Source organism: Acomys minous, assembly GCF_964271855.1.
Source record: "Acomys minous genome assembly, chromosome: 4".
Lineage (NCBI taxonomy): Eukaryota > Metazoa > Chordata > Mammalia > Rodentia > Muridae > Acomys > Acomys minous.
In genome coordinates this window covers 8494229-8565961 of record NC_140486.1, presented here as the reverse complement: position 1 = coordinate 8565961, position 71733 = coordinate 8494229, and the positions used below count along the sequence as shown (strand labels likewise).

At 48.1% G+C, this 71733-nt stretch overlaps 1 protein-coding gene across 3 annotated transcripts; it reads right to left on the bottom strand.

Annotated features, from left to right (window-relative positions):
- Positions 1 to 11486: 11486 nt before the first annotated feature.
- CTDP1 (CTD phosphatase subunit 1) lies at positions 11487 to 71066 on the bottom strand. Of its 3 annotated transcripts, XM_084780511.1 has the most exons (13): positions 69515 to 70747; positions 59886 to 59969; positions 59185 to 59278; positions 58673 to 58801; positions 56354 to 56504; positions 53314 to 53404; positions 51209 to 51375; positions 49500 to 50549; positions 47819 to 47960; positions 46309 to 46518; positions 34837 to 34999; positions 22903 to 23090; positions 11487 to 12302 (listed from the first exon to the last, which is right to left on the bottom strand). In XM_084780511.1, exons 1-13 carry the CDS (start codon positions 69826 to 69828, stop codon positions 12161 to 12163), a joined length of 2925 nt encoding a protein of 974 aa, XP_084636637.1. In that variant the 5' UTR covers positions 69829 to 70747; the 3' UTR covers positions 11487 to 12160. The 3 variants fall into 3 exon arrangements, with proteins under 3 accessions (XP_084636637.1, XP_084636638.1, XP_084636639.1); XM_084780512.1 differs by lacking the exon at positions 34837 to 34999 and having other exon boundaries at positions 12163 to 12302; positions 69515 to 70831; XM_084780513.1 differs by lacking the exons at positions 11487 to 12302; positions 22903 to 23090 and adding an exon at positions 42253 to 42412 and having other exon boundaries at positions 34862 to 34999; positions 69515 to 71066.
- Between the last annotated feature and the right edge of the window lie 667 nt (positions 71067 to 71733).

Genomic DNA, 71733 nt, shown 5'->3' with positions numbered 1-71733 from the left:
GCCATCTTTTAAAAAAAAATGGATGTAAAGTGCACCATATATAATTTCATCTATGACTTTATGGGAAAAATCAAAACAATAGAGACAGAAGCAGATGGTTACCAGGAGCTGGAAAGAGGAAGACAAGAATTCTACTTAAATAGCATCATTAAGAAAATCGTAAAGTCTCTAGAATGAACCCACCAGGCACATGCAACTACTTAGTGCTCCAATTAAAATTACATAAAATGGCCTATTCCATTTTTTTCTGCAATATGAGGGACTGTACATCTTTATTTTTATTAGTACATATTCATTGTGCAAAGTCATGGTCCCTTAATGACATCACCGTTCAAGTCTATCATTTACACTGATCAACCTTTTACTCTCTCCTGTCCCATTCTCGGCACCCCCACTAGTCCCATCTACTTTCATGTTGTGTGTACATGAGGAAATAGGAGATACTCATGAGGTTGGTCCATTTCACTCAGTATGATGGCTTCTGGCTCCATTTGCTTTCGTTTTCATGTCAATAATATTTTATTCTTCTTTACGGTGAAATGACACACTATTGGGTGTACCCACCACATTTTCTTTATCACTCTTTTTTCTTTTTTGTACTTGGTTTTGAATCTAGGGGCCTGCCTCATGCAAACTGGGCCCATGTATCTGATGATGGATTGATGGATACCCAGGTTGACCAAACTGCTTTGGTATTGCAGACATTGCTGCAATGACCATGGTTGTGTGTGGGCATCTCTTGTAGCATGCTTAGATTCCTTTGGGTATACAGCCAGGAGCGGGATCGATGAGTCATAGGATAACTCGGTTTTCAGGGTTTTGAGGGGCCTGCATGGTGGTTTTCATAGTTGCCATATTACTTTGTCGCCAGCAATGGATTCTTGTTCCGTTTTCTCCACGTGCTCTTCAGCATTTGTTGTGTCCTTGGGCAAAAGCCACTGAGGCACAATCATAGCCGTTTTTCCTTCTCTCATCCCTAGTCATTCTGATTAGGGTGAGAGGGAATCTCAGTGTTGTTTTCATTTGCCTTTTTAGCCCAGACGGCTTACGATACTGGACATCTTCCCACATCGTTATACTCCATCTACTGAGAATGGCCTATTCATTTTATCTGTTCACTCACTGCATAGTCTCATTGGTGTTTATCTGGGTTTTTTTTTATATATTGTAGCTACCAATCCTGTCAGATGTACGGGTGGCGGAGCTTTTCTCCTATGCTATGGTGCTCTTCCTTCGCTGCTTGTCACTGGCTGAGCAGAATGTTCATGAAGTCCACTCATCGGCTCTTGTGTGTTTTTAATGCTGTGTGTGTGTGTGTGTGTGTGTGTGTGTGTTTAAAGCTGTGTGTGTGTGCGCGCGCATGTGCACTCACATGCAGGTGTGTGTATTTGTGTGCCTGTAGAGCCGAGCAATGGCATGGGATGCCCCGGGGCTGGAGTTGCAGGTGGTTGTGAGATGCCTGGCTTTTTAAAAACCCAGTTCTTGTGATTTTGTAGCAAGCATCCCTAACCACTGGGCAATCTCCAGAGCTCCGTAGCCTTCTTGGGTTAATGGTGTTGAGCTTTGTTTAATTTGTCCATTAGCTCTGTGTGTGTGTGTGTGTGTGTGTGTGTGTAAGAAACATCTAGGTCCAACTATTTTTATATCGAATTCCTTTTTCATTGTTGAGTTATAAGACAGTTTACATAGTCTAGTCACTAGAATCTCATCAAAGGTATGGTTTGCAATCTCCTCTTCTGAAAACTGTTTCGGTTTCTTGATGATACGTTTTGTACAGACTCTGGTGGTGTGGATGAGGCTCCACCTAATCGTTCCTCTTGCTTGTCCATTTTGTACAGACCCAACCATTACTCTTACTGGCTTGTTCTCTGGCTCCCACACTAGAGACACCTCTGACAGATCCAATGCATGAAGGTTTATGTCTAATTTTCTCTCTGAGAGTTTTGCTGTATTGGGTCTTCATTTAGGCCTTTGTTCCATTTTGAGTGAAGGAGATGTCGGCATTGTTTTTCGTGTGCAAGCCAGTGTTTCCAGTACCGTTTGTTGAAGACATTGTTTTTAGAAGGCATGGCTTTGTAGCTCAGGCTACCCTTGAATTCACAGCACACCCCAAACTGGAATCAAATGTGCTCTTCAGCCTCCTGAGTGTTGGAATTACAGATATGTGCCACCATGCCTGCCACAAACTTGCATTTTGTATATTGATATTATATCCTGCAACCTTGATAAGCTTATACCCAATAGCATTTTATGCTACCCAGGATTTTTCCTATACAAAAGTGACAACTTGAAAGGCTGTGTGTGTGTGTACATACATACATACATACATACATACATACATATATTCTTGAAGCCTTTTCCTTCAAGAACTGACCAATTCCACTTATTGTTAATGAGCGCTCACATTTAACATGCTCTCTCTCTTACCACAACACAAAGGGATAAAGTTGGGGTAACCAATGCCGGCCCATGTGAAGGTCTGAGAGACCCACTTAGCTCAGTCAGGCTCCAGTGTCTCTTTGATTCTCACACAGGATGGACAACTGTATCTTCCAAGTGTAACCTTGCTTTGTGACTGGAGGTAGAGAAATAACTCTGATGGGAAAAGTGAACTGAGGAAAGCTGAGGGGTACCTGAACCATACAGGACAACAGACTTCTGCTGAACAGGTACCCAAAACAAGATCTGTGCTGGGAGTAGAAAAACTACAAGAGCCAAACTGACTCCCTGATCTCATGGAGCTTAGTATGGAGATGTCAGGGGAAAAAAAAACAAAAAACAAAAAACACCAACCAACCAACCAAACAAACAAAGAACCAAACAAAAAACAAACAAAAAACCAAAGGGATCTGGAAGAGCAAAAAGCCCAAACCAACCACAAATTAACAAAGATTAAATGAAGGGAGGAGAAAGGTGGTAAGGAAAGCTCTCTTGGTGTGTGTGTGTGTGTGTGTGTGTGTGTGTGTGTGTGTGTGTGTGTGTGTATGTGTGTGTGTGAGTGTGTGTGTGAGTGTGTGTGAGTGTGTGTGTGAGAGTGTGTGTGTGTATGTGTGTGTGAGTGTGTGTGAGTGTGTGAGTGTGAGAGTGTGTGTGAGTGTGTGTGTGTATGTGTGTGTGTGAGTGTGTGTGTGTGTGTGTGTGTGTGTGTGTGTGTTATGTGTTAGCAATCAGGCATCTCCACTGCCTGCCCCAGGGACCCAGTGACAACAGGATACATCGTCACTAGCTGCTGAGATGCAACACATTCCTCCCCCTGCACTTACACATGGGCTTATAAAAGGCCGGCCCCTCCTCCGCCGCCACTCCCTCTTTCTCTCCACCCTCACCCAGAGGCAGTCTCTGTATACCCCCTCCCATTAGTGCTCCCCCCCCACACACGTGAGATCTGTCACGTGGTGTGACTTTATGGCGACTATCGCTTAGATCATAACAGTATGTGCAAAGACTTGATGAGTATTGTCTGGTCTGAATTGTCATGCCCAAAGAGGGGGGAAGCACAAAGCACAAAGGCCCCAGGACAGGAAAAGGCCATCCTGTCAGGGCCGAGAAGCTGGCAGAGTGGTTAAGGCTATGCAAGGGATTGCCTGGGGAACTCCAGCTAGCCTGTGCGTCGTACTGCTCATGCGTGCTATCTGTGTGTGGGGTTGTGCTGCTGGTGGTGCTGGGGTTCAATTACAGAGCCGTTTGCATTCTAGGCAAATTCTCTGTCACTACGGCACATATCCAGGCCCCAAAACACTCTGTTTTGAAGCTGAGTACACCTCTCTTCCTGAGGTTAAAGAAAACCAACCAACCAACCAACTAACCAACCAAAACCCCAAAGCACAACTAACTGGAACCTTTGAAAAATATGGAAAACGAAAAACAAGTTATGCTTTGGAAACGTCAATAATCCAAAGACCATCTCAGAAGGGGTTCACCTTCTCCACAGGATGCAGAAAAGCATGAAGCAGCAGGGGGGGTCACGAAGACCAGACGGCTCAGGCAGAGGATGCTCCAATCCTGCTGGCCGGGAGGTGTGCTCAGGGCATGCCCACGAAGTGTGTGGAGAAATGTCCTGGGAAGTCCTCCCAGCATTGGGGGAAGATGACAAGGAGATGAAAATGTGAGAAGTGACAGACACTGGGGACCCAAATGGGAGCGATGCCAAAGGCAATTTATGTTAAGAGGATTCATGTATGCAGGCTTGCTCTCAAACAAAAATCAGCACAGAGACATGATATCCAAAGAAACCCTGAAATAAAGTCATAAAAACAACTCTAAAAATGTTCTGGAGGATCTGGAACATGAACTTTTGTAGTAATGGCACTTGTGCTACTGGGACTGGGCTGGCAGCTGGACCAGTAATTATTATGACTTGAGAAGACCACGGACATCTGTCTAGTCCACAGGGGATCAGAAGACAGACCAAACCATCTTGCCAAGACACACAGAAGACAAGGAATTCCTGTTTTAAGAATCAAGAAGTTGTGGATTAAAAGGCTCACCAGAGTCTTCTTAGTATGAGAAGGAAGGGAAGGAAGTGAATGCTACAACAAAGGCAACTTCCAAGCCCGTCCCCATCTGCCCCTAGCACTGACCAAGGCTCAGCAGCCTGTGGACGGTGGAGCCACACCTTTCCAGAGCTCTGCTGGAAAGCAGTACTGTGTGTTCCCAGCATTTACTCAGTGTGGCACTGGTGGCTTGATAAGTGAAGACTTGGGTTGCCACAATGCAATTAAGTCATTTCAATTATAAAAGATCTTACATAGTCTTCCGTATTTAAAGACCCAGAGCCAGGTGATGGTGGCACATGCCTTTAATCTCAGGTCTCTGGAGGCACAGGCAGGTGGATTTCTGAGGCCAGCCTGGTTTTCAGAGTGAGTTCCAGGAGGACAGCCAGGGGTACACAGAGAAACCTGTCTCACAAAACCAACCAACCAAACAACTCACATGACTATTATGTTCTTGGTACAGATCATTTCAAACACAAAAACAGGCAGAATTTCTCTAACTCTCAGAATGGCAGACTACTTGCTCCTGAGTCATGTATTGTAGTGAAAACTCACTTTATCCATAGATGTCTCAATATTTAAAATAAGAACTCTTTAAGTACTTAAGTACTTCACCTAAAATAAATGAACCCTTTAATATCAAATATCTGCCTGCTTAAAATTTTGTTAGTGTTGTACCAATATGTTTTTCCTATCTTGCTTGAGCAGGAACTAAGGCCAGGATGCTGGGATTAACCTTCCAGCAGCGTATTTATTACTCAGGGTTCTTTAGGGGAATAGGAGAGAGAGAGAGGGAGAGAGGGAGAGAGGGAGAGAGGGGGAGAGGGGGAGAAGAAGAAGAAGAGGAGGAAGAGGAAGAGGGGGAAGGGAGGGGAGGGGAGGGAACTTCCAGGCTGTGGTCTGGCTAATTCCAACACTAGCTGTTGCTGGAAAGGCTAAGGATCAGGTGGTGGCTGCTCAGCTGGCTTTCCGTCAAAGCGGGAACTCTGAAGGACGACGCTCTAACACCAGTGAAGGATGCCTCAGCAGCTAGGTGAGCTTGCCATTGAGGGCAAGCTGGCAGAAAGCAAGCTTCCTTCTTCCATGTCCTTTCAGCAGAAGGTGTGGCCCAGATTTAGGAGGGTCTTCCCACCTCACATGATCCAATCAAGACAAATCCCTCACAGCTGTGCACAGAGTGTGGCTTTGATTCGAGATGCAGTCAGGATGAAGAGAGAGATTAGCCACCATAGGCAGTCTGCCTTGCCATGCTGCTTACCAGAGTCAATCCTTTTCACTGAGGAAGTGCATACAACCTCAGATCAGATTCATTTTGTTGTAATTTTCCACCAGGAAGTGGCACATCATCTGCCTGGACTCCCACAACCCTGAATGTGGTCAAGAAAGTCTTCCAACCTGCCCTGCAGTTACACCCCAGGGCATCTTGCCAAGGGAAGATGAGCAGTGTTTCTCAGTTTTCAAAATAGACAGAGTACAGATGACTTTTTTTTTTGGTTTTGTTTTGTTGTTTTTTTTTTTTTTTGGTTTTTTGAGACAGGGTCTCTCTGTGTTAGCCTTGGCTGGACTCGCTTTGTAGACCATGTTGGCCTCGAACTCACAGCAATCCACCTGCCTCTGCATCCCGAGTACTGGGATTAAAGGCGTGCGCCACCACGCCTGGCTACAGATGACTTTCTTATTGGTTATGACAAAACACCCAACAAGCAACCTAGGGAGGAAGGGTGCATTTCGCTAGTCTGGGGGTCCGGTCCACCATGGCAAGGAAGGCATGGTGGCCAGAGCAGCTCTTGCTGTCCTGGGAGGAGTAGGGGGCACTGGTCACATGGCATCAGCAGGGAAGGGGATGAGAGGCGAATGCTTTTGCTCAGGTAGCTTGCTTTCTTTGTTAAGTCCAGGACCTCAGCCCACTTCCACGGTGCATCTCCTCTTTGTAGTTAAGCCTTTCTTAGGAAAAAGCCCCCAGACACTCCAGAGGGAGCAAGTCGTAGGTGAGTCTAAATTCAGTCTGAGGAAGAAGAGGAAGCGTTATAACAGCAGCCCCTGAGGTGAGCTTTGGTTTGTTCATCAGAAAGCCACTGCAGAGGTCTGCGTCTCAGGATGAGGCCCAAAGCCTCCCACTGGGACCATGAATTCGCTGAGTCTCAGAGTGTCAAGGTGTCCTGGAGGAGACACTTTCTAATCCCACCTAGACAAACAGGTGAAAGTGGGGAGCTGGGGGTGGAGTACAGTGGCAGAGCACTTGCCTATCATGTACAAAGCCCCGGGCTTGAGCTCTAGTACTGAATACAAACAGGCAAGCACAGTGACAAAGCTGCATGAAGTTTATGCAGTTTTCAGGTGTGACACATCTTGTGCCTGTGGGGGAAGATCTTAGCTCAGCATAACTCACACCCAGCCTCAGCCATGTGCCCCACAGGTTGGATGTTACTGCACAAAGATCACTGTGAGGACACGTGAAGGTGTTGAAGAGACTGACAGGAAGATCTCCAAACTACTGCCGGTTCACAGACCACATTAATGTGTAGTGGATGTACACGCTTTTGTTTTGATCCCAAGTGTGGGATGGGCAATAGAGTTGTGAGAGAACAGGTGATGTTTATCCACTAGAAGACAAACCACCTCATGTGGGGGCTTGGTTTTTGCCAGCTGAAACACATCTTAGCACAGACTCTGAGAGGACATATATATATATACACACACATACATGAAGCCAAAACAGGAGGCGGGGTTTTTTTTGGGTCTTGGCATTGTTTGGGTGTTCATTGCTCCACTTTGAGATGCTCCAAGAGAGAACCGCTCCAGAGAACGCTTCAGGGCTTTGGGTTTGGCCTGCTGCAATCCTGCCGACTACACCAGGGGAACAGCTCCCGGGAACAGCTCCCAGGACCTGAGTCCAAAAGGTCTACTTCTCCTGTTCCCATGAACCTCTTTTCTACCCTATCTAGGGAAGGTGGTTGTTAGGGAGGTGTAAGCACTAACGAACCTCTAATAAAGTAGGTTTGGAAAAGGTCAAAGCCTACATCAATGTGCTTTCCCAACATCAAATAAAAGCCCTTGAAAACCAGGAAAGCACAGAACACAAAGGAAGACACAGTAGGCAATGGTACTTATGCGCTGCAGCAGAACTCCTGTTCCAAGCTGGAGGACACAATGGAGCAACAGCTGTCAGGTCCTTCTGGTGGCATCCAGCCATCCCGCATGTGGGTATTCACCCATGAGCTACACGTGCCCTCAAAAAGCCACACTCGATGCTCACAGCAGCGACAGTCATCTCTGCCCACATTTACAACCGAAACGCCCTTCGGTAGGGAAATGCCTAAGCTAACCCAGAGATAAAAAGAACAAGCTTTGCAGTCCTGAAGGACTCAGGAGCCATGAAGGCTGGGAGGCCTGGTAGCCAGGTCTGCATTTGTGCCACAAAGCAAATGTACTCAAAGGCCACCTGAAATTTATAATAAAACCTCTGGATATGAAATACACTCAAAATGCCAACTTTTTGTTTTGATCTTTTTGTTTCTCAAAGTAAACTGAGCATGGTGACACACAGCTGTAATTCTAACACTTGGAACCCCAATCACAAGCCTCTGCTAAATCTGGTTATATATGGTAAGATGCTGTTTTGGAAAAAAAAAAAATTAACTCTAGTTGTTACAGATGTTCAAGTTTTGGAAAGTTTCTTGCCTGCTTATAAAGATTTCTTCTGGACTCTGATGAGTTCTCTTGTTTTTTGGAAGGGCCTCATATAGTCCCTGTTGATTCTGAATTCACAGTAGTCTCCTGCTTCAACTTTCCAAGATTACTTCATGCAGCTCTTAATAAGCTTTAGATCATAAATCCCCTTTTAGCTATTTAAGGCACAGAACTTAACATTATAAAAAGGACCTCAGGTTGGCATGGTGGTGCATGTGGGAGGCAGAGGCAGGTGAATCTCTGAGGGTTAGGCCAGCCTGGTCTACACATTAAGTTCCACAATGGCCATGGCTACAGAGAAAATAGTAGTGAGAATTCTGGAAATTTTATTTCTAGTGTGGTAGCGCACACCTTTAATCCTAGCACTTGGGAGGCAGAGGCAGGCGGATCACTGTGAGTTCTAAGCCAGCTTGGTCTACAAGCAAGTCCAGGACGGCCAAGGCTACACATAGAAACCCTGTCTTGAAAAACCAAAAACAAACAAAAACCCACAGAAATATTATAAGAATGTTTTTATTTTGATTCTAGGTGCAGGGATATGGGCTTAATGTGTGGCATTAGGAATTCCGGGAACTTTTCAGAGGGTACATAAATATAGAGCCCCAAGAGGTGGTCAGCAGCTGCTGGTTGTGGTTTGTTAGTAGTTGTGTGCTCAAAGAAGAAACAAGAAGAAATTAGATTCAAGGGCTTTCCTACTTCCTCTCTCCCCTCTCTCCTTGTTTCTCACCTACCTAGTATTAGGGGGTAAAACCAGAAGTGGGAGAAAGACCCCACAAAGTAGCAAAGGACCCCAGAGAAACCCCTTTCCTAAGATTTTATTCAAATAGACGTACAAACTATTCAACATAGTTTCTTGAATGTAAGTATCATTGTCTACACAGATTTATGTTCGGAGACGACCTGGTTTGCTGCAGAGCTTTCATTGCCGTTCGGACAGTGCGTGTGCAGTTAGCTCTAGCTAGGTCTCCAAGAGGGTTGCAGGTCAGGGGACTAGTGGACAGTAGGGCAGCAGAGGATACGGCTGGTTCTGACAGGTGGGAGTCAGTATAGAGTCCTTTAAAACCCTGTGGCAGGGTCTCCAACACCCTCTCTTCTGCTTGGTCCAGCCCTGGCATTGATGTGCAAAGGCAGCCGAAACAGGTGGGAAGGGAGATTCCATCTTAAGCATCGCGCGCGCGTGCGTGCGTGCGTGCGTGCGTGTGTGTGTGTGTGTGCGCACATCCAGGCCCCATCTCAAGCAGGGCACTAAGCCCTGAGTACAGGTATACAGAGGTTGTGGTGGCGGTCTGAGATGGGCCCTGCCCTGGCCCATGCTCCTCAGTGTCATATATAAAGCCTGGCCACCCCCAACAGCATCTTTCTACTCACCTTCTTGGGGCAGGAGGGGCATGGGCCATGTTAAAAAGGCTTTTGTTATCAGAGCCACACAGGGAATGGGATAAAATTCATGGTTAATATCAACACCAGGGACTGACAGCCCAGAGGAGCATACCACCAAGACAGAATGATACCAGGAGATGATGCCGGTGGCCAGCGCTGCTCAGGAAGCCAGGCCGAGAGCTGGTTTGGCACATGCCAAGATGATCTTCATCCCACTGCAGGTCCACCACCGAGGCTTCCTTCCCCCTTCAGTTTCACAGGCAACAATGTGACTGGAAGACACAGGAGATTTTGGTACTGCTGGAGAGTAAATGAATGCTCCCAGTGACACGTGGCAGGAGGCTTGGCTTTTGGGTGTTGCCTGCAGTCTTTCCTTATACACCGTAGAGTATGACCATCTTAGGCAGGCAATGGCAAAGCCCAGCGGAGAGGAAAGCTAAACCCCAGAGGTTCCAGTTCTTGATGTCTGGGTAGCACCTGTCTGAGCAGTGGTGGGCACTGGAATGTGATCCCCGGGGTGGCGGGCACTGGAGTGTGCCCCCATGGTGTAGCTGAGACAGAGGACACAGCCTTGGTGCAGAACTTCACTGCCAATGTGGTGGTTAAGCCAGGAAAGGGATGTAAGGCACTGGCGTCTTCACCCCAGACCTGGCTCAGGGCCAGGATGGGCTCCAGCTCTCTGGGAAGCAGTGCGAAAATCCCTGCTAGCCAGGAGCGGGGTCTGACAGCACCTAAGTAGAGACCCACCCTCTGGATAGCATCACGGTAAAAATTAGGGACACCTGAAATGGGACTGTCCCGTCGTGGCCTTGTAACAGCCAAGTACCTGCCCCATTCCCACCCAGTGGTGGGAATAGATGGCTGACCTGCCTGAGCAGCTCTTGACATCTCTCTCGACTCGTCTTCACTTCACACTTACTTGCACACACATGCCGAGCCCATCAGTGCCCACAGGGTACACAGGCTCTGGGAAGACAAAGTTCATCTGCCTGGGGCGAGAGGGGAGAATGCCTAGGTTCTCACGGCCCCTGAGGTTTCTGCCTTAGGTTGCTCAGTACTTCCTGCTCTAGGACTCCGCACTGGCTGCAGCCTGGAACTCACCCCTCCTCCTGGCACACTGGCGAGCTTGCAGCTAGCATCGTGCTCTACTGAGACTACAGACCTCTCAGCTGTCACTCCTGTGCGGTGACGTTTGCTTGCTGGCCCCGCCAATCCCGTGTTAACTCTTCTTGGTCACCTTTTGCTATCTGCTCACTTCATTCTTGGAGGAAGTGAGACAAGAGGAGGCGGGAGACAGTATGACTGCCCAGCGATGAGTCTGGAGCACTGGCAGTGACCTTGAGGCCCAGTGTGCATGCAGACTTCCTCCTGGCCACAGCTTAGCAGAACATGCTGCTGACGACAGTGACTGCGGCTCTTCTGTTTAGGTAACTTTGAAGACAGAGGGCGCTATCTGCCCCAAGGCTTCTCTGGAGGACACCTGTGTGGGCGGGCAGACTGCTGCCTGCCCTTAACCCTGACCCTTATTGTGGGATCTGGCTCAGGCAAGGCGGCAGTGAAGTGCAGGAGGTGCGTCTCAGATGAAGCCTCTCTCTAGCTATGGGCCCAAGCATGGGAACAGAGCTGCTTGATTCCCCAGGGGTCCATCTCAGGCTGGAAATTATGACTTTGTTTCCTTCATGTTTTGATACAATTTTCAGAAAAAAAGTTCCGCAAAAGAGCAGGAAGAGTTGGGGGCGGCAGTGAGTGGGGTGTCAGTAAGCTCTATCATTGCTTGTGTGGGTTGTTCTATGAGCTGGCGGGAGCAGGCTCAGGCTTGGTCAGCGCAGGCCACCGTGGCATCTGGCTGCTGGGCTGGAACCTGGCCGGGAAGGAGTCAGAAGAGAGGACCGCGCACTGCTGTTATGCACCAGAGGAGAGAACTTACAAAAAGCATTTTATTAAATGGAAGAAGAATCTGGTGGGTGGATATGAAATATACAAAAAATTTACATCAGATCCCTTAGGGCAGCACAAACTATCTCTCACCACACTGCCCAAACTGGCAGGCTATGGCCCTGGCAGCCCAGGCTGCAGACAGGACTGCGTCAGGAACTCCAGGCCATCTGCAGACCCACAGAGAGACTGAAGGGTGGCTGGGGCTCCCAGGCCTGCCTGTGAGTCTTGGTGTCCTGTACACGTGTATGTACATTGCTATTTCATTTAAAAATCCTTCAAATTTTTGATAGCATCAGCTGTGAAAAGGGCCCGAGATGCCAGGCTTCTGCTCTACTGCTCTCTACGTCTTGCTGAGCCCTCAGTCCTCACACTAAATATGTTGCTGCATTCAAAGGGAAGCCGGCCCCAGTCCCTCACCACATGACCAGACATCACATATCCACTCTCGCCACGAGAGAGGCCCTGCTGAGCTCTTTGGCATAGCACACCAACTCCTCGTAACACTTTGTCGCTTAAAAAAGTAGACTTTCCTATAGTAAAACATCTTACAAACACTTATTTCTGCAAAATAATGTGTTTCTGTATGGAGCTCTGCAAAATATATGTTTTTCTGGAGAAAAAGGACCCATGCCAAGGGCTGGTATGGTGGCAGGTCCACGTCACATGAGGTCATTCAGCTCTGCCTCCAGAGCAGCGGCCATCTCATCTGCTTCCGAGCTGCTGCCCTCCTCATCGTCATTGCTGGACTCCCCGCTGGACTCGCTGGCAGCATCTTCCTCATTCAGTTTTCTCTTGTGGCCTCTAAAGAGAGAAGAGGAGGAAGGCCACTGTGAGACACTGGCAAGCACGCAGCACCTCAGTCATCTCAGTGTAAGAAAGAATCCCATGGTCACTGTCCCAGGCCAGGCATGTTATGAGGACACACTCCACACTTGGGGTAGGGAGTGGCAGAGGGCTGTATGGACAGGTGAGAACATTTGGATCCTCAGGTACATGCCAAGGAAGCATGAAGCTACCATGCAGGAGTTTTGTGGGAGCACATGATAGAGCAGCAGCGGCCACAACAAAGAGGCCAGAAAGTAGGAGGTGGGAGACGGACAAGGTTCTCCAACCTGTCTCACTGGAGCTGCTTCTAGGCCAGCAAGGCCAGCAGGGAGGGCTCCCAGACTGGGGAGAGGGATGGGGGGGGGGAGCATGATGCCTGTGAGTGTGGACAGCAGGAATGACCACAAGGGCACTGCTGTGGGTGCCATGTCACGTTCTACAAGGAGACACTCATGAACAGCCCCAGCTGCAGGTGTGTAGGTGTGTGTGTGTGTATGCGCGCACGCGTGCGCGTCTGTGAAACACAAACCCTTTCCTTTGCAATTCAAAGTTCCAGACACAAGCAGAAAGAAACAGAACAACTAAATAAAGACTCCAAAGGGGATTCTTTCACAGCAAGCACTTGTGGCTAAGTTATGCGTCAGGTAACTAAGTGCAGCCCTGGCCTTTGTTAACACTCATTTCTGCAGGCAGTCACTCAAGCCGAGCAATACTACAGAAACTCCAGCAGTCACCGGCACTCTGTATACCCAGCAACCAGCACTCCGGGTTTCTAGGCACTGAATCCCGTTGCCAGGAATCTGCAGACCAGAGCCAGAGTGGCACCGAGATGCTCAGCATGCTCCTTTCCCAGTGCTGAGGCTATGAGCCCGATCTCTCAAGTTTATACAGCTCTTAGACCCTACCCCATCTCACCCTGACAAAGGGTAACTGGGCAACATCACCCCACAGCTCCAGTCCTGGGAAAGACAACTCGAAGAGAAAGTACATTGTAATTGTGGCTACAGAACAGAAACTCATACACACGTGTGTTAACACGTACAGTAGAAGCTAACACACCCAGACTGTAGCATAATCACTTGAGACTGCTAATGCTGGTTTTAGGATAGCTTTGCAGCTTTCCTGTGAGGCAGGTACAAGGCGACAAGGTGACAGGATGGAAGCATCAGACAAGACATTGCTTGACTGTGTCCAAGTAAAGTGGTGCCCATTCCAGATGGCTCAGCGAGCCTGTGTTACAGTGAACACAACTCCAACAACCGCAACAGGTCAGTGGGCTGTAAATCTCCATGAGATCCTGGCTCCTCCCAGTCTTCTGTCAGCTCAGCCATGCCCTGCACCCCTTGAGGAGGACAGGAATGTGGTATTTTTATCTACATGCTGGGGCCCCTGGGATGTGAGATCTTCGTATCAAAGCTATGCATTCTCTCAGCCTAAATTCAAAATTCATACATCATTTTTGAACGTCAACCAGAGCAACTCTTTCCTACTAAGAAAAAAACATTTAGATTTTTCAATATACAAAAATGCAGAGTTGGTCTTAACACTGATGTAAAAGGAAGAAATCCTCACACTCAAGTAAGAAATTAAAACCAGAGAAACCACAGAAAGAGTGAAAGTAGATCTCCCCACTAAGATGTCGTCCTGACTCCTGGTGGAAATCAGGACTAAGAGGTCTGGTCCCATGCTACGGCTAGTCCGTACACGGAGCATATGCCGTGTGGTAGGGAAGCCTGATGGGTGGGCAGGACACTTCGCCGGGGATGGGGCAGGGCCTTTGGAGACAAGGGAGAACTCTGCCCTTGAGACACCTGTGCTCCCTCCACACATGGGGCACACACACTCCAAGAACACAAGTGCACTCACGCCCAGCCACAAGCCTCCAGGTTCATGTAGTACGCTCTCGAGTGGTTCAATGTAGCAGACACAGTAACATAGAGCTGCCTTCAAATTCTGCACACTTGTGGAAGGAAAGCTGTCTGAAGCTCCCCTACAAAACCCACTAGACCACGTTCTATTGTGGCTGACGTACGTTTGTTGTCTTTGTTTCTTAACAATTAAACTTTATTATACAACCCAACTAGCTTATACAAAAGGGAAACAAGAGTGAACCTTTCAGTATCCATTCCACGGGTCCCTAGGTGTCTCTGGCCTGTGCACTAATCCTCTTCCTGATCCACGTGAGCTCAAGCCTGGTCTCAACCTGCTGCTCCTCTCTGTCCTCTCCACCTGCCTGTCTCTCACGAGCAAGGGGCAGTCTCCATCTCCCATTGAGGGTCGATTAGAAACACAATAGTCCAAGTGGAGCCCCTGGTCCTCTTCCTGAATTTCAGGCTCAGGATGGCTCCACCCAGTCTATCTCAAGGTTAATCTCAGGGAGTATCCATAGTGTGTCCAAGGGCAAAGCCCGCCAAGACTGCTTTCACCGTGACAAAGCTTACAGTCCTTCCCACTCATGTTCTGCTGCCAAACAGGCACCGCAGTTTTGTTTCTGGTCTTCACCATTCTAACCAGTGTGTGTCAAGTCTCCTGTGGCTGAACTTCATAGCCTGTGCATTTGTCACCTCTGCTATTATTATTATTATATTATGTGTTACATTGTACACCTCTGGACATTGGCCCTCACTGCTCATTCTGGGGCCCTTCCAGTGGGAAGGGTGGAGTCCCTTCAGGCGCCCACCTGTGGACCACCCCATCTGAAGCTACCTTGTTTTCTTAAGCTTCTTTTACAAACAAAAGTTACCTTTTGATTTATGGCCAACACTTCTTATTGCTACTAAAAACTCACTGTGTAACACATGGTTACAAAGATTTCCTCCTGTTTTCTCCTGAAAGCTTCAGTGCTATTTAGGTCTGTATCTATTCTGAGTTGACTTCTGTGTTGGGTGTAAGGTATGGGCTGAAGTTTCTTTCTTTTGCAGTTGCACAGAATGCTATCACACCATTTGTGGAAAAGAAAATTTAAGAACTGCCTAAAGGAATATAAAGACCCACTATTCAAAGAAACCTCTTGAATTTCGAAGCAAAAGAAGAAACCTCCCTGAAAATGTATTTGGCTGCAGGAAAGTGAGTAATTGTTTAGTCAAACAGATCACAATGTTGCAAACACTGGATTTGCAAGACAGATGGCTGCAAACTTGCCATGTATGTGATGCAATGTATGAAATGCTCTAAAAGTGGCAGAACAACAAATAACCTAGAGGAGAAATACTCAAGTGAACAAAGCCACCAAAATTCAGCTTTCTGGTGGTAATGTTTACCCCAGACGGACATTCTCATGTGTGGATGTTTTGTTCTGAAACAGGAGGTCCTGAAGGTGGGACAGAGCAGTTGTGTATTCAGTGCTAACATTGCCACTGGGCCTGTTTCCCAAAGACAGCCTGAGCTCACGAAGCTCCTAGAACTCTTTAGGAGGGACATCCTGCCTTGAGGGAGGTGTGCTGTGCCCTCCTTCCCCTGACTTCCATTCCCAACACTCTGTGCTTGCTGTCCGCTTTGAATTTTTTTAATGGTGTAGTACAAACGAGCACCCAGAGGTTGAGCAGGAGGAGACGCTGGACAGACCCAGAACCCATGTAAGCTCTGCTCTGGGAAAGCTGGCTGTGTTCTGAGTATGTGGAAGTGCACGTGTCCACTGTTAAAGATCCTTGCATTTGGTTAGATCATTGGCAGTAAAGCTGACAGCTCAGTAGCACACTGCCTGCCCCAGACTAACAATGATGGCACAGTGGGCTCAGGTTTGCAGTTTGGGAGCTTAGAGCCTCCTCAAGAAACGTGAGTGGAGAGGTGCTTTGTAGGATCTGGAAGGACCAGGAGGAGTAAGGTCAAAGTGAGACGGCAAAACGCACAAGAACTGGTCCTCATGGCATCTTTCTAAAGCCAAGCAGTGAATGTCTCATGGCAGACAAGCATCCTAGTGGTGGCCCACAGAGTGAGCACCCAGAGAACAAAGAATGGAGGATACCTATTAGTGGTGTCTTGACAGCAGGCATGTTCAGAAAACCACGGGTGACTGGGAAGGAATCTACAGTAAAAAACTGATGACCTAACCTTTAGGAAATTTGACTCTGAGATTGAAAATGATTCCGGAAGGCTTTCCAAGTGCTCACACACTGCAGCAGGCTCTTCTGGAGACACTGCTTCCCACAACCAACCAAGCCGCTTGACCAGAAACCAGCACCACAGTATTACAGGAAAAGACGGAACACCTTACTAACTGAAACTAAACACAAAGCACCTAAAAAGCCAGGCATGGGGCAACCAGTTGGAAGACAGACAGGGATATCGCTGAATTCCAGGCCAGCTGAGGCTACACAGTGAGACCTTGAAATAAACAACAACAAACAAACTGACCTATGATCTATAGGTTAAAAATATGGATCGCACCTAATTTTATTTCCACTGTTACAGCCCAGACCTGCAGACTCTGTAGGGAAGGGTGGCACAGACATGTGTGCCTGTCCTGGGTACCTGCTGGCTGGTGAGCAGGAAACAGCTGGAAGTGGTCAACACTGATGTAAGGAGAATCTTCTGATGCGGCTGGCCACTGTCAAATGCTGATGTCACCTGGTGACTTTCCATTCTCAAACAGCAGTACACATTTCATGACTCCTGGGGCTGTAAATTTCAGTCACAAAGTGTTGTTTTGGTATGGGAACTGACTCCAAGTGAGTTCAAAGGTCAACATGCTAGGCCTCTCCCTTTTTCTAGTGTCAGGCCCTACTTCCTAGCCCACCTTCCAGAAGGCAGGGAAACTTGATTCAGATTCAGGAAATTCTCACTTCTTCCTGCGGTTTGCTGCAGAGCCCAGCCATAGAGAGGCTGGCTTCCCTACATAGAGTTAACATTTATTTACTACAAACATCTTCGTTGGGGAGAGGTCTTGAGACAGGGTTTCAAGTAGCCAAGGCTGCCCTTGATCCTCTTGCCTTTGCTTCCCTGGAATTACAGGCACATGGCACCATGTCCAGCTTTAACTATGAAAACAGTAGGCAAAGTACAAATACATCTTTTTCTGGTCTCCAATTATTCCTTTGGTCAATTTGATTTTTTAATTTTTTAATTGTATTATTTAAACCGTTACTTAAAGTTATATGTATAAGTAAAAGGAAAGATAATGGTGGAATATTGTTTTGGATAGAAAGCCAAATGATGAAATATTTAAAATTTGAAAGTGAGAAAGTAGACACGAGAACTGAATTTTTCCACAGGCTTCTCATTTTGAGGACATTTAGGCTGATAGAATCTTTGCACACTGCCTCTGAGCTGCACACAGGGGCAGCTTGAGCTCTGTCATCCATCCTACTGGCACCACCAGGCTACAGCAGAGCAGTAACTGCTGCATCTCTAGTTGGTGCTATTTTATTATTTTTTTTTCATGTTCACATTGGTGGGTGTCGTTTTATCTGTTTGAATCTCAAGGTCCTCAAAACAGGGGCAGTGTCTGAGCCATGGCAGTGGCATGTGCTCAGCACACAAGGACATGTGTACTGATGCCAAGGAAATAAGCAGCATGCATGCCCTCCCCAGAGATGGTAAGACCACGAGAGAACACACAGACTGAGGGTAGTGAGGCCACGGGAAAACAGACAGATGGGGCAGCAGGTTCATAGAAGGAGGGACAGATGGCTAGCCGGTCTATAAGGAAGAACTGGGATGGCAGTCCAGGTCTTTAGTGACAATTCTTACTCTGGAAAGCCAGACTAACTTGCTCAGCCCTTCATAGCCTTGGTCAGTCAGAAGCCAGGCAGAGCTTTACAGAAACGGATGCCCAGGCCCCAGTCTTGGCTAAAACAATGTTTGCGGCAGCACAATTTAAAATACATCATGAGTAAATTTAGGTAATTATAAATTACGTTGAAAATTAGAAACAGACAGCTGTAGGCCATAGTTTAATAAGTGCCTGCAACTGATATGTTTCATTTCCTCTTAGTCAAACATGCAATATTTATATTTTGTTCTTACAACCAGCTGCACAACTCCATAGAGAAATATTAGCAGATTTAAATTTGGAACCTCTGAAAGCTTGAAAAAGCATATCAAGCTCAATGTGGTGGAAGGATATAAATATGAATAATAGATGTAAATTTCCTCCCCAATATTTCATCTTTCTGAACTCACTGCTGTCACAGCACACATGGCTCAGTGCCTGAGGTTTATTATTCAAAAAGATGCAGAGCTGTTTTAATAAACACAGTGCTGTTTTACACCAGCATCCAATCCAGCAGGAGCCATTAGCCTACCCAGTGCGCACTGTTCACACGTTGATTACAACTGGTAGAAAGAAAAGACCAGCTTCGTGAGGGGCAACCCTGCTTCATTACACTGTTGTGCTGAGTATGGACTGGCACCAGCATCGAGAAACGCTTCTCAAAAGATTCGTTTGGGTGGCTATGCCCATAGCAAAGTGTGTGACTTTGCACACAGTTAGAACTATGTAGAGAACAATGTTTTATCTTCCCTTACACACAGGCATACACTTCGTGAGGTCATTCTAGTGTCCAGGTCAGAACAGGCAGCCGTGTGGAAACTGCAGTTAGGACATACAATATGGTCACGCAGCTCCTGAGGAGCTAGAAAGCTCACGTATTGACAAGGGGATTCAGGTTTCCGGTAGGAGTATTTCTGAGCTGCTTCTCCCTAGGCCCAGATACACTGATACACTGATTCAGGCCAGACCAGCCGCTCAAAGATGCTGAGCTTCCTTCTGGACCACAGCCTCTATCCCAGGGGCTGACGTGGGTAAGTCAGCATCACCTGAGTTACAGCTGTGTACATCACGGAAGTCAGTGAGAAGGAGCAATGTGCAGAGCACTCCTCCATGGCTACTCAGCGCTCCTGGCTGCCTGGGGCTTTATAATGTTGCTGCAGAATTATGCTCTCAGTCTAAAGTGTCAGGCTCCTTGGAAAGAGTCCAGTGGCAAGGCATCTTCTTTTATTCTTTGGCACACTGTCGCCAGATATGCGGGTGACTGTGCTGCAAATGACCCTCTGGCCTGCTTCCCACCTGAAAGCAGGTTCACCTCATTCGAGAACTTTTACAAACACACGCTTCTTTTGCTGCCTCTTAAATTTTCTTCTCATCTTTCATGTTCACAAGTTTACTGTGCTGGGTCTGTGTGGATTTCTTATCTTACATGGAGTACGCCATCAAATTTGGGGAAGGTTTTAGCCATTTTCCCCCCAGACTATATTTTCTGCATTCTCTATCATGGCAAACGGAACTTCTGTGTGAGCATCTCTGCAGCAGCTATGAGAGCTGGACTAATGTAAGCCTCAGGGAATGGAAGGGATGGGCAGGCTTGGTCAGAAGTGCCCTGGCCATCCTGCTAACCACATGCTCGCCATGAGAAAGAGAGCTGAGCCCTGGGCCAGGAGAGGGAACCTGTACAAGGAACTCACTCCGTTATAAACTAGTGCTGTTTTCTTGTCCGCTGTCTCTGTCCTCATACCTAGGACAGTGCCAGATAAGCAGCAGGGCCTGCACTGGGGCTTGGTGCCCATCTGGCATATCCCAGGCTGGCATCTTAGAGCGCCCTCCAACCCAGTCACTATGTATGGAGTCCCAACTGGGTAGACGCAACACTGGGATACACAAAGAACAGGTTCTAGTACCATCGCAGCCAGGAAGGACAATAAAACTCCATCCAGCTTTGTCTCACCCAAGAGTTACAGGTAATTAGCAAACTGCTGTGGGCTTTGGCATTTAATACCATTGTTTTCACTTTCCCACTAACTGCAGGAACAGACGTGGTCATGCTGCATTTCAAATCTGACAGCTGTTGCTCAGGATACATCCTCCTCACTCCCACCGAAAAAACTCTGGCTGGAAGGGGCAGTGGCTACGAAGGACCACACCTGGGCAGTCAGGCTGCACCTGGGCGAGCACTCCACCTGGGCGGTCAGGCTGCATGCACCTGGGCAAGCACTCCACCTGGGCGGTCAGGCTGCACCTGGGCGGTCAGGCTGCACCTGGGCGAGCACTTGTGCTGGATCTTGTACCTACGGAATGTGTCCTGGGACTGCAAGTGCTGTGTGCTGCTATGGGAGGAGGATGAGTCACTTCTTGGTGGATAAGTACAAAGCCTCCCTCCTCCTGTTAGTCATTTTCAAGTTCAAGCGATGCTGATTCTGAACAGCTGGGCCATGTGAACCTCACAGGACGTGCTGCCAGGCAGAGCACCACCTGACACACCAGCCCTGCACCTCAGCTGCAGTGATTAATCACATGCAGGAACAGAAAAACAAATCTGAGAGCTGCATTGATGGGCTGGGGCCCGGTCCTGGAGAGTCAATCACGAAGGGGGGCTCTGAGGATTAGATTCCATACCCCCTTGAGAAGGTGAGTGTAATGTGGGCTACCCTACCATGGTCTCTGCAGACAGTGGTAGAGTTGCCGTAGGCCTAGTGGAGTGCTGCTCTTACTACTTGTTCTCCCTGTGGATGCCACCTCTGGGTAAAGAGGTCACATCCAAGTTGTGTCTCTGGTCTTAATCATACTGCACTTCGCTCATTGGGACTGACTTAACCAATGCTGTTGCTATTTTCATTCAAGATTCTGAGCGGGATGCCAGGAGGCTGTGGAATGTTCCCGTATCATACAGTGGGTGGAAGAAGGCTCCAGAAATAAGAGTTCTAAATGAGACCCTTAGGATGTATCTTGTTTGCATTTCTTTGTAAACTGAGGCTCTGTCAGGCTGCTGAGCTCAGTGTTTGTCTCAGATGAGCTAAGGTTTTAAGGAAAAAGCATGGTTGTGAGGTGGTCCGGTCAGCAGCACTTTCTGAGCTGTGAGCGCCACACAATGGACACCACCAAGGATAACAAGATCCCAAATCCTAGAGAGGAGGGAGAGGGCAAGGCAGTCAGAGGCTCTACCGTGATGGACTTCCTGGCAGGGGCACAGGACACTAAGGCTCCCTCTGCCAGGAAGCAGCTAGAGTCATGCAGACTCAGTAGACATACAATAAAGGCTAAGCGGGCCTTTGGCGTGCACACATCTTTAGTCCCTTTGTCCCCTAATATAGGTTTTGTTGTTGTTGTTTCCTCTATCTTGCTTGTTCTAAAGGGCCCTTACCACACTACTCTGCATCCTGCAGACAGATGAGGGAACAAAAGTGACACGGAACTTTACTCAGCTACCCTCTGCACGGACAGGCACAAAACTAAGCAAATAAAAGACGAGATTATCATCAAATCAAGAAAAGGCAAAAGTTCATGAAAGACGCTACAACTGTTGAGGCCTTCTAGTTCAGCGAATGACTTAAGTCACAATAAAGACTACATACATCTAAACCTGAAATGATTCCACTGGCAGGACTGAGGCAAGGAGAAGGCTAAAGCAGGGTAAAACAGGGCCCTGCTCTTTAACAGTGAAAATGCAACACAGGAGGCAGAATGTAGCCAGGGCAGGGCAGGGCCAAGGGTAGAACTCTGACTTGGCTCTTCTATTCTGTGCCTTTTAGTGTTTTCTGGATTTTACATAAATTCATATTAATTTGCTAAAATAAATTTTAAGGCAGATCAACTCACTGATGATATAATGCCTTACCCATTGCTTAATAACAGCACACAGGGATCACCAGAGCGAAACAGAGGGCCCATGATATATCCAGAAATTAACTTCAAACTAGCAAAGAATGTTATTTAATAAATTGTGACAGAACTATCAGTAGGTTCCTTATTTAACTAAAATAGGTGAAATCTTTACTAACATACATGTTAGAAAGTTAAGACCTAACGTATCTGATAGATGAGCTACTGAAGATCCTCACACTCTATAACTACGCACAGAGCTATTTAGCAACTGTGTAATGGAATATCGATAAAAACAGATGATAGGCTAAAGGAAACAGAGTAGAGATAACTTTGTCAATGGTAAAAGCACCGACCAGTCACTAAGGAGGGTGAAGGCATGCATAGCTCCCAAACACTTGAAAAAGCACCACATGCCATTCTGATAGCACCAGACAGAGCTGCGGGAGTCTTGCTGCACCATTTGACGGCCCACTACTGACAGGACACCCATGGCTGATCTGGGAACTCACACAGTGCATGATATTGAGGAAGAGCCATCATGGCAGCAGCACCTCTTACTTATACTTGTTCACAGAAGGTAGAGCAAGGCACTCTCCCTGGGATGGGGCCTCAATCAGAGCCAACTACATGCCCACTGGCAAAGGCAGATGCACAGGCTAAAAGTGGGCCCCGGAGCCCAAGGACCATGCTCCTACAAGCCAGGCCAAGGATGCACCTCAGGACAGGTGCCGCTCTTCACCATTGCATAGGATGACCTGAGCTGGGGCAGTCAGTGTAGAACTGAGAACATATCGTCAGAACCCAGTTCCCATGAATGGTCTGACAATGCGGCAGTGCCCCGAGGACACCAAAACAGGCCAGGTAGGTTTCTTTTTTCCCTTCTCACTGTTAAGAAAATGACATTAACATGACACCCAAAACAAAATGCACACCTAATTGGCTGACTTACACGATGCCTGGCATTTCCAAGTCAGTGTGCAGGCCTGGGGCTGCCTGCTGTCTGCCTTCCTCTGGCCTCCCCTCTCCCCTGCCCATGCTCACCTGGGCCCACGCGAGCCAGCGGTGCTCCTCTCGGCAGATGAGGACAAGCCTACAGGCTGCTCTCTTCGGATCTCTGGCGCCCTGGGCTTCCTGGGCTTCGGTGCTCTCTCCGGTTCATTGTCTTGGTCTTCTGGCTTCTTCTTCTCACTGTCGCTGTCATCACTGCCTTCTCCAAGGATGTCATCAACCTGACAGAAGGTGGAGAGTCAGTGATCTTGCCAGTGAGCTTTCTGTAGGAGTCATGTGATCCACACTCACCAGGAAGGACTGCAATAGATTCACCTCATCCCCACAGAAGGGCGTTCTCAGCCCCATTCTGCATGGTGGCTTCCACTCACAGGCTAAGTTCTCACACACTGTACTCACACATTGTCTGTGAGTCATTGGACATTTACTTAACAATATCTAGATCACTGAGACCCATGGCCTGAGTGTGTACTTCCCAGGAGGAAGTGGTTCCCAGATACTGGACTCTGGAGTGAACTTATGTGGCAAAGCAGCTGTTTAGCTGGTTTTCTCTTTCCCATCCACCTCAACCTGGGGGCACGATATGAGGGTGAAGCTAGAACAGTGCCACGAGGAAGGGGAGCAGGCCTGCCTGCCTGGGATTCCTGCAGAGGGAAATGAGGGGGCAGGAGCAGAGAACCTGGGGGGAGGGCACAGCAAACAGAAGACAGGTGACAAGCTGGCACCTGGGAAGGCTCACTTGGGCCTAACACCACAGTGCCAGAGAGAAGAGGCTGGTGCTCCTGTGTTGTGCACGTGGGAGCTGACACCCTGAGGAGAAGGCAAAGGCAGAGCTGCCCGGCTTTGGCATTCTGACCCAGAACTCAAGCTCTTCCTTCTTCTCCTGCACTAGGGAGACGGGCAAAAGGAAAACGCAGGGCAGAGTGAGCCGCGCTCAGCTGCTCACAGGTGAAGTGCTTGGCTGAGTTCAGCAGTGAGAACGTGGTAGGATCCTGACCACTGATCCTGATGGGCAGTGCCCTTGGGGGCTTCCACTCCCCGCACAGGGGCAACCTGAGTGAGATACGTGGCCTCCAGGGTCTGTGTGACTAGCTGCATCTATATCTCAATCTCAACGCCGTTACAAACATTTGTGGCAGCATTCCTGTGTGGCTGGCAGCTGACCTGAGCATGCATTAACTCTGCTGGCCAAAGACCTGGAGAAAGATCTTAAAAGCAAAACCACAACTGCAGCCATACACCAAGTCTGGCCTCCTTTCCATCAAGCTTCTGTTTGAGAATGACATGGATTTTCCAAAGGCTTTCATTTACAAATGTGTCAATTGCCTTTTGAAAACTATCTCTAATGAACTATTTAAAATATGCAACAGGAGACAGATGGTGGTGGCACACACCTTTAATCCCAGCACTTAGGAGGCTGAGGCAGAGGCAGAGGCAGAGGCAAAGGCAGAGGCAGAGGCAGAGGCAGGTGGAGCTCTGTGAGTTCGAGGTCAGCCTGGTCTACAGAGTGAGTTCCAGGACAGCTAGGGCTACACAGAGAAATCCTGTCTCAAAAAGTGAAAAATTGTGTGTGTGTAAGTATAAAACAGGAAAGTTGTTTTAAACGCGAAGGAAAAACTTAAAAGCAAGTATATGTGATATGGAAAAAGAAATCAACATATACTGAATTAAGTTCTCAAATCTTAAATAAAAAGGGCAATGAAGCATTTCAAATGCTACTGTGTCTATCAATACACAGGATACACGTGGGTCCACCAGACAATTTCAGAAAACGAGGTATCAGAGAATCTGTTTTATCACAACTTTAGAGCCAGTACGTGTGGTGGGAGGTTGAGAGTATAAAGGTAGACAGAGACACTGGAACACAAGGGACAGAATACAGTAGCCAGCCCGGAACCCACAGTGCTACGTGGCTCTTCTTCCTCCTGTCATAAAGTGCCATGCAAAAGACTGGCAGACAGCTCTCCTAGCCTGGTGCAGACTGTGTAGAACCTGCCAGGGATGGCTCCACACAGCTTCAGCCAACAGGGCAGGACCACCTTCAATGTGCCACCATTCACACGCCTGGCCAGAGAACATGAGCTCCAATAAGCCAGTTTCTATTATCCTTAAGCTTTCATCAGCGGATTTATTTTCTTATCCCAGAGAACCAACATTCTAGCAGAATGCTCAATGTATGCATTAAGTTCCTCTGTTCTGAAGCTTCCTGATGATGTTACAAAAAACAGGGAACTCCACACACAATCTCAGGCCTCCAGTTCACATCCTTAAAGCATGACACTGCTGACTTCACAATCTGGGTCACCCTGTTGCTTCCTCACACTGCTCTGGTTCCCTCCTTCCATGAAAATTAATGTCCACCAGTCCCAGGTCCTGACATTTGCCATGAACCACAACTCAACATTATTAACAGCAACCACCTCACAGTATTCTCAAGACCCAATAACTGTCATTCTTCCTTGTGCAGGCTTGGTTGGTTCTGCTGCTGGACAGGCCTTGTGTTGTACACACAAAATGGTGCTGGAACGGGTTCCATGGTGGGCACCTGAACGTCAGCTGGGAGCCAATGAGACAGAAGGGCTCCGCAACTCCCTCCAAAGGAGGAGCTCGCCATTCCTGTCATGGAGAGTCTCACACACAGCTGTTTTGGCCATCTACAAGAGACACTCTTACTGGGTCCAGGGGTCTAGTGGCCATGGTAAGAAGAGAGTGGCAGCTCAGGACCTCACTCTTACAACAGCGCAAAATCAACCTCACTAACCAGAAGTTGGGAGGACAGTGAACTTGCTGCCTGACAGGATTACTCTAAGGCTCAACAGGGACCGCACTCCTGACTCTCAGGACTCAACAGAGGAAAGATGGAGATTTCTTTAAGCTTCTGCATCTTCAGTACTTGTTATGCAGCACAGAAAACTAATACAGTGGAGGAAAGTATTTTAAGGGGAATGATGTCAACTCAGAAGCTAGTTTTTTTTTTTTACAAACAGAAACAACTTTGAAGGCCAAAGGCAAACTCAATGACATGTAAAAACCCCCACACACGGGAAACAAACTTGAGGTGCTCTGAAACTACTCCAGAAGATTTAAAACTGCCGCACAGATGCTGGCTGTGGGCAGCACATATGCAAATTATACTCTAAAACCCCAGAGAGCTCTTTATAGCAGCGAGATGAAAACAAACTATAACCTCAGCAGTCTCCTCCTCACACACAGATTTCCACGCAATGAACCGCACTGCACTATCAGAGGGCAAAGACAAGGGCATCCTTCCAAACGTTTGCCAGCTTAAGAAGAAAATCAAAGCCGGGCGTGGTGGCGCACGCCTTTAATCCCAGCACTCGGGAGGCAGAGGCGGGCGGATCGCTGTGAGTTCGAGGCCAGCCTGGTCTACAAAGTGAGTCCAGGACAGCCAATGCTACACAGAGAGACCCTGTCTCGAAAAACCAAAAAAAAAAAAAAAAAAAAAAAAAAAAAAAGAAGAAGAAGAAGAAGAAAATCAAAACCAAGCACAAAACCTCATAAGGAACTTTTAAATCAGCATCAGAGAATATTCTGTATGGGATACCCTGTTACCAAGCAGCTCACTGATGTCTGCTGACTAAAAAGCTTACAAAAAGAATGTTCTCTTAAGGATGTGCTTAACTAGGACAATGGTCTAAGACCCAGTTACAGGTTGACAAGAGGTAGAGAAGACTGTTCAGTAGCAGAGTGTGCCCATGTCCGCTGTGTGTTGAGACTGACCATCAGATGCTAAGCAGGGCACGACCACGGTGGAGGCTCTCTCCAGTGTCCCGGACAGATCCTAACTCAGTTTTAGCTCTGTTGCTCATCTTGGCCTGAAGGGTAATTGATTACACCTAAACCACATGTAAGCAGTCAGATGAGTTAGTGTTATAAAGCCAACGGGAGCAAAGTGGATGTATCAGCACTTAGTAGACAGCTGCTGAACTCAGAACAGTAAGCCCGCTCTAACAATTGCAGTGCTCAGGTTGTGGTCAAACAGGGTCATCAGGAAGCAACCCATGCTTGTCGGCTCTCACTCATCGAATGTGCTTAGGCTCCTTATCTAGGAGGAGCAAGTCTTGGGGTGGGGGAAGAAGGGAGCCACTTAGCAAGGAGAACCACACCCAATTTGCCTCTGCTCCTCCCGTGGCCACACAGGCACCTGCCCTGCTTCTTTTGCTGACTGGCCTCCCCCAACAACATAGATTTCCAAGACTCAATCTAGAAGCAGGCAAGCAAGAAAATATGATAGTGTGTCTGTCTCTGCTTCATCATTGCAATTTCAGGTATTATCACCCTTGACTTAAAAAAAAAAGTAATTATTCATTAATAACCCGAGGATAAACAGATAGTCCACAGCAGTAAAGGTAACTTGCTTCCTGCATATGCCACCACTTATAAAACTGGCTCTTTGGTGTAGTTCCTTTTTCTTCAATAACCTCAGGATGGTTCCCCTTTCATGCCGCATGAGGCTGCGCTCAAGTTCCTGTTGTCTTTTCACTGTACACCACTAACTGTGCAGATGAAACCTGCACTGCCGTCTATGAACAAGGCTCCAAACAAAGTGCATGCTAGAGGGCCTGTCTCAAGGTGGGCTTAGATGACCACACCTGCCCTGGATGCGTTCTAATGGCCACTGGTGCCTGTGTGTTTTCAGGTGATTCTGTGATTGATATGGGCGCATAACCTGGACAGGGGGCGATTCTTTCCCCAGGTCCCTCTCAGAGGCTTATCCTCAACCCCAGGTATACAGTGGGTGGTGCTAAGTAGTTTTTTGGGGACTAGAACTGGCCTTAACAAAGTGGCAAGAGTTTTGGGGAATGGTGTACTCCATTTCCATCCCACCAAACTACCATCTTGGGCTGTGGTGGCTCAGTAGCAGAGCATAGGTAAGGCCTAGCTTGGTCCCCAGCACTCTAACAAGGAAATCACTTTTTCTTACTTTGACACAAGATACTATACAATGAATGGGTGGGCCTAAGAGTGCAGTCCTATGTGCACCAAGCTGTAACTCCTGGCTCTGCAGCATCTACCGGTATTAATGCCTCACTGCACAGATGCTCACTCATAACCCACCTGCATGGTGCTCACCTCCCACCCAACTGCATCTGTGTCCACATGCACTAGTGTCTGCCTTCCATTTGCAGGCATTTATGTTTAGTGTACATAGGACAAAAGCAGACACACACAGTCCTTACTAGATCTGCTTACACTTTAATTCTCTGAGCAAAGAAAGAGTTGAGAAGATTTTTATAGAACTGCTGACCCTGTGGAGGGCCCTGGAGTATTCATGTGCTGTTCACATGGCACAGAGGCAGTCAGGCCCAACAAAGGATCAAGCCAGATGGGCTTCTGAGCCATGCAAGCAGTGATTCCTCCAAAGCGCTGAAAGGGGCAGTGTGGCCATGTGAGCATGTTGATGAGATCACCCTGAAGACCACCATTCACAGCCTACCTGCAGAATTTCTTCTGTGGGGCCACAGCACACACAGGTGACTGACTATACCAAGTATTCCAGGACCCCAGTTCCTAGACCCTGGAAGGCACAGAGGTGAAGAAATGGCAAGAGTGATGTTAGCAGTGGAGATGTACAGATCTCTAGGTCAAGAAACCTTTCCCTCCATGACACAGGGTTTCTCTGTGTAGCCTTGGCCCTCCTGGACTCACTTTATAGACCAGGCTAGCCTCAAACTCACAGGTAACTGCCTGCCTCTGCCTCCAGAGTGCTGGGATTAAAGACGTGCGCCACCATACCCAGCTGTGGTTAAGCACTCTTAACCATATTTAAAGTAGACATTTCTGGCAAAAACTCACGAAGAACTTTTTTGGTGGGGGGAACTATCAGTTAACGGAAAGAAAACCTGCTGATAAATCAAGACAGAACACACATTCTGGCTTCATACGCAGGGCAGCACAGAGCCACGTCACCAGCAGAGGAAGAAGGCAAATGATTCTCATCTTTGTTAGGGATGACAGCTGTTGCATCTTGGCGGGGACTCCGGTCTTCCCACACACCCAGGAAAGACTGGGCGTTGTGCTGTACTAAGCAGCTTCCATAGTTAAAAGGACAGGGGAGGGGGATCACCAGCACCAAGAGGTGTATTCAGACAGCGCAGGCTATGGAGGTGCCCCTCATCTCGAGGGTGCCTGCTGACCTGCTCTAAACTTGACTCTATGTCTACATGCTGTGACCAGGGACTGCACATCTCAATGCTTTAAAGGATACATAGGCATCTTTCATGTGGAACCACTGCTTTTTAAAAATTCCACAGTGTCTGTGAAGGATGGAGGAACCATGTCCTCCAACCCAAGAGACTACAATGGGCCTTTATGCGAACTTGACATAACTTAGTGAGATGCTTGCTGCACGTGCTATGGGATCCAGAGGAGAAAAACCAGCTTGTGCTGAGGCAATGTGTCCTCCCTCTGCCTGCCTGTGAGGGAGCTACTGAGGGCACAGGCCTCAAATGTTAGCCATGGCTGAGGGTTGTCAGGGTGGTAGCATGTTAACAACTATGTCATTAGAGTGGGAACTGTAGCACCCATCCCCAAGGGTGGGGATCTTGCCCGCCAGGTCAGCTAGAATGGCCATGGCTGGCTTTTCTGCTCAAACGAGGAATGTGATTTGTTTCACTGATGTGTCTCTTCTCTTCAGCACGGGATCAGGGCGCTGAGGCCAGAGTTGGGCCTAGACTGTTCTCTTTTCTCCTGGCTGGCAAACTTAGGGCCAGAGTATAAATCCTGACCTTGGGCTGGACAGGTGGAGGTTGTCTGCCTACAAGAGGTCTGCCAGCCTAGCAGAGTGCACTAGACGCATGGCTCTGATAATCACTTCAGCTGTCAGAGTCATGCTCCTCTAAGAGAACTGGGACGTTCCTTTGCCATAACTGTCTTGGAATAATGTAATCTGTAAGCAGGCATGCGCTACTTAAGGTCACCAAGAAGCTGGCTCATACCCAAGCATATTTGTTCCTAAGTGCCCTTCAAGATTTCCTATCTAAGGGTGAGCGAACCCACCTCAACTCTGTGACAGGGAGGGAAGGGAACAAACAGCTCAAGAGTTAAAACACCACAACCCTGAGGATGGCTAGAAGGTGACCATTTCTAACAGTGGGTAACGTTATTTGTCCTAAGGTGTAAAAGTGCCCACAGTGGGAATGGGAAGCTGGAAGGTCAGCCGCAGAAACAACAACAACAACAACAACTCTAGCCGACTGCTTCAACCTGCCTGGTCATTGCTGCTGGGTGACTGATTCTAAGTGGCTGGTATGACGATACCCCGCCTGCTGTGTGCTATCTGTTCTGTCACCTGGAAGCCTCATCCAAAGGGACCCTCTGCTCCACCTGATTCTGGATCAGGACCTTGCCTGGCCGCCTCATGGGGTTTCCCCAGTTGATTTCTGCAGCATGTTTGTCTGTTCCTGAGTTGGTGATGTTATCTTTTGTTTGCTACTTCAGTCATCTGGGCTACCTGTTTTCAGTACCTGATTTGATGGTTATTTGTTGCCGCTCTCTATCTCTTATACAATATTTAGTTTCCTACTTCTGTGTGCTTAAATTCACCCATTCAAAACCAGAATTATGTCTATCCTAAGTCATTCTCTGGACTGAACAGAACAACTATTAGAGTAGTTTATTAGTGGTAATGCCTGGGCAGTCTAGTTAACTTAGTTAACTACCCAGTGATATTAGTGATGAAGCACCCACATCTTCCAGCCCCACTTGTTCCAACAGAGAAAACCAACCTGCAGGGGACCCCGATCCCTCCCCAGGCTGGCATTTTTGCCTTGGAGAGTCCACTGGATTGCCAAGAATCTTCAGCTTCTATGTGTTTCTAGAGATATCCACAGGATTACAAAGCAGCTAAGAGGTTTTTTGTTAACTTTGCACACTTCTGGTATACTTTTCTTGGCCCACACTATTTCTATTTTGCTTTCTAGGCACAGACTGTCACCCTCAGCACGGTGCTTAGAAGAGCACTGACTTCCCTTGTTCACAGAGGTGGCACCGGAGCTCCCATTAGGTCTTTGGACTTGGAGCAGTATGGCATCAAAATTTCTGTGACTCAAGCAAGGAATAAGAGGATGACAAGGATGGGATCTTGGCCACTGGGCCAGAGAGAATGGACAGAGTAGGGAGGAAGGGAAAGCAGTGTTCATTTCTGAGTCTCCTTTATCCCTAAGCAGGACCTGTCTACACTGCTGTGACCCTGCCACACGGTTCTAAGCTTTAGTCACTTGCTACGGCTCCCTCAATCTTGCAACTTTTATGCCTTCAAACCAGTGCCCCGTGGACAATGCTCATCCGCTGCCAAGGTGTGCAGGAAGCTCGGCACGGAGCCTGGCCTCCTGGGCAGTGTCTGTGTGCTGACCCCGAGGAATCATGTTCCTATTGTTCAAGAGAAGCACGCAAAGTTCCACCTTGGTGGTGCTGAGCTCTTTGATAATCATAGCCATTTCTCTAGCCCCAGAAACACAGATTTTTAGCAAAATATAGCCACAAATAGCCCCAATCCAGTTAAGGACAAAAATTCTGCTTCTCTTCTAAAATATTTTCCCACCATCTGCATTATTGTTAGCAATCTTATCTTCCAAGCTCCTACCAGAAAGGCCCATAAGCTCTAAGCACTCCAGAGCTTTTCTGGACCCAAGTTCCCAAATCCTCCACAATGCACCGACAATAGTCAAAGGCACAGAGTCAGGCTCATGGCAGCAGCAAACCCACTTCCTTAGTAACAACTTCTGTTGCTATGACAAGACACCTAACCAAAGCCAGCATAAGGGAGAGAGCTTACTTGGCTTACAATTCTGGGTCAGTCCGTTACTGAGGGGAAAGTCAAGGTGGCAGGACGTCCAGTCCCATCAGTGAGACAGAGATGAATGCATGCACCTCTGCTGCCTGCCTTCTTGCCATTATGCTCGGCCGGCATTCTTCATTCTTAAGACAATTTAGGTGCTAGCCCACCCTTCCAATGCCATGAACAGTCAGGACAGACACGCCCACAGGCCACCCCACCCAAGGCAAGTCCTCACTATGATTCATTTTTCTGGGTGATTCTGGGTTCTATCAAGTTGACAGTTAAAACTAACTAGCAGAGTTATGAACATACAACATGCGCATTTCGTGCCCTGTCACTACACACACCACCCAGGAATGCTGCCTGAAGTACCTTGGCTTATACTTCAGACTCTTGCATGTCATGAATTGTAGTGCTGTTGCTGTACATACAAAATTTTCAGCTCTTATAAAAACATAACCACTTACAGAAAGCAAAGAATATTTTCCTATCACTAGGAAACATGTGAAATTAGTGTATCTTTCTATTATATTGTATTAGAATGTTTATTTTTAAACATGCTTGAGTTGCTCACTTGAATTTCAAACACACACAAAATCGTCAAATGAACTTTGGTTTGGCATATAATTTCCCAACAAATTTTGAAATGGCTCTAAGAATATTACAACCGTATTATATGATTGCCATTTTTTGTAATTGGTATTCTCAGAATTGATGATGTTCCATGTTCTGTAGTATCAAATATTCAATCAAGATTTAATTTTTTAGAAGAAAAAATAGGGCTGGGGATATATATAGTTCAGTTGGTAAAGTGCTTGCTATGCAGGCACGAAGACCTGAAGATGTGAATTAAGTCCCTAGAGCTTATACAGAAAGCCAGGTAGAGTGGCCACACTTACGATCTCAGCTCTGCAGGCAGAGCGACCTGGATCCACTGGGCTTGCTGGCCAGTCAGCCTAGCCTAGTTGGTGAGCTCTAAGCTGGTGAGAAACCCTGTCTCAAAAACCGAGGTGGACAGTACCTTAGGAACAATGAAAGGTTATTCTCTGGCTTTCACATGCATGGCAACACATGTACTCATGAAAACTCCTCAAATAAGCACATTTATCTTATTAGTTTACCTTTAATAAATGACAAGATTATATGTATACCAAATAATTTTTTGTTTGTTTTTCAAGACAGGGTCTCTCTGTTAGCCTTGGCTGTCCTGGACTCACTTTGTAGACCAGGCTGGCCTCAGAGTCACAGAGATCCGCCTGCCTCTGTTTCCCAAGTGCTGAGATTAAAGGTGTGCACCACCATGCCCGGCCCAAAGAATTTTTAAAACATGACTTTCTTCATGTTTGATTTGTATGCCTATTTTATAAACCAGGTTAAAATTTCTCAGAGAAAAAACTCTGCTCCAGCTCACCCAAGAAAGCACCTGGGAAGCAACTGGGAAGGCTGTGATTGTATGTTTCTAGCCAAAAGAAAGACACCACCACACCCCCCCCACACCCCCCCCCGTTCCTGTGATGCCCTATCAGGCAGGTTGATTTTTGCCTTTCCCAAGCCCCTCCCCACCCCTGGGCAAGGCCTTTGTGTCTATGGTTTCACTGGAGGTAGGGTCTTTGTAGATGTCTTAGGTAAGAGAGGCCAGCTGGGTCAGGGCAGTCCTAGAGTAGTGCTGAGAAGGACAGACACTGACACAGAAGATAGTTAAACCCAAGCACCTATGTGGCATATCAATACTTAGTGGATGTAGACATGCCAGGCAGATCCTCAGTTGCCAGAGGCATGTGAGAACAGCCTAGAGCCTGTATCTGATGAGACTGCCTGCTCAGTTCCTTCCCCTGAAGACTGGGAAAGCAGTCCAAGGTGGTCTGGAACCCATGGAACTCAGAAAGCAAGAACATTTCCCTTGTGCCTAAGCATGGGGAAGCCACGCCGCCATCTTTGCTGGACAGGGATGTTTTCTTTTATGGGTCCAGGACACAGGAATGAATAAAGCCTGTGCAGGTGCTCAGGGATGTGAAGCCCCTTGGCTCCTTCCCCTCAACTTAGCAAGACCCTATGTGCAAGAAGCCACAGCTCCAGCCCTCCCCCTCAGAGGCACGCTTCTGCAGAGCTGAAGTTAAGGGTTTAAGGTTGGCTTTAATGCTGAAAGGACAAGATTCTGAAGTAAAGGATGATGTTTTACAGCATAATTTGAGGTCTTTTGACATAAAGTGAATACAAACCAACAGTGTGGCCAAGAGACTGCAAGGGAGGTCCTTTGTGACAGACAAGGAGCCAGAGGGAAACAGCAACATGGTAGGCCCCAGGATGGAGAGAGCCAAGTGTGCAGAGAGTGGGCACTGTTCCTAGATAAAAGTCAGCTGGCCTTGAGGACAGAAAAGCAGTGGCTGAGAGAAACCTTATCATGAAATGTAAGCAGTTAAAGTTCAAAACCTCAGAAAAATGGTAAAGAGTTCAGAAATAAGCTATCATCTGAGAAAATCTGAGTTACTGATGAGATTTCATCCTGAAAATAAATGTTTGCATTTTCTTGCTTTTGCTAAAAATAAATGAAAACCATGCTTTCTTCCTTGAGTGCTCTCTGCTGCATGAGCCATGGAAACCAAACACTTCTTTCCCCACAGCACCACAGTGCCAGGTGCCCCCTTCCCCCAATTCAGGCTGTAATTAAAACACATCTGTAGTCCTAGTAATCAATTCCCCAAATTGAGCATTTGAAAAAAACTAACTTCACATTATGTACCTAAAACTATTTAGTGGTATAAAAATGACAGAAGGAACTGGTCTTAATTTGTCTGAATTCATGTGTTTAAAATCTGTGTTCAGCTGAATGCAAACCAATTAAGGGTTTCTCATTCTGAATCCCATCAACTTTCTGTCTGGACTGTTCCCGTATCAGAGGATCCTGTAAGGCACTGTGGCTCCTGGACCACAAACTGCCAGAAGCACGCTCTTGTCACGACAGTTGGGACATGTACAGACACTGTCACACAGCTCTGGGAGGGGGCGCTTCAGTGTTCTCGTTGCCAAACACAGGGGTCCCCTGTGTCCTCTGGTTGCAGCAGGCGCTGCTCAGCACCTGGGTCCACACTTGAAGGCAGCTCGGGGGACTGTGTCGTGTGCTGGCGCACACCTGGCTGTGGGGACCGGGGCCTGCATCACAGTCTCACCTCTTTGTCCATACTCTCTAAGTCCTCCTTACAGAGAGTGTACAGCGGCATTGTCTCTGACATACTGGGCTGTCGCTTTCTTCTAGCAGGGCCAGGCTGCTCTCCATCTTGAGCTTCTGGCAGCTCTTCGCCAAACATTTGCTGCTGACGTGGCTGAACAGCTCTGAAAGGAATGTTATAGTCCCGCATGAGGAAAGCAGTTCCATAGCACCTTTCCAGTTCTGCAGCAGACACCTGACTCTTGGACGAGGTGATACGCACACAGAGAACATGGTACGGAAGTCAAGATGCCCTGCTCACTCTCCCCATTGGCTGTCTCTGCTTGTTTAGCATCTTCTCCGAGGCCACGGCTTTGTGAGCCTTGTGGAGGCTCACACCTCCTTTACAGAGAAGACGCCTTGTCTACAGGGCCTGACTACGGAACTTAAAGGGAGACAAATGGTTTGCTAGAGGTCATCAGGGAGTGTCATTTACCCTTGAGTAAAGCCAAGAATCAGAAGACACAAAAGAAAACAAAAGTGACATTTATATTGATTCAGAGCACAAACAGAACCCAAGCAGGAATGGGAATGGAGAGGTGTCCACCAATGGAGTGGAACTAATCTGCTTACAAAGGTCAGGAAAGAAACAGGAGATTATTGTACACAACTTCATTAAGTAAAGTAACCAATCAGCTGCAAGGACCAAGCTCAAGCCTCAAAGACACTTCAGACCTGGGACCCCCGCCCCCCCAACACACTGACATTAAACTGGTATTTTTAGTAGCAAAAACTGCAGCTCTGTTGAAACAGCTTGTCTACAATGTGCATCTAGATGTGCCAAACCTCACTGAATGTGTTTTATGTAAGGTTGTATCAAAATTCATGGCACAGTGGCACAGTGGCTCACATGCAGTCTAGGACTTGGAAGGCTGAAGCAGGAAAACTGTTGTGAGTATGAGAACAGCCAGTGTTAGAGTAAGGCAGTTGTTTCTAGAACAGGTCCTTCCCAGGTAAAGGAGACGAGAAGCTGAGCATCACTGCCCACTGGGTCCCAGGCTGGCTATCATAGTCACTGTAGATAAGGTGACAAGATCTCACTATCATGAAAAATGAGGGCCCAGCAAGATGACGCAGCTGATAAAGCTACTTGCAGCCAGACCATCTGAATCGAATCCCCAGGACTCACAAGGTGGAAAGAGAGAACCGACACCCACCAAGTCTTCTGACCTCCACAAGGATGGTCACATATGTGTGTGCATTTGAGCACACACATACATACATACACAAAATTTAAATTTAGTAAAAAAGAATGGGACATTAACTCAAAATCACAAAATTGAAAAGCAGCTGTACTATGCTAACCAAGTATTATCTAATGAGGGTAAAAGATTTTGTACCCACAAATATAAAAAGTGTGATCTCTGCTTTTCCAAAATTAACACTCCACGCGTCTCTCCTTGGCCAAATTCAGTCTGACCACAGTCAACAGCTCAGCAGAAATTAAGATCTGGATGTGTGTGGCCAAGGCCTAACAATACCTTTATGAGAGAGATGAGGTGACTCTTAAAGCAACAACAATCAAGCACCACTATTAGTATTCATAAATTTGCTACAGTAAAAAAAAAACCTTTCTGATGTTATTTTCTTATAAATAAGCAAAGAGTTTGGGGATGAGGCAAGCAGGCTCTTATTGGCAGCTCTTGGACTCTCCCTCCTGTCCTGGTTAACTCAAATTGCCAGCAAAAATATACATAGCACTGGCCATTCTTGACCACTCCACGGATACTGTGGGAAAGCTACAGAGCAACCTCAGCTGCTTGCCCCAGGGCTGTTTCAAACCCTTTGTACCAGAGTTCTTGCTATCACAAGGCAAGCCTTGGTAAGCTCTGGGTGACTCTAAAACAATTTCTACCTAGACTCAAGGGACAGCACATCTCCTGGTGGCCTACTAGAGACTTTACTGACTGGTACCAGAGTGGCAGTGCCGTGATGTGAGTACTGTGAAACCCCTCCGGCTGTCCAGAACAGGCTGACGGGCTGACTTGGTGAGCTAGATGGGCAATGCTCTCCTGTGATACAACGCTAGGCTGCTCTTTAATCTCTGCTTACTTTAGTAGACTGGGCTAAGTGGCAAGATGAAGAAAGCAGCAGAGAGAGCAGGGTCACAGTCATGTTAGAGGCAGCAGTGGCAGTGACAGCTGAACAGTCCACACATAGAGTTGCCAAAGTGGCAAGGTTGGTAGATGAAGAGCTCAGAATAGCCAGGACAGAAACAAGGGGAGAAGTGAGGCTAAAGAGCAGAAGACTGTAGAGTTAGAGAAACCACGAGCCTTGGTAGCTAAAAGACTGTAGAGCACTGCTTAGCCCTTAGAGTCTAAGCCGCCCCAGGCCTGGACACTTAATGCGAGCTGCTGTCAAGGGGTGGGGAATCCTGGGACCTTGACCTGCATCGAAGTTCCAATGCCAACTGCTGCCAACATCTAAGGGATTCCAAATCTTCCAGGCCTATAGGCAGCTGTTCACTTGGAAGTTGCAGACACCTGAGGCTTACAGGAGAGTGGGAGCACCAGGACGCCTCCAACTGCTACAAGTTGCTGAGTGACAAGCACCTGAAGAGAGCGCCTCCTCCCCTCACCATGCTTTCTATCTATCCAGGCACAGAAACAGGACCCCAGACATCTGACTGGCGGACCACATTTATAGGCATCACTGTTTGCTCCAAAGATAAAGAAGGAAAATGATTCAATGAGCTTTCCTTTTACTAGATAAATGTACTATGCTTCTCTTTAATGGTGTCTAATGGTTTCAACCAAATCTGAAGTGTAAGAACAAGTCCTCTACTAAAAGCTGACTGCTGAACTTCAAAGGTCAACACTGCCAAAGCCACGCCTGCTCACACCTATCCAGGGTCTGAGAGGGCTAGGAGAGTTCTGCAAAGGCTCCAGGTGCATCATCAGAAATGGAAAACCAGGTCTTGGACCTGTAAGACATTGCAGACACTCACTATGCCGAAGCTCCCAGGGACCTCTTGGAGCACCCGTAAGCTTCTGCTCTTCCAGGGATGCCCTAGGGGGAAGAGCAGTCACTCCAAGAACCACCAAAAGAGAAAGTAGGACAGAGTCATAAAATGAAAAGCACTCTCATTATATTCTTCTCAATTTGCGGAAGTACTTTAAAATGTGTGCTGTGTGTTAACAGATAATGCTTTAGGCTACCAAGATGAGACTTGATAGGCCATGATCATATAGTGGGGGAGGAGGTCCCTCTCGGTCATAGACCTAGGGGAGGGGAATAGGGTGAAAGAGGGAGGGAGGGAGGAACGGGAGGATACAAGTGATGGGATAACAATTGAGTTGTAATCTGAATAAATTAATTAAATAAAAAAACAGATGTTTTAATATATTAAAATGAGTTGATAAACTATCTTCAGACTATACTAATTCTATGCCAACCACACAACGCAAATACCCAGTGTGTCTGCCCTGTTTGTGGCATCTTAATGAAGGCGGGGAGGAGACAGGTAGAAAGCCTGGAGTCTCACACTTCTCTGTAGCAAGCCCATTCCATGGTGGGCACCAGAAGCAGCACAGGGGACAGTGAGACTTGGTATCATTGCCTAGAACACTGCCACCCCTCCCCCACCTCAATATCAGTTGTCAGTTAAGACAGGATAAAGCAGAGCCACATTCTTAAGCAATGGGAAAGTGGCCAGGCCTCCATCTGAATTACTTGTACAGGAACAGGAAGACTTCCAAGTTACGGAAAGGACAATCAACAGAGGGCTGTCAACTCCCAGGTGACCATTTTTATCTCATAAAGATTTTAAGCATCCATGACAAAAAGACTTTAACCATCAATTACAAATGTATCTGAAAGAGATGGGGGAGGGGCGGGGAAAGAAACCCTTGGCAAAGTATAGAAGGTGAAAAGAACTGATGGAAGTCTAAGAGATGAAAAAAATAAACATACAAGGTGGGCTTGACAGCAAGTTGAAAAGGGGGGGATGCAGTAAACGCTCGTGCTCATCACATGTCAAACTCACAGAAATCATCTTGTCTGGAAAGAAAACACACTGAGAGGAAAAGATGACAGTAGCTTTGAGAATGGAAGTAAGAGGAAACAAAAGGTTCAGACTTTCAAGGGAGGCAGAACCATGGAGCTGAGACAAGGAAACAATCACGAGTCAGCGCGTTAAATAACTGGTTTTGTTTTGGAGACACTATCACATCATCTAAGCTGGCCTGAAGATGATCTTGAATTTCTGGTCCTCTTGCCTCTACCTCCCAAGTGTAAATAACTGGATTTTAGAAGAGGTCTCCAGCAACACTGATATGCAAAGAAAGAAAGAAATGATTCCCATTATCAGGGCAAAGAGGGCCACCCCAAGACCAGTCAGTGTCACTGAAACATAGAGACAGTCAAAAGTGAGGCACCAGCTCTCTACAGTCTCAAGAAAGGAAGGGAAAAGGAGAAAAGGGAAAAGCCATCTTGTGAAGCAAGTCACACTGGGCATGTGAAAACGCATAGCAGGAAATACGTCACAGGCTCTAACTGCAAAAATAGCCAAACCCATAATAGCTCCATTCCAAGAGTTCAAAGACTGGTTAAAGTTTTTGTTTTGTTTTGTTTTAAACCAATCAAGGGCCAGGGAGATGCTCTGGATGAAGGTGCTGGCTGGCTAGCCTGCTGGCCTGAGCTTTGAGCTGAATCTCAGGACCTATGGGTGGGAGGAGAGAACTACGCCTGGAAGCTGTCGAGTGACCTCCCTGGTCACTCTGTGACATGTCCCCTAAGCCCACACACCTTTCTTCCTAAAAAGCAAATACACAAATGTAACAAACCCAAACAAGGTTCAAGAAGAAAAGCACATGTTCATAATACACACAACCACTGAAAACCCCACAGTCACCAGCAATCCAGCTCCATACACGAGGAAGAAGGGGCCATCCGCAGTGTGACAGCAGGATACATACACCAAACCCCACAGCTTTCAACAACCTATCCACAAGACAATACCCCACCCAAGACTGAAAGAGAAGTGCTAAGTCCTCAGAGACGTACTCTTGCTTGACTTGGAGATAACAGGTATTTCAGTGAGCTGTAGTGATGCACACCTGTAATCCCAGGCATGGAGAGGCTGTAGGAGATAACATGTTCCACTCACACTAGGCTAGAAAGTCAGCTCTCTCTAAAAGCTAGCCAACCTCCCCATAACCTCATACACCTTTAGGGTAGAAGGGGTTGAAAAAAGTCCTCTTCTAACTTGTACCAAAAGTGACTCTGGATGGGAAGATGACCCAGTCGAGTGTCATGCAAGCATGAACACCTGAACTGGGCTCCTCAGAACCCTGTACAAGCCACATCTCTGGAACTCATTGGTCAGCCTGCTTACTAAACTGGTGAGCTTAGACTCAGTCCTAAACTATTAAGAGCAAACGAAGCTGCTGTGGGACACTAAGCCTGGCCTCCATGTGCACCCCTGTGTGCACACCCCCACAGCCCCCCTCGTCCCATGCCCCTCTCCCAAAAAGCCAAAAACCAAACCTGACAGAAAATAGATCATATTTAAGTATATATAAATGGTAAGAATAAAACATTGTTACAAAAACAGAAAAAAAATGATTAGAGAAATCTTAGGGCTAGGGTGTCAGTAATACTCAACAATGAAAATACAATTCACAAACGAAAAAGCTGGTGGTAAGTAGAACGTCACAAAATTCATAGTAAAAACTCTTATTCTGTCAAGGGCCCAGCTGAAAGATGAAAGACAAACTACAGTGGACTGAGAAAATGCTCACTCATGGGAAAAACATACAGTGACTTACATGTTAAATGTAATAACCGAAAAATTCAATTTGAGAATGGACAAACCCAGTTATTTCACCAAAGAGTACGAGTATTCAATGAATGTTCACAGCTCAGCGCTCCTCAGAGGGCTATGTTTGTTCAGCCTCTCTCTGAGTTCTATCATCTTAGCAAGGTCATTCAGGCCAAGGGTTCTGCCTCTTCAAATGTCCCTCACCCTGTGTTAGACACTAAGTTAGAGTGGGATAACCCAACCAACTGCACACACACACAGCCTGCTCTCATTTACTGCGCCTGAGTGTCACTAAGGAGTGCCTGCAGCTTCCCATGACTTCACTCAGTAGCAAGTCTGGGAGAGTCTGCTGTACTCTTAGCCACCAAGTACAAAGTAAAACTTACAACTTCGCAGCCTGGGTGACAATGACCATGAAGGAGAGCACTTGGCACTGTTGCCAAGCGCCCTGTCACAATGGGTAGCCTGCACAGAGTTCCAGGCCTGGGGGGAGGTACAAGGAAGAATCCCAGGAGTCCAGCAGACCCAGGAGCCTGGTGACAGGCACAGCAGGAGCCATGCAAGCTGTAGAACAGCTGGAAGAGTGGTTCAGGCCACTGTGCTGGGGGTCTGGCAAGGGCCCGAGGACTCTACAGCCAAGAAAGCAGACTGGCTTCCAAGGCCACTGTGGGTGTCTGGAATTGTGGGTATGAATATAAAAAAGAAAGTCACATGTCCCACCACCAGCATGAAGAGGTGAATCAGAGCACGCTCACTTGTTCAGTGCCTCAGCACCTGAGACTCAGGAGAAAGGAAGCCAAGTCCAACAAGTGTGGGAAGAAGTGTCTAGTTTAAATCAAAAGGAGTATTCCGCAAGGTGTCTTAGGACAAACAGGCTAAATTTCCTCACCCAGCGAAGGGGTCCTTGCAGAATGAGTCTGATCAAAGTGGGATCAAATCCCTTAGCTACATTCCCTAAGGTACACAGACACCCACAAGGACTGTATTTGTCTAGCAGTTGGGCGCTCCTAGCTCCTCAGAGGTCCAGTTCTCTGTATGCAGAGATGTAGGCAGGAAGGAGTAGGGACAGGCACTCCATCTTATGTAGATTGGTCAGTTCACCAATTTTGAAACCAGGGTCATGAATAAATGGTTGACACCTGTTGACCTTGCAGTGTTTGTAAGATGGTTACTTGACAAGTTAGGTGGCAGCCTCCAAAGTGAACTAGGCTAAGGCGCCATGTTGGTGTGGGTATACAAAGCCTTTCCTTTACACAGCCAACACAGTTGATGACTCATCACCATACTCTTATATACCGAGATAGGTTGGCACCTGGGCATCAAACCTGACCCTTCCAGGTTTGAAAGAAGCGAACATCACCAAAAGTCACCTCTCCAGTAAGCACTGCCGGAGACTGGTTCCTGCAGCTGCATGGGGCAGCTCCACACCACAGAACATGGCTTTCTCTGCTGCTGGATTAAAAGCTTTACTGAGGCTCAGCCTACCGTATGAACATTATTTTCAGACAACACTTAATTGCTTTTCTCTTGTCTTGGAAATCTCTAGTCTATTGACACACACTTCAAACAAAGTCAAATAATGAAAAAGAACAACATTGTACCTAACACTGTACTCACCTTAAGACAAGGTGCTTTGCTTTTTACTTAAGGGAAAATAAATGAGAAGCTGAGTTGGTTTCCGCAGCGTGGAAAGCAGACTGCACAGGTGCTGCGCAGCTGCACACCAGCACATACTGACTTTGTGGCTGCTTTAAATTCTGGAAGCACTGCTGTCCAACTGCAATTTAGAAACTGAATTTCAGAAATAGCCTTCAATGCACAGCTCCTTCTTGCCCCTTATCAGGTTATAATAACACTGCAGAACAGCCAGCAACAGAGGTGTGGACCCCTTGACCACTGGGACTTAGTGCTCGAAGGGGAAATCTTAGGGTGCTCCCAGTTCCTGAAACAAAAGTCAAAGCCCTGGAGTGCCCATCAGGTGTGAGATGGCTTCAGAACAGGGCTAGTGCCTAGAACCCAGATCTGAACTTCAAAACCCAACCCCAACCTCTGACTTCTAGAGAGCCAACCACTCAGAACCAGTGATTTAACCTCGTACACCATGTAAAGGAACCGCCACGAAAACTCCAGAGAGTGGGTTCATAGAGCTCGGGAGTATGTCCCAACTCCACAGGGACCAAGGCTCTTGTGTCCAGCCTCCACTACTCCCAGGAAAAGCCCACACCTGTCTTGACTCCCGCCTTGAGGTTTCCATTTTCCATCCCTTTCTCATACCCACTGCCTCTCTGGGTTGATCTCGGCACATTCACTCCACAGCTACTGTTGGCTAGGACAATCTAGAAGGACTGAAAAATCCAGAACAAAAAGGAAGTCTGTAGCTCCCAGGCTCCTTTTTGGTCCTTTTCTCTCTTGGCGTTGATTCTCCAATCCTAGATGCTCTGCTGGCCTCAACCCCCCATTACTCTCTTCAGACCAGAAGGGTGCACACAGCCTTTATGGGCACCTAGCATCCCACCCCGGAGAACAACTTCAGGTGGAGACAGCCACAGCCCCGCGAGCTGCTCCCTGGGGCTGTTCTCAACGCCACCTATTATTGTTCTGGGTGACAGCTTTATGGATTATTTGTAGCAAGAAAGAGTTACAAATATTGCACCCCACTCCACTGTCCTCAAACTACTGCATTTACATCTAGGCCACAGCTCCTAAAGCAAAACCTGGGTCAAAGGTCATGCACTCTCAGTAAACATTGCCAGAGTTCAACCAAATGCTGAACCCACTGAGACATCCTCAGCAAAACACAAGCACACTTCCCTTTCCAATGAACAGGCAGCACTGAAATGAAGCCTCCGTCCCTAGTATATGTGGAGGCTGGTGCCCATCACGCCTCCCGTTCCTAACCCGAATGCCCCTCCGAATGCTCTCTCCACGGCCAGTTTCCTCCTGAGATCACCTAGTGACACATGCATTGGCCACACGGGCTATAGCTGAGGCCACATTCGCCCTGCAACTTAAAACTGGGTGCATCTGTGCCGCACGTGAAGGATGTGCACAGACCAGGGCCAACAAGTTCCACGTTACCTCGCCTGCTCCTGAGCTCCTTGGTACCACAGTTTTACCTTTTCTGTTACAGCACTCTCTGCTATGGAGCTTTGCTAGGAGATCTTAAAAAAACATTCCCAATCCATCTTGGCCTCCAACTTCCAAGCAACCGCTCACCTTGCTCCACACTTTGTTCTCCTGCTCTATTCCACTGTCATGTGTCATAGAAGCAGAGAAGGAGAGGTGAAAGGTGTGAGTGGTGAACCAAGGTCTTACCACTGCTGCCATCTGTGAGGCAACAATGTTCTTTTGCCCTTTGATATAATGTATGTAATATGAACATGTTCCCTCAAGTATACGCACGTGTGTGTAGAGTGCAGAGGCTGACGTGCGTCTTCTCAGACCCTCCACTCTGCATGCTGAGACAAGGCCTCTCTCTCACTGACTCAGGTATCTGCCTGCCTCCACCTGCTCAGCTGTGGGGCCACAGGTGCACACACTGTGGCTGGCTTTTATGTGGGTCTAGGAGTACAACACACTCCCACCCCCGCTGTGCCTTACACACTCATCCTCTTTATTTCTGAACCAAGAACTCAGAAATGAGCATAGCCTTACCATTTTAAAAGACACTTTGGCAAAGAAGTGCAAATGTTCACCTGAGCTACCGTAGGACAGTGAAATGTACACAGTGCGATGAACCAGGCTCAGACTTCCCACACTACAACACAGATTACTCGGGATCACGGGTGACTGTGGCCTACACCCGTTTTGACTAGGCTCTGCACAGCAGCCAAGTCTGTCTATGGCTATGTCAGGTGTCAAAACCTCTGCTGTCCTTTGATCTGGAATCAGGTTACACTTCAGAGTTTGTAGAATTTGCCAAACAGTATTAATCACAACCGAATCAGAAAGGAGGCTATGGGAAAATTGTGAAAAATTTCAAGGAAAAAAAAAAGTACAGCAAATCTATACTGAACCTAATGTCACAGTGAATGAATAAATGTCTAAGTCACAGGTGCCTGCTTAGAGGAAATCATCGGGTACTCTATAGCACCAGACACTGACGACCTGCACATGTAGGGAAAGCTGTCAAGCAAGGGAGCAGCCGGGGCACCTCTCCTGTGAGCATGAGGAGGGCTTCACTGTATTTTTACTTGACAGACCTTCACAAGTCAAGCCAATCTGACACCCCATCCCAAAGGAATAACTCAGTAGAGACAAAGGACCTAAAGGACCTGAGGGGCCGTGTGCTGCCGTGTGTGCTCACGGTGAGCCACGCCCACAGAGAGGCTGCCTTTACCAACCTCCTGCTACCATTAGCTTCCCAGACAGCTCAATGCCACAGCTATGACCAGCACACTCACCTCACCAGGGTATACAGTCTACTCTCCTGGATGCTGGGGCAAAATACAACATGTTTTGGCAAAATGGCTGCTATATGGTACTACAATTAAAAATATTCATGGCCTTTACTCGTGACCCCACTTTGTAATGTGATGGTACAGACTCTAAGCAACAGCTGGAGTGGCTGGAGGAAAACAAGCTTCAGTAATGATGACATTTTTTGTTTCAAATTGAAAGCAGCAGATGCATTCCAAGGTGCATGGAGGAAGCAGAGAGCGCCACATCAGACCAGTCCTGAATGAACATCTTGGCTTTTCTGTTTGTGCCATCCCTGCTTCCTATTGCCTGTGTGTCACAGAGGCTACATGTGTGTCACAGAGGCTAATGTGTGGACACAGGCTGGGCCACACGTGTGGACATAGGACTAAGTTCTTGCTCAGTTCTAAAACTGCTCTGCTGAAAACAGATCAACTTCTCAGGCTCGCCAAGGGCCCACTTGCAATCAGAGCAGAACCAACACCATTACAGCTCTGGCTGTTGACCTCAAAGGGTAACTAGCAGGGATGGTCTCAGCGGCTCTGGAGTGGCACAGGGCAGGGGCACATGGCTGCATGCCAACTGCAAGCTGAACACGGTAGCTACTGCGCCAAACTTCTGAGCTCCTTATGTAACAAGCAGGGTGTGCTTCCGCTGTATAAGGGGGGCCTGAGGGGGTCACAGGGATGGTGGTGACTACAACTGCACAGAGAAAGTTGGGAGTAGTAAGTCTGTCACTTGTGGGGTATCACCAACCCAGCCACCAAATGATTTTTGATATGCCCAAGTGCTCTCACATACCCTTCTGACAAAATGCCTTCTCTCAGGATGTGGGAGAATCCAGACAGCCCAGACTGAGTGCCTGTTGAGGACAGACCTAGGAGGGAGGTCAGAGCACCCTGGGGGAACTTCTCTCTGCAAGGTACCCTAGGATACTCTTGAGTACCCTGCCAGCACTGAGCACCTTGTAGAGACACATGACTGAGAATACTGCAAAACTAAAGCAAGCTTTCCTCTGCTTTTGGTTTTGGAACCCAAGACTGGGAGGAACAAACAGAAGAGTCCAGCACAAGTAAAGAAGGTGCTCATGTGCTGGACATCACCACATCAGGCAGGCAGCCCAGCGCTAACTTAGGACTGAGCAGAGCCTCCAATGTCCCTTGCAAAACCATCTTAATGGGTTCAGAAAACTAAAACTTAAACTTTAGATGTTAATTTTCTCAGCAAAGGAGGCTTACATGTGCAACAACATACCTGAAGGAGGAAGGCTCCCCAGGGATAAGTGGGGCACTGGCGGGAGCTGGTGTAGGACCCTGGGTGCCCATCCGGATGAGCTTGCCTGTGTTGGAATCATAGATCCGAACCTCGGGAACAGGATGGGCCTTGGAATGGATGGGCGTTGGGTGGAACAAGGTGGCTGGAAGCACATTCTGTCTGTCTGGGAAGGCTGCAGGGCTGTTACCCCTGTGGTTAGAAAGCAAGGGTCATGAATGCATTATCAGTAACACATGGCCCAGGGAGGAGAGGCAGGACGTTAAGGACATGGATACAACAACGTGGCGGCACGTATCAGGGACAACCAGAGACCACTGCCTAGGCACAAATGAACTGCTCCCTCAGGTCTTAACTGACTGCAGCTTCAGATGGAAGAATTCCAACTCTGAATTCTACAACACAGTGATATGTGAACATAGCACGATCCTCAACCAGCAGCGGACCTGCCTGGAGGAACCCTCTGCTTCGGCAGGACTTCAGCTCTTAGTGCTTCGTGGCTCTAATATCTGCTTTAGCTGACAGTGACCAGAGCTACTCTCAGAAACTGGCATTTGTAGAGATTGCCAGTTGCCCCACCAACCAAAAGTCTCTCATCAAAATACAAAGGATGGCAGTTCCATCTTCCTGTGTGCCCTCCTCTTTGAGTAACTCTGCACACCTGTTCACCTTCACCCCACCACCTTTTCTTTGGTTCTGAGAGCTAGAATATTTGAGTAATAATATTAACCCTAAAGAAATGTATGCAAACTAGGATTAACTACTGAATACCACATGGACTCTTATGACAGGAAAGCCCAGATCTAGAGCTCTGGATGCTAACAGTTGCTCGTCTCTGGGCCCACAGAAGAGCTGCAAGATCACTCTGCAGAGGTCAAGACCAGGGTGGGCAGAACAGACCCTGTCTTGGGAGCACTGCAGCCTTGGGAGCTGGGTGGCATCTGTAGTAGTTAATACCAAGTCACCCGACAGATCTACAGTCATCTAAAGGCAAGCCTTTGACCATGCCTGTGAAGAATAATTCTGATTAAGTTAACTGAGGAGAGGACTCACCCTTCTCTGGGCTTGGGTCCTACACTACACACAAAGGAGAAAGCCAGCTGAGCACCAACGTTTATCATTTTTTCTTCCTAAATGTGATCAGCTGCCTCAAGGACCTGTGACCAGAACTTCCCTACCATGACAGAATAAACTCCCTCCTCCCTTGAACTGTCTGTAGGTGTCACAGCACCAGGACAAGTAACTGATGTGTCATGGATCTTGGATGGACACCATCCTGAGATATGGCTCTGGAGCACTGCTCCAGACAGAACTCAGTTTCCCCTGAAAACACGGCTGGATATAAACAAGAACTGACTTTACAGAAGCTCCGGTCCATGCTGGGAAGATGAAGGGAGCCTCTCCTAGATGCTTGCTTGTGGCTGGATGCCCCAGGGAACTGGGAGGAAGGAAGAGCAGCAGTGTAGGGTGATGTGCACGTGAGGAAACCTACCTGTGTGCCCGGGCATCGTCATCGATGAGCGGGAAGAGTCGCTCCTCTACCTTGTCCCAGCGCTCCAGGCAGCTCCACAGCCAGTCAGGGCTGACCACATGTAGCTGTTTGCACTCTTGTGCCTGGCGCACCTTCTCTGTGCCTGCAGAGACAGAGTGTCAGCCTGCCTGCCCTGCAGCACCCGAGTGGGGTACTAGGATGGAGCTGCATGCCAGGCACACAGACAAGCATCCTCCTCACTACTGAGGATACAGTCTCTGTCAACAGGATTTCTGCTCCTCAACTACTTGCTAATCCTCAGGTCATCCCTGCAGACAGCTTGAGGCCCTGCCCTCCGGGCTTGTCTGGCCCCACCCATGGCAAGAGATCCATCAGGAGGCCCTGTCAACTCTCCCTATCCTGAGCCATCCTACCACTTTTGAACATCAGGGCTTCCTTAACTAATTTGGCACCTGGCCTGGCCCTGTTCTCTGCCTCATACACCCTTCTCTTTTTATCCTTCCTGTGGATCCCAAGGTCTGCAGCTGATCTTGTCCTGTCTTAGTATCTTATAGCTCAGTAACCCCATTCTGTAAAATGGCCACCTAAGGCCCCAGACCATCTGTTTTCAAGGAAGTCACGCTCTTCAAAGGAAAAGGTAGGATGAGAACACGTCTCTCACATCCCATGTTGCTCCTATGGCTGGGGTGTCCATAGAAAGAGAGCTTCAGAACCAGGCAAAATGGAGACATGGACCAGGTCCCAGAACACATGCAGGTGCACACACAGCCAAGGAAGGGCCGACTGGCACTCTCAGTGCTCTGGAAGAAGGCCCTCTGCTCCTGAGAGAAGCTCATGCTGATTCCCTCCTCAGACACAAGTGCTGCTGGGGCCAGAGAGCCTCACTCCCACTGATCTGTGAAAACTGCTCTATAAGCAGCCACATCACACTGCAGCCCTTGGGGAGACTATGGGCCACTCTGACAGCTGCCCAGAGCCTGGAGGTGAAGCACTAGAGTCCTACACCACAGACTACTGTTGAGGAGAAACAGCCAGAGGATAAGCAGTGACTAGATAGCTTGGGTGACCTTATTAAGGAAAAGTCAAATTGCTTGTTAAGACCATTTAAAACAGTAATTAGCTATTGTTTTCTTTAAGCTTTTCTTAAGAAGGGTCCACTGCCGTGTTACACGTAACATGAAGTGACTGCTCCAGGGACCAGACAAGTGAAGTGTGTACAGGAAAAACCCTTTACCCAAAGTCAGCTATCAACAGAGAGAGGGAGAGAGTGTGCGTGTGCGCACGCTGGCATGCACAAAGGTGGAGGTCAGAGGACAACCTTGGATTCTGGCCTTTGTCTTCCATTTTGAGATTGGGTCTTTGTTGTTGCTACCTGACTCCTAAGCTTCTGGGCTCCTCCCGTCTCTGTCACCATACTGTGCTGCAGGAACACTGGGTGACAGACATGTGCCTCTCTCTGTGCCTGGCTTTACATGGCTCTGGAGATCCCAACACCTGTGTGACAAGCACTTACTTCCCTAGCCACCACCCTGTTTTTAAAACATCATGATTCTAGCTAGTGTTCCGTTCAACGCACAGTATTATGATCTAGCATCAAAAAGAGAAACCAAGCTGAAGCACAGAAGGTGTGCGCCCATCCGGGGCACTCCCTACTGACGGGAGCAGGGACAGTGACACATACCAGCCCGTGCTGCAATGAGGTGGGTGGCCCTGTCTGGGGCATCAGGGCTCAGCACCAGCTGGGTGAGGACCTTGGCTCCCAGGGCCGTGGCATGATAGTGTTCCCGAGTCTTCTCCACAGGGAAGTTTGTTGGGTGCAGCCCACTGAATATTATGGCCACATCTGCCAGCACCTTGCTCTTGAGCTCTGGCACAATCTTCCGTATATCTGGAGCTTCCTCAAGCTCTTTGTTGAGGTATCTGTCATATTTCGTGTAATAGTCAGTGTGTACTCGAACTAGGATCTCCTCAAGGTGTATCAAGTGGTCATCATCATCCGTGTCCTCTTCTTCCTCTTCCCCTACACTCTGGTCCAGGGACTCGCCCGCAGTGACACCTGACTGCTCACTATTCTGTGACTCTGTTTCAGCCTCCTTCCGGTCCACACAGCCATTGCCTAGGCCGCAGAGGCTGTCCCGTTCACCTTCCTCCTGTGTATCCAGGGCTGACACTTTGTCATGTGGGTGGGTGCTTGGTCCAGACTCTCCCACCGGGCTTGCTGGAGGTCTCCCCACACCTGTGTCATGTGGCCCGGCCTGTGGAACTTTTGCTCTGTCCTGGGTGGCTGGAAACTTCCTGTGGCCTCTTTTCTCCTCATTCTCCCCATCAGAAGCAGAGGAGATGGACTTCCGGCCCTCTGACTTGCTGCTCTCACTGCTCTCACTGTCACTGGACAAGTCAAAATCCAAATCCTGGGTGGAGTCTCCCTGAGGAGGCTGCACCCCTGGTGTGGTCCGACTATCCCAGTCACAAGACACAGGGAGCTCTGGAGCGTCTGCCAGCTCATGGCCACTGGAGCTGCTGGTAGGAGAGGCCTGGTTAAGGGACCAGGCCTCCTTCTCATCTGTTCTACTGGGAAAAGCTCCTGGCACAGCCTCGCCACCATTGAGGTCCCGGGAGGCCTTCCCAAGGCCATTGCTCTGCTCCACCGCAGGAGCAGGCCTGCCTTCCTCAGGATCCTTCAGTGACAGAGTTTGTTCCAAGATGTCGGCTCCTTTAGAAGAATGATTTACTAAATACATACACAGAAGGAAAAGTTGCTGTTACTTAGTGGTAAGTAACTTTCAAAACTAACCCGCACCCCTCTCCAGGACGATCTTAATTATCTGTCCTCTAAGTTCAGCCTCAGCAAGTTTCTGATCCAAGAGCAAATTCCAGAACTACACAGAGAAACCCTATCTCTAAAATCAAAAAATGTAAAGTCCAAACTTTTAAGTTGAATTTGGTGATGCACACCTCTAATCCCTGTAGTTGGGAGGCTGAGATAGAGGGCCTGGGTTACATAGAAAGACTATGTCTCAAAACCAACCAACCAACCAACCAAACAAACAAACAAACAAAAAACCCCAAACAAACAAAAAAAGGAAATGTAAGTCCCTTCAGACAGACTGACAGACACATTCCCTGCACTCTCTGTGCAGTACCGGAGCCTGAACTCAGGGCCCTGTGCAAGGTAGGTGAGCAGTACAGAACTTTATCATTAGCCCCATATGATTTTAAAACATCCCACTTTTCATTATGTAAACCCAACTGCCTCAGAGAGCTTGAAATACAAATAAAAAGCAAAAGAGAATTAGTGAATATTCAATTTATAACAGTCATTATAGAGATAAAAAATAAGAGATGAACACTTATCAAAAATGCTGTTTCCACCCTGAGAAGAGCACCCACCTTTTTTCCGTGTGTGCGGTTCCCGGGACCCAGGGGGTGCGTTCACGTCACCTGTGCCTGGGAAGTAGACGTACTTCTTCACGGTTATAAGGTTCGGGGCGAACTTCCACACGTCCTCTCGGTCATCGATGATGCAGACCATCGAGTCTCCACAGGGAAAGAGATTCCTACAGGCAAACCACACAGTAATACACACAGTGACTTGCCAGTTGCAGTCATCTGCTCTTCTGCTAAAGTGCAGTCTAGGGTGCTCAACCTGGTACAGAGAGCAGAGCGCAGATGCCTTAAAAGGAAGCAAGCTCTAACACGGGCTTTCATTAATTCATAATTTGTACTTTTTTCCCCCTGGAGACAGTAACATCAAAATGTTTTTTTTTCTATTGCTTGATCCTCAAGAAAACTTTAAAAAATGGGTACATACTTCAGTCACAGGTTAGAACACAATGCTGAAATTTTAATTCTTGTAAACAAATGCGTCAGACCACATTCCTAAGCATAGCGACAGAGCCCCATGGCCAGGGTACAGACCCAAGTGTTCATGTGGCACCCTAAGAGTGGCCCCCCCAGCTGTGCAGGGACACACCACAGGGGCAGCATGTGCCTATCCAGAGTGTTTCCACTGGAGTCTAGCACCCTCACACTGAGACAGCGTTACACTCTGATAAACTACCAATGCTGCCCCTTGTCTTGTTTTGCCCTGAGTTTGCTAAAGTGACGTTTTTGCTTCAAATAAACATGTCACATTCTCTTTTTGTTAATAAAAATATTGCATTTTTTCAAGTCTCTGTGGATCCCTTAATCTAAAAATGAAACTTCAGAAGAGCCCGTACAAGCTACACACCATTCCCCTGCCATACACAACTGGCCTGGTCCAGGTCTTGAGAGAAACACACTAGACACACAAAGGCCAGCTGACGTGTGAGAACTGTGGCCACAGCCCTCTCTTGGTAGAACGGGAAACATACTGTACAAAGTAAGAAACTTCAGATAGGACACTGTTTACAAGTAGACCTGAGAAAGAGCTAGGGATGACAAGACACAGGTAGAAAGATGGCACAAAGGGAAAAAGTAGGAACAGGAAAGATATAACACTTCAGTATTTAACTTAGGTTTTCATACATTAGTGGGACAAATACCAGGCAAATTCCTAAGAAACTCCAACTCTGAGATGCTGGCACTGGTGTCTTCATCCTTCAACTCAGAAAACTCCTCCTGTGAGGAAAAACTGAAGCTCCACTTCGTCACAGTGCTGCTTCTCCGGCCCTACACGTTCTCTAGGCTGCTTGCCTCATGAGCCCCAAACCTGCACCTCTGTGGTCAGCGTTTCCTGCCTCTGCAGCAGGGAGTTCTAGCCAGGCCTCAAAATAGGGCTGAAATTCAAGGCCTAATTTCTGAAGGCAGCTGGTGAATGGAGACATGGGAGAGACAGGTGAGCGGTGAGGAGCAAGCTAACGTCTAGCCCATGCAGGGCAAGATGGCCACCGCACCACTTCTGACAGCAACAATGAACCACTGAAGAGGTTTTACAAATGTTGGTCCAGAGGGGGGCACAGGATAGGGACCCTTAGAGCCTGTGCTGGTTTTAATGACAACAGCCCCCAAAGGCTCACATGTTTGGATACTTGGTTCCTACTTGGTATAACTTTTTGGGAAGGAGTAGGAGGTGTGGCCTTGTTGGAGGAGGTGTCTCACTGGGGGTGGTGGGCTTTGAGACAGGCCCCGGCTCAGTGTGGTCAGATAGATGGAAGCTCTCAGCTACTACTCCAACGCCACGGCTGCCTGTCGCCATGCTCCCCACAATGATGATCATGTACTAAGCCCTGAAGCGGAAAGCATGTCCTCAATGAAATGCTCTCTTTTATAAGCTGCTTTAGTCATGGTGTCTCTTCACAACCATAGAATACTAGCAAAGACACACCTGAGCACCCAGGGCAGAGTCTAATGGTGCAGGGTCTGCGGACTCTGGGGCCTATGCCGGAGGCTGGAGAAGGGAGGTTAAATTTCTGAAAAATGTTAAACAGAGTTGCTACTCTTATTCAATATTAAATTCTTAGAGAGCAAACTGAATAGTAAGCTGTCCCCAGGGTAAACCACCAAGTACATACCTAAGGTTTCCTGTTTTAGAAAACGGGTCAATACATTCATCTCTAGACAATATTCTATGAGAAAAAAGCTTCTTCTCAGGGTCCAAAAAGCCTGTAGGAAGAAAGGACAAAGGTCACAGTGTGCACACAGCTGAGTCATGTTCACGTGGGCCTGCTCTTTTTTTATACATACCAGAATTTCTCCTGCAGTAACACTAATGTGAAGCAATGTGCACTACATACACAAGTGAGCTGTGTACGCGAGCCAGTCCTCACTGCACTTCACAGAACAATGGCTGTGCGCCTGTCTACACTAGTCTGCACTCAGAGTGGCACATCACTCTAACACGTCACTCTCCATGCGGCTTCTTTTTCTAAATACATCAGCAGCCCTACACAGCTGTCTTCTTCATAAAAAGGAACATACTACAGAGCCCCAAGAGGTTGCCTGACACTTGGATAGTACCAAACTAATTTCAGTGGCACAGAATGAAGCCACTGTGATGAAGGCAGCTTCAGTACAGCGTGGCAGGATGCGCATCTTTTCCAAGGTGGTCACCATATTTGGGTACTCCAGTAAGGACGGTGCATTAAGCTTTCTGTCGTTATGTGGTGAATACCTGAAATAACTAAGAGGCCTACAAAGTCTCAGTCCGTGATTACTGGACCGTTTATTTGGAGCCTAGAATAGCACAGTGCATCACAGCAGGACTAGGAGGCTTGGGGAACCAGCCCAGTTCATGGCAACCACGAGGTGAACAGGAAGACGGGCATGGTCCCAGTATTCCTTTTAAGGACACTGCTCTAACTTCATGTCTTCCCACTAGACCCCACTTCCTTAAGGCTGAACCACCTCTCCCACGACTAGTGCCACTAGTGCCCACAGATGTGTCATGTGCAGCACATTTGGGACTTAGTATCTGCAGGTGTAACCGGCATTAGATTTCACAGCTTGCCCCGGGCTCTGGAGTGCAGCGTTCCTGGGAGAAGTTACACTTATGCACTTAAGGATACTGACTACTGTTCTATCGGATAGCGCTGTCCAGTTCTGTCCAACATGCTCATGATGAACTAGATGCCGGAACTCTTCCATAAAGCCACAGCTAGAAATGGAGTAGTGCCCAAGGCTTCAAGTGCTTGGCTAGCCCAGGAAGACTCACAGCCACAGAATCTGCTTTTGGGCAAGGGTCATCTGGTCCACAGGCTGAGAGCCACTGCTCTAGTGTACGTCCAGCAACTGTCCTAAATCACCATGATAGGATGTAAAGACCCCCAAGTAAGACACATTGGCATTGCTACCAGATGGACAGAGGCACAGGCACTGAGGCGCTCACCCACAGAAGCCAGTCCAAAGTGAGAAGTCTATTCATGTCTAATGCTCAGTGCATGCTTATCTTATGAGAAAGAGCAAACTGAATGCAACTGCTCAAAAGGCGATGCTACAACATAGTTGTGCGATACATATTTATTAACAATCACAACAATGTAAGAATACTGTGTGACAGGACATGCATGAACGTGTATGGCCACTTAGACAAACTATGTAAGACGGTGAACACAAACACAAAGTGGGAGAGGAAGGAAAGAAAACATGTGGACATGACAGTGATGAGTATTTCTGATTTTTAACTGTTCTAATACCTTTAATTTAAAAAGTACCAAAGTGCCCATTTAACTGGGATAGTAGCTCCTTCATTAGACTCTGCTGATGTCTCTCCCTGTCACCTGCCTAAAGCTTGCACCATTATCACTCTTAGCCCACGAGTCACTAATTACCACCTAGAGAGGCGAGGTTTCAATGGGAAAGCCACAAGCCTGGGTGTGGACCTCCTGTATATAGGGATGCCTTAACTGTTAGGGCTGCTCCAGCAAACTACTGCAGACTGGGTCATTTATGACCAGTAGGAACCCACATATCCTAGTCCTGTAGGTTGTAAACCCAAGATCAAGGCATCAACAGCGTCACAATAGGTGGTAATTGCTTTGCTGATGGTCACTTTCATACCCTCCCAAGGTCACCTCCTAATCATCTTGCTGATTAAAGGTTAGAGTGTGCACTCAGCGCACAGAGTTCTTCTCTGTTGGTCTGAGATGGCGTACCTTCCTGTTACACAATTACACAAACCTTCCAACCCTGTGTACACAACAGGTGCTGTTGACAGTGGGGAGGCAGGATGTGTTTAGAGTAGGGGTGTGTGTAGGAAGGCAGAATCTATGAGGGAAGAGTATATATGGGAAACCTCACTTGATCAACAAAGGTAGAGACTGAAGTGTGTGTGTGTGGGGGGGTGCGGGGCGCGGTGCGTGCGCGCGCGCGAGCGCGCGCGCGTGTGTGTGTGTGTGTGTGTGTGTGTGTGTATGTGTGTGTGTGTACGTACAGACCCATCCGTGCATGTGTCTGGTGAAGGTCAGAGGTCACTTTGGTCTTGGTTCTTCTTGCTGTTTTCTGCTTTGCTCTGAAGCAGGATGTCTCATCTCACTGGCTCAGAAGTTGGCTGGCCATTCTGAGTTTCAGTGGGTGCTGGGGATCTGAACTCAGGCCCTCTGCTTACAGAAGGGCTGTGCCCACTGAGCCACCTCCTCAGCCCCAAGACCTCTGAATTTTAAAGCGCTCAGCTGAACAAGTTCTGGAAGCCTGCTGGGATGGATGTGTCAGTTATTCAGGCAGTAACTGCAATGGTCAGTGGCTCAGAGGTAATTTCCTATACAGCCACAGGCAGCACTCATTCCCTGGCTAGTGCTGCCACCTGGTGGTCACTGCACAGAGAGCCCTTGGAAGTGATTGCCAGCACAGCAGCTCATGTCCAAAAAGACAAGAAAAATCACTGAGCCCTCAAGAAACTCCTGCTGGCCATTAAGCAACAGAGCTGCAAAGCCATCTGCTAAAGGAACAACCTGTGAAAACACCCACACAAGCTTTCTCTTTTCTCTACCTATGGTCCCAGCCTACTTTCCCACTGCAACTGTCAGTCCTAACCAAGTTTTGAGGAAAATGCCTTGAAAGTAGGAAACAATTTGTGGTCCACATTCATTTGTGGCCCTCACACTGTGCTTAACTGACCTGCGATGGTGTGGGCATACAGACGGCTGCCAAACGTGAAAACATGAAGCTCATACAGCTTGGCGATTTTCTCCAAGAAGTCCTTGCAGTGAGGCCTCAGGCGGGTGTGCAGCATCGGTTCACCGCGGCCCAGCTGGAAGTGAAAGATGCCCTGTGAAGAACAGGCAGGCGTGAGAAGAGCACGCAGGAGAACTGCCCAGGGAGCACCTGAGCTGTGGGCCACACCAGTCAGACGTGGGGCTGCTCAGGGCACATGAGATCCACATGTGCATGAGTGCAGTTCACGATGATAGGCGCCACTGTGCTAACAGGCTGCGGTAACTGCTGTGACACTGCTTACTACCGTCAATCTCGACAGCACCTCTAACTACTCAGGGTCAACCTCTGTGAGAACCACAGCCAGGACAGACTGTTAATGGCTGCTGTGACTATCTGGTCATGTCACGCCGCCGGACAGTGTCTTGAGATCTGTGCTGTCATCTTAATGACATCACCTACACCTTTGCCACTTTGGGTCAAACTGCAGCACTGCAGCCATTATTCTGAACACACTCATGGTGGGTCCTGAGCTCCTAATGAGGCTAACAACTGCTAATGGTGACACACAGCTCCAGTCAGCACATGTGATGCGGGAACAGTGCTCTAGGTCACCGTGCAGGCAAGTGAACTGTATTTACTCCCACCGTTATTTTTCAGATAAGCTGTTTTCCTTAGGAAACTAAGCTGTGATTCTTTTATTTCTATTTACGATTATTTTTTCAGTAAAAATACTGATTTCTTTAACAATTAAAAACTAGCTCTAAAAAACAAGAAACCACACCAGGATCAGAGCACCGAGGAGGAGCTTCTAGTACTAGCTCTCCTCAACAGTGAGAAGTCCAACAGCTGCATGGATGCTCACAGCAAGAATTCAGCGGCCCCTCTCTAACACCCAGACATCAGGAACTCAACTCAAAGGCTGAACTCCAAAGCTTCTAATTATGTTTCAGTGGTGGCCCAGGCCCAGGCCAGAGGTACCCTCAACACAGACTGGAGGATCCTAGCGGTGTGGTGTCAGTGGAGGACCTGCCCCACCTAATCACCCTATACCAGTGGTTCGCAGCCTTCCTCATGCTGAGCTCCTCTACTACAGTCCCTCAGGTTGTGGTGACCTCAGGCATAAAGCTATTTTGTTGCTACTTGATTGTTAAGTTTGCTACTGTTGGAGTTGCAATGTAAATATCTGTGTTTTCTGACGATCTTAGGTAACCCCTGTGAGGGGGTCATGAACCATAGGTTGAGAACCACTGCCCTATACAGATGGGCAGACACTGTGGCTCCCTGAACCCCTTGCAAGTGAGAACTAGCTCAAGCTGTCTTATTAAACTAATTTAAAACGTGCAACTCCAAAGGAATAATAAAAGAAGCAACCACAGCAAGACACGTCCAGATGCACGGGCGCCAAGCCCCTTCAAAATGCTCGCTACACAGACAGCAGTGTGGCTGAAATGCTAGACTACCTAGGAAGAATGTCTATACCTGTAAGGCTAATCTCCACAAACCTACTACACTGTTGTCCTTCAATCATTGTCACCGGTCATTACCCAGATCACCACTGTATCTGCTGCAGTTCACTCAAGCGATGGCATCTGGCTCTGTGGTGAACCATACCCTACGCCGTGATCAGCTTTTAGCATCTTCCCACCCCTAGACCTAGGCACAGCAGGATGCATGCAGAGCTGTAGTGGCACCCAGATTTTAAAATAATAGTCTATGTGCCACTGCTCAGCAACTAATATTGTAAAGCACAGCACTAGCGGGCCTTCCGTGGTGGCCGTACACGTGACTGCAGGCTTCAGATCATCTCTAATAGGCACTAAGAGCTTTTTGTTCCTGAGCCCCAACTTCCCAGCACGTGGCTCATTTCCCACAGGGTTAACCCGCATGGGATTCCACACCTGATCATTTCCCATGTCACCCTGGACAACTCAATTCCCTCATGGTGACTCCCAGGTTCATCCTAAGACCATGTGCCCAACAGCATTCATTGTGTCCTCAGTCGCTATCTTTATAGGTCTCTGAACTCTTATATCTTGGATGACGCCAGCAAGTGTGGGCCACACGAAAGCTCAATGCTGACAGTAAGAGGACACTTTCAGCAACACCTGGACCAGCCCAGACACAGACATGTGAGATCATGCTCACAACAACCAACTGGCCTGTGTCCCACATCTAGGAGGTCACAGGAACTCACTTAAAACAAGACAATGCACTTTGGAATGAAATCATGGAATCTAAGCTGTTTTGAGAGCTACCAAGGCAGAAGCTGGAGTCACTCACTTTGTTGGACATCTGGGGACAGTGCTGCTCAGTTGTGTGGATCAAGGTCTGGTCCAAATCCACCATGAGTACCAGCTTTCTGTTCCGATGGAGTCGCTGTTGGTCTTCTCTTCCTAGTTTTTCAGCTTGCTAAAGTCAAAAAGCAAAAGAGAAAAATGACAAAGTATGTGCATTTGGATTCAAAATTAAATTCAGTTTTGTTAAGAGAAAGAGCACAGACAAGTCCCTAGCCATCACCGCTGCCTCCATGTTAGGAGCCTATCACAGCTTTTTAAGGAAGGTCTGGCTCAAAGGGAGCCAGGCCACCCCTGCTGCTGTGCTGGCAGTACTAAGAAGGTCACTGACACACAATACCAAGACCTGTGGCTCCAAGCATCCATGTACAGACGACTGTCTACGAATGGAAAGCGGCAGCCAGTGGAGCCGCCATGTCTTAGAAAACAGTCTTCCGGCTGAGGCCTGCCTATAGATTGAGGGTCCCCTAGGAGCCCAGGCGCTGCCGCACGTCTCACCTCAGAGCTCACCATCAACTCCGGCACACTGTGGACCATGGAGACAGTCGCTGTGCAAAGTGGTACCTGCTGCTTTCCGTTTTTACTCTGTAACCTGTGAGTGTGGAAAGTGTCTGGTTAACTGTGTGTGGAAGGCACGCCTACTTCAGCACACGATGAGCAACACTGCTATCCCAGCACACAACTCTCTGTGCAGACAGCTTCAGTGAATGCTGCCTGAGCTCTACAGCATACCTGCAGTCACATGTTTAGTTCAAGAGTCAATTCCGTATGTAAGCCAACTGATTACAGGAAACAAGTAAAAACAGTGACAGCCACCCAACACCTACACTGTGGAATAGAGATGCTTACAGACTACAGTGATCATGTACACAGAGCACTAGACAAACAGGCTCACTGTCAAAACTGCTACATCCTCAATTGGAGTGTGTGCTGGACACTGCAGGTGATTTGGAATCCCCACAGGAAGGAAAACAAGCATTATGTTCTCCAGAAATACTGGAGAAGACCACTCAGCAAAGTGTAGGGTGTGAGGAAACGAAGGCCCTCAAAACAAAAGTGTCCTTTCCTTGAGAAACTAGCCAGGTCTTAGGCCCAACTCTACGCAGAGGCAGCAGGACCCCACATCATGCCCTGCACAGCCTTCCCTCAGTACCCACAGGCTCAACCACCTGAAAGTCTCGCTCCCCATGCATACTCACTGGGTCAGGTCCTGGCCACACTCGGCACACAGGCCCTTCATGACAACAGGATGGCTGCATCCTTCCAATCTCACCAGAAGGGCTCTGCAAAAATCAAAGCAAACATTAACAAACAAATTACATTAAAGATCTTGATGTGGTGTGAGAAAGAGCACCTCAAGTCCCAAACAGGTCACCAGGCAGGCTGTATCTGACTCTCAGGTTACTGCACCATGAACACCATCTACTGTATAAGACACAGAAAGCACTGCAGATGCCTAGTCAGGAGGAGACAGCAGACAGATGGTCGCATAAGTGTGTGCATATGACCCTTTAACACTTCTGATAGAGAGTGCACCACAACCAAAGCTCACCTACGAACACTGTAAGCACATGAAGGTATAATTCCAAAGTAAATTCTTGCTCCCTCCCACAGATGATTCCCAGTCTAGACCGGCTCATATGCATCTTACATTTTCTGACAGAACTACTGTAATATCCCTAGTTGCTTGTCTGTTTCCCTTTAAAACAGTATTTGGCCATGTAGCCCATGCGGGCCTTGAACTCACCATCCTCTGGCCTCAACCTCCCAGATACCAGGATCACAGCTGTATCCCACCATGACCACTTGCTAATCTTTAAGTGAACAGAAACTATTTTTCTTGTTATGTCCACACACACCACTGCCTCAAGGATTACTATAAATATATTTCAAAATCATAAAATCAGAGGCTGCACCCTGATGCTGCAGCAGAGATTCACGTCTCTCTAATACAGCTTAGTACGGTCCTTGTCAGGCCCATGTTTGTCACTAGGACGTTCCCAACTACTTTCTAGTGGCAAAAACTGCAGAGTCTCCAGAAGCAGGTCACCGTCCAGAAGCCAGACTGGCCCTGCCCTGCTGTCCACTCAAGAGCACTCTGCTGCTCAGTCTGGCCGCTCCCAGTGAGAGCTCCCAAGGGCCTGGCTCCCTCGCAGCACTCTCAAAGAGAGGACGGGAAGCAGGACAAAGGCTGGACCAAAGCACAGCCATGTGGAAACATGTCATAAGAAGCAGAAGGCAAGACCCGAGACATATCACACAGTTCTGCGTCCCTCCTCACTGGACAGGGTCTTAGGTGCGCTGCACCCACCTCCTCCCTCCTGGGACATGAGGTTTGAAAGACAGACTTGCCTGGCCTGAGCATGTTCCCAAGGGTCTACGTCACAATCCAGTGGAAATAGGAGACACTTTCCCACTGGTACTGAGATACCACAGGCAAGAAAAAGGGAAGGAAAAAAAAAAGACCTTTGATTTAAAGGTCACACTTTATACAGAACATGACTTAAAACAGACTACAACTAAAGACAAAGGCCAGCACTAGGTGCAGGATCTCTCTCTCTGAGTTTTGGTCAGGGAGGCCCCATCACAGTCCTAACAAAGAGTGACTACCCAGATGAAGCACTCTCACAGCTCAACAGTAAACCTGAGTGGGATCTTGATCATTGCAGCTCTAAATAAGTCTCCAAAGCAGTTGAGAAAAGCGCTCAACCCCATTCTTTTTCCAAGTGGCTGTTCTAGGTTCTCCGTATTTCTGTACAAACATCAGGACCAGTCCAGCTGGGTAGGTAGCTCTGCTTGGGTAGCCAGTCAGCAGCTTCCACATGCCCAGTGACTGCAGCAGCCGCACAGGCTGCACAAGGAAGCTTACGATGCGCAGCCTCTCCCAGCAGCAGTGGGCCACCAAGGCCTACCTAGTAGCCACAGGACAAGTTCTGTGAGCCCTAAGTAGCCTGTGTGGAGTCAGCCTGGCTCTCTCCTGTGCCTGTCTTGAAACTGTGTGCCATTTTATATGGTCACACTGAGCTGCCATCAAGGATGGGGTAAAGTTACGAAGGAAGTCTGCTGTGAGGACAGAGCTGGCAACAAAGCCAACTAACTGCCTTGGTGGGTTGCCTTCCAGCTTGGGCCCAACATCAGAGCCGTGGAAAAAATTCCTCTGGGAACAAGCTTAGTTTCCCAGAGAGAAGAAGCATGGCCATAATCTTAACTAGTGGGTACCCGAAGGCTTAACAAGGAGGGAACTACAGTCAGCTTGCTGTGAGTTAAATAAAGGCAAGGAGCATTGGGAGAAGAATCCAATCGCTCCAACAGATGGTCAAATCCAGTGAGAGGAAGGATGCTTCTGTAGACACTTGGCAAGTATGGAGAGGCCAGGGAAGAAACAAAGTGCATAAAGCATGGCTGTGAAAGTCAAGTGAGGGCACAGTGTGTGGAGTACACAGTCTGGGCTCCTGTACTTCAGGCACTATGAACCTGACATCCTCACTGTATAAACAAATAACGTAATTTTTTTGGTACTAGGATCAAAAGGCTTTGTGCATCTATTCTACGAGGTTGATTTTGCCCTGGAACACATGACCATGTTTATTCTGGATGTTGCTCAATTGTCTCACAGGGAACAGAATACCTGTAACACTGTCACACAGCCCAGAATGTCCATGTGCTCAGACTGGAAACCAAGACAGAGACATGAGGCCAAAGGCACACCAGTGTGTTTACTGTCTGTGTTCATCCAGTCTACTGGTGCTCTCAGTGGTCTAAGACATCCATCCCTGAAAACAGTGGCCAGCCAATAAGCTAATCCACACAGGGAGTTTACATCACCAGAACCACCTGGGACCATACACAGGTGCCACCTATCTTTGCACCCCTGATTTCATGCCTGGATTTCAAAACCTCAGCAGGTAAGGGGTATAGCTCATTGGTAGAGCCCTTGGCTGGCATATACACTGCTCTGTGTTGTTCAATCTACAGGAACTGCAAAATACCAAACCTTAAACCTCATCTGATAAGTTCTGACATGTGACTTTCCTTTTATATATAAAGGCTCAGAATACACAAATTATATTCATTAAAAATATTAAAACAGCTACTAAACTCAAATTTGATTCCTCCAACTCCAAGTGACTCTAAGAGTTCCTGTTCTTTGCAATGTGATGACTTGAAGGTGAATGACAAAGCCAGACACTCCTGATGGCCACACGATGCAGTGACTGCCTCATTCCTTCTGAACTCACACAACTCATGGTACAGAGCCTGCCAGGACCCTCGGAAAGAAATAAACTAATACAAGACACAAAGCACAAGAGCTACAGTCCAGCTAGGTGGACCACTAAATCACATTTGGAACCCTACCATAGGGCAAAAATGTTGATGCCATAGCCACCAATTTTAGGGAGAATAAAGAAAAAGTGAACACCTTATCAAGAGAGCAGATGGGGCCCTGCATCTTTGAAAGCTGCCAAAGATGTACTGGACAGATGTCTGCTGAAAGGTAGGCAAAACCGCATGGCACCTGCTGCCAATGCCCACCTGATGAACACCCCAATCCCACTGCTGTGCTTCTGGAGCCTGGGAAATGCAGGTGTTTGGGACTGGGCCTGTGCCCCATAAACACACAGAGACAGGTACAGTATGTACCCTGATGGCCCAGAGAGAACACAACTTGCACAAGCTTCAAGGAAACTCAGAGTGGTAGCCATTCCTGCTTACTTTAGTGCTAACAGTCGACAAGAATCTATCATGATGCCGAAACTCAAGGGGAAAGCCAGGATCTTCCATAACAGGAACCTGACAGACGCCACCATTACCCACTGATCAACACTCAACAGTGCAAGGTGAGACTTTATGAAAGGCAATCACCACTGTCTGTCGCTGGGCCACTGTCAGCTTGGCCACTGTCTGTCGGCTGGACCGCTGTCCACCTGAAGGACGCTCTATCAACAGCTTCCGCTAATGCTAAGAGGGAAGAAGACAGAGAAGCTGAAGCATGGCGTGACACTGACAGAGTGGGGCCGTCCGCCTCTACTGTAAGGACACAAGCAGGAAGAAAGCAGAGCGCTCTGCAGAAGAGGAAACAGCGCTGTGCAGACCTCAGCATCTCATCTTGAGGACCACGGAGTGTTTCTATAAGGGTACCTTTTTTGGAAGGTATTTAGGAGAGTGTGATATCACAGGGCAACTTACGCTCATTTTAAAAATTAAATGGAAATATGACATCTTAAAACCCATTAAGATCTTGGTTTATAAACTTTAAATCCATTTTTAAAAAGATTTATATAATTGCATAGGTATTTTGCCTGCATGTATGTCTGTGTATCATATACATGCCTGGTGGTGGCAGAGGCCAGAGTGTGCTGGTTGGATCCCCAGGCACTGGAGTTACAGATGGCTGTGAGCCACATGTGGGTGCTAGGATTTGAACTCAGATCCTGTAAAGAGCAGCCAGTGCTCCTAACCTCTGAACTCTCTCTGTAGCCCCTCATTTAATCTCTTTTAAAATGAAATAGAAGAAGCATGAAGCTAGAGATACATCCATAACGCACATACAATTCTTACAGCTGTTCCTAAGCGGACACACTTCAGGCCTCTGTTTAAATGATTATGTCAAGCTACTTAAACATCTGCACACAAAATGCAGAATCCAAAAAGGCCTGACGAGTTTCTTCACAGCTAGGAACACAACACAGTATAACACAAGTCCATCTAGAGTGCAGACCATCTGCGTCCAGCAGGTTCAGTTAAAGTTACAAGTTCCCTGGCTTCAGACAAGAGTGCCTTCTAACCACATAATCATTTACGCCAACAATGAGTGCTCAGCCAAGGAATATCCACTCATGCAACTTCTGGGTACGGAGCGTACGAGAACTCTTAGCAGCTGCTTCAGTGGCAGCTGTGATGTGCTGTGGTTCTGAGCATCTCACCCCAGCTAACTTTCCGACACTGAGATGGGGAGGTGACACTAGGAGCAACTGGAGTGATTTTGCTACAGACTTTCTAAGATTTTTCACTCTAGGCAGCTGGACTAACTGCCGGGGTTTGTTTGTTTGTTTTCAGCAGAGGTGTTCCTGGCAGGGCTGGCTAGGTAAATGCTCTTCACCCAGCAAGCCACAGTCGCTGAATGTCCCCCAAATGCAGGTCTGCTCCTACTGGCTCATGATGTGTTTGTTTTGTTTTATAGACTACATACTTTAAAATTTTACTTCTTTTATTTTCTTTTTGAGATTGTAATATATCATTTTGCCCTTCCAAACCTTCCTTGCTTTTTCAAAAACTTGTCATATACATACATACGCCTAATTACCTAAGAACAACCTACTCAGTCTGTCTGTCTGATGTTATTTTTATGTGTGTCTCCAGGGCTGACCATTTGGTTACGGGATAACCAAATGATGTGCTCGTCCCTGGGAAAGACTATTTCTCCCACTGTCAGCATTACTTAGTTGCCTGTAGTTCTTTGTGTAGGGTTGAAGACTCTCCCCTGCACATTAGTATGCTTAATTGTGTCCTTGCTGAGCTCATGTTTAGGCACCCAAGACATTATGGGTATAGCTTCTGCCCTTACTAGGAGGCAAAACCTCACAACAAACGCCTGCTCTTACAGCCCTCCTACCCCTCTTCTGCAGTGGCCCCTGAGCCTTGGAGGTGTACTGCACATGTGTCCATTGGGACTGGGCTCTACAACTCTGCACTTTGACTGGCTGTGGTTTTCTGTAATGGTCTCACTTTGCTGCAAAGCATCACCACGATGTGGGATGAGCCTCTGCTGGCTCTTATCATCTCCTTCCACCCCATCCTCCCAATAACCACATGCTCAAATCTCCCTGGGAACGTAAAAAAGTCCTGCAGAGGACCAGGGCCATATGACAAATCAATTCAGGCGTTTGTTTCTAAAAGATGGTAAACATTACAGAAAGGCAAGTGGCCCAGAGCTCCATTCTCCCTGTGTGCTACTGAGCTCCAAGGTAAGGTCTAGGGAGCACACTAAGTGGCTTCCAAGGACAACCCCTTATACTAGCGACCTACTGCACAGTGTGCCGCAATGGCGCCCCAGCTGTCCCCTTTACCTCCTCAACATTCCTTCTCTCACCCAACACGATGAAGTGCTGTGGAAAGCATCCTAGCACAGCTCAAAATCACTGATTACTTCCACCTCAACCAGAAAGGGCTCTCTGGGAACAAACTCATATGTGGCAAGACTAGACGTCTTGGCTAATGACTGTGACAACTACAACCACAGGGGACTCATTTTTGTTAGTACACAAGCCACCTGCTCTGGCTAGCTTCACGGTCCCAACAAAAACAAGGTAGTATCAAGCAACCTGTCAATGAAATCTGCTGTCACCAAGAGCACACATCTGGGCTCAGCTGTGCCACAGCACCCAAGCTGCATTCTTCAGAAACACAGTGCCAGCCAACCTTGGGAGAAATCAGGAGGAACAAGAAATGCCAAGAAAACCACAAAGATGTCAGGCTTAGAACCTCTTCATGCTGCCTACAGGAGCTTAAGAGTGGCCTAACCTCAGAAGAGACACCAATGAGGATGAAACAGCGTGATACACAGACAAAGACTCAGCTCCAATTTGCCTCAGAAGCAAAGTTTAGTCTTGGCAGACGGATCGGCTGGGCACTGTTTAGACAGTTGTTTAAATGCTGCCACTCCACATCAAGTTTCTCAGGATGTGAGCAGCTTAGACAGGTTCCACTGCTGTCGGAGATTCAAGCAGAGGGGAGGAAGGTGGTCACGTGCCTTCTCAAAACAGTTCCGACTGCACCAATCCTACGTCTACACAAGCAATGTGACTAAAGTGTGTGGAGAGGGAGCTCTAAGGGTCACCATACAATAATCACTCTACAGAGGTTTAATGCAAACACCAATAGACACTGGCTCTCCCATGTGATCTTAAGGATATGTATGCAGTCAGGCTCTGGGGTGCACATCTGTAATCCCAGCACTAAGAAATAAGGGGGTGGTGTTGCTAGAAGAATAGAATTTAAAGTCACCAGTGAACTTCCAGGACTGCTCAGACAAGTTCACCATAAAGTATCCTAAGTGCTTCTGAGACATGCTCAGAAAGAAGTAAACATCCAGGGCTCTTGGGCAAGGCTGCTCCTTGTTGACACCCTCTTCCTGTCTCCACCTAGGGTGAAGCCAGTGCTGATGAGGTGGCACCAAAACCAGAGACAGAAATACTTCTGAAAAGGCGGAGGGCTTTGACTCTGTGCACCTGCACGAGGCAGACAGCTCTTTGCTGACCAAGGTCTAACAGTCATGGCCAATACCATTCAACAGGAGGATCTAATGATTACCTACCCTTCTGTTTTCTCAGACAGGGACACGCACATGCCTTGTAGATAGACATCCTAATATGTGAATCCCTCCTTCAGAAGGCTGGAGGGCAGAAGTGCTGTAGTTTCCCAGGCATTTGGAGTTTCACATTTGCTCAGGCTTCACATGCTAAGTATTGGAAAACTCAAAAGCATATATGCCCTAGTTTTGGATCTTGGAATATTTTAAATTTTAAAATTAAGGATACTCAACCTATATAACTAGATTATGGGGGAAAGACCTACTTAGCTGTAACTTGTGTGCTACTAAAAGCCAGTAGGGACTATTTGAGCTCTGCTGACTGCTACCTGCAGCATCCTTTGCACAGGTCTGCTCAGTGGAGTGCTACTTCTGCAGGCTAATGCCTCATAAAAAGTCTTTTCTGAGTGGTCTTTGTACAAAGTGACTTAATACAGTGATTTTTCTCCCCAGACAGGGTTTCTCTGTGTAGCCTTAGCTGTCCTGGACTGGCTTTGTAGATCAGACTGGCCTCATACTCACAGTCATCCACCTGCCTCATCCTCCTGAGTGATGAAATTACTAATCACGTGTCTTCGGTAGTTTTTTTTAAAACCCTTGTTCTACAAAAGTATGACAGGCATTTGGGAGAAGGCCTGACTGGTGTCTTCAAGAGCCAATAGTTCCAAAAGTACTACACATCTATCAGCCTCGGTGCCATGTTCAAACACCCAAGTGTGAATCCAACTGGGAAAGGCAACCTACAGCCATGACACTTAGTCCAAAGAAACTATTAGGATTGACACAGGGAATACAAATGGAGCTTTAAGCTGGGGCCTTGCTAACTGCTTCTCCCTGGACCTTTCACACTTGTCTGTCACCCATGTGCAAGCAGGCACACAGGAATGTGCATGTCATCTGACTCCAATACTCCCCAGAACGCTGACAAGAGGGGTCCACATAATAGGAAAAGAGAAGGGAGCAGTTTATATCAAAGCAATGTTGCTAGTGGTTTTCCCAAAAGCAGGAGTTCACCTGACTTCACTGGACTGGTGGCACAGGATTCCAAGAGTCACTTCAAGGACACCTGGATGCTCCACCTAAGAAGGGACACAACTCACCAGATTCAGAGTCCTGACAGAGGCCACGCTACAAGCCCAAGACCTCAAACATCAGAGAGAAGAAGCAAGTGCCAGCTGGGAATTCGTCACAGTAACTACCTGGCTGACTCTGGGTCAATGACCTGGGTAGGTTTGAGTCATTAGACTGGTGGGTCTGAACCTGAGTTTCTGTACTAGCTTGTCTCTGAGACAGTGTTGGTCCATGTTTAGTCCCCAGTGACCCTGTCCATACAGAGAAGCAGAATGAACTAGTACGAGCCCTTCAATCTGAGCATTTCCTACCAGTCAACTCAAAAGCACGTTAGCACCATAGGAGAAGCTGCTAACGAGGGCCCAGGTGAAGGCGAGATACCGGCTTCTCTGACGTAGGAACAGTGCCTACCAATCCTATGGCCTTGTCCTTCCAGAGGCGGCCAAGCAGAGAGCTCCCTCAGGGAGTCAGCCCCAAAGAAGCAAGTTTTCCTGGTGGCTGTGCAAACCAGCATACAGTGACCAGGGGACCACAGGACAAGAACACAGGCAACATCTCCAAAGATGCACTAGAAGGAGTGACCAGGAAGACAGGCAGGCAGCGTTCTGTCTGTGACAAGACCAGCAGAAAATGGAAATCTTCCTTCTGGAGACCAGTGGGCAGCAAATACTCAACAAAGGCAGGATTGGTACCAGTCAAAGAAGTGAGCAAAAGACACCAGAAAAAGAGCAGAAAGAGTGTTTCAGAGGAACTCTTGGGACAACCCACAACTGGCAGGAGCACTCACCTTGCCAAGTAGTTTCTGTTCTTTACAATCAAAGCAAGCACAGCCACGTGACACACTTGCCCACGTGTTAACTCGGGTTCAAAACACAACACTGGCAAAACTCAGACACAAAGCCGGACAGTGGCATACCAAACCAAGTCAAGATCCTGCGGAGTTAGGACACAAGTACGACAGCTAAAGAGGTTTAGCAGGACCGCGAGGACCAAACACCCATCATCCGATGCAGTCTAGTTTCTGCCCTTCCCGTGGCTATGATGCAGAACCGCCGAGTTTTTACAACCGCGTTTCACAAAGTTTTATAAGCGTTTACAAGAAACACACACGCCCCACAACTTCTATTTCAGTAACGAGCCTGGAACCTGCCTGAGTAGTCCTGCGGCCACAGCCACCCAAGCTGCCTTCGCTTACAAAGGTGAAGTCCGCCAATTATAGACGAGGGACGAATGTAAAAGATTCCCCAAAGAGGTAACCTGGGGTCACCGAGAACTTTAAAAACTCAAAATGTCACAGAGATAATAAAATTATAAATAGTGATGACCATTCTTCCTATAGTCTCATCCCCGCAGCCGCTCCGGGCTGTCTAGAGCGCCCGGGCTGCAGCTGTAGCCCTGAGACTCCGGACATCCCGAGAGCCCCCGGAGTTCGGGTCCCCGCACACTCACCCAGGGGCCACCACCTGGCCTGGCTGCACACACAGTTCACGGACCACGCCGGCGCGCTCCGACCTGAGCCTGCGCTCTGCCCGCGCGGCACGGATGCAGCCCCCAGAGGCGGTGCGAGTCGGAGCGGGTCCGGAGGGCTGCGCGGAGGCAGCGGCCTCGCATACTGCCAGCACCGAGCCGATGCGCACGGTCGCGCCCGCCGCCACCTTCCACTCGAGCAGGCGCAGCGGCGTGGGGCCCGGGCAGCGCACCTCTGCCCCGGCCGCCGCCGGGGCACCCTCGGTGGGAACGCCGGCCGCAGGCGGCGCTTCCATGGCGACCCAGCGAGAGACGAGGACGGTCGGAACAACGGAGGTGAAGAACGGAAACACAAGGCGCTCGGGGCGCGGTGCCCACCGCGGGCGGCGGCGACACTGCGTTTCCCGCTCCGACACCGGCTTCACCCGCCGCTCGCTGCGCACTCACTTCCGGGAGGCGTACTGCGTCACGGAGGGCGGGGCAGGAGACGTGCAGTCACGTGATTGTGTGCTTTCAGGCCGCGGGTAAACACTCAGCCCACGCGGAACCGAGAGGCGTTGCTCACGCCCTCGGGGCGTTGTTCCGTGGTATTGAGACTGCCGGCAAGTCCCGCGGATTGCTGTCACAAGACTTCTATCGCACACTACGTGCCCTGACTCATCGAGACTACCAGTTCCGGCATGCAGCGCGAGTTTTTGTGTCAACTCCCGTCGTACCCTGCGGGTTCCGACGACGGGAGACTTCGGGAGCCCGCATTCAGCCCGAACCGCTGTGCTAGCTAGTATGTTGTAGTCTTGATGTTTAGAGAGACTACCAGTCCCGGCATGCAACGGGGACCTCAGTCCCACCACTCCCGTCGTGCACTGCGAGGTTTGAGGGCAAGAAACTACGGGTCCCTTTCCGCAGTGCCACCCGTACCCTTTGAGACCGCCAGCCTTTGCCTAGTTCGCCTCCCGTCATGCACTGCGAACACTGGAGTCCAGAGCCTGCGGCGGAGGAGCGTGCTCAGTGACCCTTAGCCGCTGGCGCTCTTTTCAGAGCGGAGTGCCTAGTGTCGCGCTGTGGTTAAGGATCTCCTCCGCGCCTGCCCGCTCCCCCTGGGATCCTGTGCACTAATCATCTGGTCCTGCTTGCTGCGTACTTCAGGCCTACAAGTGGGAGCCGGGAGGGACTCTGACTGGAGGTTTCGCAGTTTCTGAATCCTATAAAATAGCATTCTCATAAAGCTTGAGTGGGTGTTAACAGTCTGTGAACACGCCTGTCCCAGAGATGCTTACACCTGTTACCGCATCTTTTGCAAAGCGACCAGGTCGTTGTTCCTACGGGCCGTGTTCCAATGAATTACCTAAAGGGCACCGAATAGCGTCCGAGGAATCTGTTTTTCTAGATTAAAACCAAGAAAATTAAAAAAAATAAAAGTCCTTAAAACTAAAATTGCTTAGGTCTTTCAAGGGATGGCACTTTGCATTGATACGGTCTCTACCATTATATACTACAGGTATAAATTAAGATTTATTTGGGAAGACAGATTCTTCAACCGAGAAAATGCCTCCATAAGGTAGGGCTGTAGCCACGCCCACCGTGCATTTTCTTAATTAGTGATTAGTGGAGGAGGGCCCAGTCCTTTGTGGGTGGTGACATTCCTGGGCTGGTGGTCCTGGCTTCTATAAGAAAGCAGGCTGAGCAAGCCAGTAAGCGGCACCCAGCCATGGCCTCTACACCAGCTCCTTCCAGGTTCTGACCCTGGTTTCTGCCCCGACTTCCTTTAATGATGGACTATGATGTGCAAGTGTAAGCCAAATAAACCCTATCATCTCCATCTTGCTTCTGATTATGCTTTCTCATCATAGCAGTAGTAAATGTGAGCAAGATAGACCCTTCCTCTCCCAAGGTGCCATTGGACAGCGTTTCACAGCCACAGCGTCCCTAAGACACCAGGGAAGGACTGCAGTTTGCAGAAGAAAAGGGTTCTCCAAGCTGAGTATTACTAGCCCCTCAGTAAGTATACAGAGAGCTAACCTGGAATAATGAAACCAGATCGTGAGTCTTGGGGCCCAGAGGATGTGACTGCTGTCCTAAACCCCAGATCCACCAGGCAGCTACGCGTACAAATTTGAAACAAAACATGAGCATCAGGTAGGTTGTAAGAATTGTTACTCATTAGAAAGAAAGGTTTGCAGACGGTGATGCCAGAAGGGTTT

What these genes read in the sequence shown, in the direction of transcription:
- CTDP1 (XM_084780511.1), bottom strand. Translation starts at nt 69,828, where the DNA reads ATGGAAGCGCCGCCTGCGGCCGGCGTTCCCACCGAGGGTGCCCCGGCG. An exon ending in TCTAAAACAGGAAACCTTAG is followed by an intron (nt 51,376 to 53,313) that starts GTATGTACTTGG and finishes GTTTGCCTGTAG; the next exon opens with GAATCTCTTTCCCTGTGGAG. An exon ending in GCTGGCTCGCGTGGGCCCAG is followed by an intron (nt 12,303 to 22,902) that starts GTGAGCATGGGC and finishes TTCTCTCTTTAG; the next exon opens with AGGCCACAAGAGAAAACTGA.